Below are 71,942 nucleotides of genomic sequence, written 5' to 3'. Positions count from 1 at the left end.
AAGTAAAATGGATGCTGACACCCGCCAGTAAAGGAACCAGAGAAACCTCTGATCCTATCGACCCATCAGCAACTCACAAGTTGAAGACAATCACTGAAAACTTAGGTTGGAAAATACATTACCAGTTGAATGAAAGTGAAGTCGCTCAGTCATGTCTGACTCTGCAACCCCAGGGACTGTAGCCTACCAGGCTCCTCTGTCCATGGGATTTTCCAGGCAAGAGTACTGGAGTGGGTTGCCATTTCCTTCTCCAGGGGATCTTCCCAACCCAGGGATCGAAGCTGGGTCTCCGTCACTGCAGGCAGACACTTTACTGTCTGAGCCACCAGGGAAGCCCTACGTGGCCATTAAGATTCTTAACCAGATAGAAGGCAGGAAAAGCACAATACCAAAGTGCTACTTGGAGCAGCGTGGCCTTACAGCCAGTTGAAACATACACTGCACCAACAGTCTGTGCCAGAGACCTCAGGTACCTGTGGTCAGCAGCAGAGGAGAGTTGGTCTGGATTTATAGATTTTCTAGCATGAGATCATTACTCTATATACATATCCAATTCTGCAGGAAGACTTTCCTTATAATCCCCTGACAACTTTCTACAAGTTTGTGCAAAGTGGGAGGCAAGGAGCTTATAGGTATAAAACTTGGACTCTAGTAGGAGATGCCCATGGGTCCCAAGAAAGTTCTAAAACTTGAGGCGCTCTGGCGATAAATCTGGTTCCTGTAATGTGAAATGCCCTCGCATTGTAATTTTGTGCCTCAGTGTTCCTATCTGTAAATTGGAGAGAAGATCACTAGTGCATCCCAGAGGACTACCGAAATGGTAAGAATTTAAAAGGTTAAATGCATACTGCAGGTATAAATTACACATGCAGTATATAAGGTTCCTTTATTCTGAGACATCAAAAAGATATATCACTTTGCTAATATTTACTGAGCATATGCTGTGAGTGGCCAGGAGGTGATGGGATGGACCAGCCTCACACACAAAACCTCCGGGGACAGGCTATGAGATTGCGTGCCTGAGAGGACATTTGGGCTTGGCTTTTCCTCCTCATCTCCTGAACACTGCCTCAGATAGTCAGTGAGTTCATGCTCTGCTTCATCTTTTTTGTTGTTTTAAATTTATCATTTAATTTGGCTGCCCTGGGTCTTTGTGGCTGCGCACAGTCTTTCTCTGGTTGTGGCGAGTAGGGGCTACTCTTCATTTTGGTGTGGGGGCTTCTCATTGTGGTCTCCTCTCTTGTTGTGGAACATGGGCTCTAGGGCTTGTGGGCTCAATAGGGATCTTCTCAGACCAGGGGTCGAACCTGTGTCTGCTGTGTTACCAGGCAGATTCTTAACCACTGGACCACCGGGGGAGTCCTCTGCTTCATTTTTGCAGAAGGCTTTTCTCTGCCCAAGAGCTCAGCAAGTGAGGGCAGATCTCTTTGTCTCACTTATGAGGGACAGAAGTGATAAAAGAAGAGTTTCTGGAGCCCATAACCTCTCTCAGTTTGCAGTTATTCCTTCTCTTTGAGACCCTTCATCCTCACATCTCTTTACAGAGCCCGAAGTCATTTGGTAAGGTCAGGTCAGTTTGGGAAGGTCAAATGTCACATCCAATGGTATCATCAGCTGCTGGTGATGCCACAGCGGACAGAACAGCAAAGTCCCTGTCCTGCAGGAACTTACATTCTCGTCATGAGAGGCAGAAAGTATGTGATATATGGTATATTTGGGGTGTTGATAATAACAACTTAAAAATAAAGAAGGTGAGGGAGGCACTGGAGGGTAATGAAGTTGGGAGAATATTGCTATTGCAGATGGGTGGCCAGATACAGTCTGCCAACAATTTGGAATTTAAGCAGAGAGCTGAACACAGTGAGGAAGTGAACCATATGAATATTGGAGGAATAAGCATTCTAAGCAGAGGGAACAGCAAAAGGCAAAGTCTCACCACTCCTTAGTAACACATTCAGAAAAGGGACAAAGATTGGCCTCCTCAAGTGGAGACTAAGAGCTGAGGTCCAGAGAGAGGCAGGGACCCCGTGCAGTCACTGAAGGGCCAGGGTCTGGAGAAGAGCAATGCAGTGACCTGGAGGTCTGGCTGTGGTCCCTGGTCCCTGCCACTCGAGCAGGTAGCTGACAACCTCAGAGCTGAGCTGTAGTAGCCTCTGTGGTTTTCTGAGACTCGTATTTCTCAGACTATGTAGGTCTTCTATGTTTTTCTGTAAAACAGAGTTGAATCGTGTGTGCTTCTGAAAATGGCAGTGGGAAACTTGGTTAGTGGACCCTCTCGTCCACCTCTAGTCTGCCCATGAGTAGGCACCAAGCAAAGCACAACCAGGGCCCCACACTTCCTACTCAAAGTGTCCATTACCCTCTCACTAAATATTATTATTTTTTGCAAAAGCTTTAGCTAAATTACAAGCCACTTTATAGTCTGAATATACCCCACTGTAGCATGTATATTACACTGAACTATAAAATGTTTTGAGGTTTCTTGGGATGGGAATAGGTGTAAAATTACAGTCCATTATTATTATATATTTCTTTTCATTACTCTTTGTTGTATTTCTTAGGTCTAAGCAAAATAATTCTTACTCTGCTGACTGTTTACAACCTTCAGATATGAGTAGATGGTCCCTGAGTTTCCCCAGATCATCATTTACAAAGTTCCACCATTCAGCTCTTTTAATCGTCCTCCATAAATCCAGTTTCCCTCCTCCATTACTCTTGTATCTTTCCTCCCAACACTCAACCCCATTTGTTGGTACCCGGCTGGTAATTAGATGCTCAGAGCCAAGCACAGCCTTCCAGGTGGAGTCTCAGCAGGGTCGTCTGTTACTCCAAGCATTGCTTTGCAAATCCATTTCTTTTTTTTTTCCCTGGGTCCCACATTTCACTCCAGATAGGATAAGCCAAAGAGAGCACAAAGGAGAAAAGCACAGATATCACCCTGACACATAGAATGGGTCCAGGGAGGGAGAATGGGCTTCACTCAGAGCCCAGAAACTGTCACAGGAAGATGGTGTAAGGAGAGCAGGGATCCATTTTCTCCTCCATCCTCAGCAGCTGAGACATTTTGTCGTTAATGTTATGAAACTCTGCATGGAGCTGAGCTGTCTGGGGTTTCTCTCCCTCCAGAAGTCACCAGAAGCTGCCTCTACAGTGGGATGAGATGCAGGGGAGAAGGTCCCATCCACAGGCGTGCTGAGGGCACCAGCCAGCACCTTGTCTACACCCCTCGCCTCAGCACCTGCTCCTTCCTCTCCCAAGCCACCTCCAGGGCACTTTCCTAGTGACTTGCTCACCATGATCTAGGATCCCTTCATTTTTCCCACCAGCAGGTTTACGGAAGGAGAGGAAACCACATTAGTAGATGAGTTTATATTAGTGGATGAGTTTCTATGAATCAGCCACGCCTACATTAGTAGATGAGTTTATATTAGCGGATGAGTTTATATGAATATCCACACCTGGATATTTTGTTAGCTGTTTTTGCCTCATCTTGGGTGCTGACCCCAGTCCTGTATATGTAACGTTTATCACAGAGTAGTGATCTGACAGACACTGGGGAGATGACCCAGAAGAGTGTATCCAGATGTGTGTTTAAACCGGGCAGCTCTGGGCTTGTTACGTTATTTCTCCACCAGCCGTGTGATTCAGGGCAGGTGACTTCACCATCCAGGCCTAAGTCTCCTCATGGATAAGACAGAAACAAGCATCTCACTGGGGTTCTGTGAGTTGTGAGAGGGCATAAGTAAAACCCCTGATATATAATCAGCGTTCATACAACGTTTGTTTCTCTCCCCTAGAGGGAAACCCGATCATGGGGACTGGCTCTGGTAGACCTCACAATCTCTCATGCTTGTAAACTTTCTGTAATCATCTCTACTTAGGGAAAGTTAGTATTTGGAGAGGGAAAAAAATTCAAAGAATACAGTTAGTCTAATCCATTAGCAAGACAGCGCAGAAGTTCATAACCTAGCTTTGATCAGCAGTTTGGAGGAAGGAGTTTCCAAATACTTGAGGGATCGTTTCTCCCCCTTGATGTGATGTTGGAATTTAACTCCCATTAACCATTACAGGCTTAATGAGTCGCATCCTGGGGAAACATACCTTCTAGTGCTTAATGAACACAAAATAAAATATTTCCTTTTATCTTTGACATCTACCAGAGGCATTTCAATAACGATATTCATATTCATGACGCATAAGACCCTTCCATCAGCTCAGCATTGTCACCGAGGCTCCTACAGAATGCCAATAAGGACTCTGAGATCCTTTCGATGAGACTGTGATATGGAAGCTGCTCCTGCAGAGGAATCACAGGGTCCCAGGTCAACAGAAGGTAAGGAACATTTTACAGTGTCTTTCCACTCGAATCAATGGAATTTGGTGGCCTTGAAATGATAACCTTCAGATAGAGCACAAATTGCCTTTACTCCAGCAGGGATGCTCTACCACCTGGTAAGATAAGAACAAGGGAGTGGCAACAGCGAAGGTCATTATCCCCCAAGCATGAGGTTCTGCAGTTTGCCCAGCCGGGACTTGAAGGGGGCAGACTAGGGGGTTTAAAAAGGACTGGGAAAGGACCAAGACAAGTGAAGACACAGAGGTGGTACAGGAAGTGGGGGTAGATGCTTCTAGAAGAGTGCTGTCCAATAGAACTTTCTGTTCCCATCTGAGGTTCTGCCCATCGAATGTTCTCTAAATCTATCCAAAATGATAGCTGCAAGTCACACATTTCTATTAGTACTTGGGATGTGCCTGATGTGACTAAGAACTGACTTTTCCATTTTATTTACTTTTAAATTCTTTAAGTTTATGTAACCACATGGCGATAGTAGCTACCATGATGATCAGTGTGGTTCTAGAAGAAAAGGTTAGGGGAAGGTTCACAATAAGGAGGGTCACACATCCGATGCCATGCTTTGAACCTTATCCTGTGGGCGAGGGGACGCTCCTGAGAAGTGTTAGACTGGAAAAGACTAGTGGTCAGATTTTTGGAGCACTGTGCAGCATACCCAAAGCACAAAAACTTTTCTTTTAATAGTTAATTTTTAGTTGTAAGATAATTACAATATTGTGATGGTTTTTACCATACATCGACATGAATAGACCATAGATACACATATGTCCCCTCCCTCTTGCACCTCCCTCCTTCTTTCCTCCCCATCCCAGCCCTCTAGATTGTCACAGAGCAGAGCACCAGCTTTGGGTTTCCTGGGTCATACAGCAACCTCCCACTGGGTATCTGTTTTAGCAATGGTAATGTGTATGTTTCACCTTCCCCTACTGTGTCCAAAAGTCTGTTTTTATGTCTATGTCTCCCTTGCTGCCCTGCACACACGATCATCAGCACTATCCTTCTAGATTCTGTATATATGTGTTTATATACAATATTTATCTTTCTCTTTTTGACTTACTTCGCTCTGTATAATAGGCAGCACAGGACTTTTTAAGATGAAATCCCAACTCAGGATGAGGTCAAAGGACTACCTGAAAGAGGAGGTCGCACCTGAGCAGAACTGAAGAAATGAGCAGACATTTGCCAGGTGGCTCTAAAGGGAGGAATTTGGAAGTGGAAATAACAGACACAAAGCAGCAAGGCCAGACAAAGATGGTCAGTGCATGCTCAGGAGGTCCAGATACTTCTCAGGACCCAGGGCCCAGCACACGGGCTGGAGGGCAGCAGATGCAGCTGGGAAGATGGGCTGAGAAGGCCCTCATCATACAGCAAATTTGCACTGGGCATCTATTTTACGTATGGTGATGTGTATGTTTCACCTGCCAGGTGAGGCTGGTGGTAAAGAATCTGCCTGCTAAGGCAGGAGACAGACACAGGTTCGATCCCTGGGTCAGGAAGAGCTTCACTTCAGGAAGTGAATTCCTTCCTTTTCGAAAGGAAGTTTGAATTTTTTGGTTTTCTTTTTTTGTGCAGATACAGGATATCAATGAAGGGTTTTAAATAGAGAAGGGAATCTTAGGTAAGTAACCTTGGGCTAACGATCAACCTCTCTGAGCTCCCATTTCATTGTTTGGGGGTTGCAAAACTGCAGATAACGAGGTCCACTTCACCTCACAGATCTGTCTGTGTCAGGACAGTCCTGAGCAGAGGAAGTATTAGCCAACTCAGTCATGTTCTTCTCTTGGAGACCCCATGGGCTGTCCATGAACTTCTCCAGGTAAGAATCCTGGAGTGGGCTGCCAAAACGCTGGTTTTCTAGTCTCTTCCAGCTGCCTCATCAACACATGGCATCTCTGGCTGAGCTGCAGCCTCCTTTCTCAGTGGTCACCCCTGCCGGCCTGACGTGGAACAGACTAGAACTTCCTCTCTTCCAATCCACCCCTCTGCTCTGAACTACCCTCCTCTCTGTTGCATGAAATTGTGGGTGTTGGGGGGTTTAGGGAGGAAACCAGTGCTGACTATGTGTGTTAGTCACTCAGTCATATTTGACTCTTTTGGCAACCCCATGGATTGTAGCCTGCCAGGCTCCTCTGTCCGTGGGATTCTCCAGGCAAGAATACTGGAGTGGGTAGCCACTCCCTTCTTCAGGGGATCTTCCTGACCCAGGGATTGGACCCAGGTCTCCTACACTGGAGACAGATTCTTCCACCTGAGCCACCAGAAATACTCTATGTTGCTGCTGCTGCTGCTAAGTCACATCAGCTGTGTCCGACTCTGTGCGACCCCATAGACGGCAGCCCAGCAGGCTCCCCCGTCCCTGGGATTCTCCAGGCAAGAACACTGGAGTGGGTTGCCATTTCCTTCTCCAGTGCATGAAAGTGAAAAGCGAAAGTGAAGTCGCTCATAAGCATGACCAAAGGGGCATCTGTCTTGTTACAGGGTTTGTTCATAATGAAATGCTAAAACTTTTAACAGAAATTCAGACTACCATATTGTTGCCTCAAGGGAAACAGCAAACTCCAGGAGATACTGAAGGACAGGGAAGTCTGGTATGCTGCAGTCCATGGGACTGCAAAGAGCCGGGCTTGACTTAGCAACTGAACAACAACAAAACTTCTAACAGAAACTCAGACTACCATACTGGTGCCTCAGGGGAAACAGTTGATAGTAATTGAGTTGTCTTGATTTTGTATGAAAGAACCGCCTTCCCTCACCCTTCCCCTCAAGACCAAGCCAAAGCAGGTGGGGTAGGTTTGTGAAAGACAAAATCTTCCAGGTCCACATTCAGAGAATGATTATCCTCCAGCAGGAGTTCAGGGACTGTCACTCCACTTTCCCAGGGCATGATGCAACTTCCAGCAATCAGAGCAGCTCAAGGAAAGCAGGATGCAAAAACTACACTCGGGGTGGGGGTTGGGGGGGTGGTGGCAACCACCCTGTTGACACTTCATCAAAACTTTGGAAAATATTCTGCATAGAAACAAGCTTTCCATGTATTAAAGAGGTGGGCAGGAACACGAAATCTCTGCCTAGGAGGTCCTCTGATCACTCTTCATTACCGCTCACTCAAGGAGCTGTCTGTCCTTTATAAGCCATCTGTCACTGACTGGAATGAAAACCAGAGAATGGAAAGCATCCTGGAAGAAATCGGTCCTGGACAAGCAGGCTCCTCGTGTGTGACTCTGGTGGGGCTATGCTGTGGATGCTGAGGCTTGAGAAGCTCATCTTCCGGTTGTCCTCTCTGTCTGTGAGAACTTGTGGACATCAGTGCAACATGGAAGAGAAACTACTCTCTGCTGCAAGTTTTAGAGAGATTGACTGCATAGCTCTGCCAGAAAAATAAGCCCAGATTAAATGAATTCTCAGGATATGATGCATAAATGTTGTGGTTGTTATTTATTTGCTCAGTTTTGTCTGACTCTTTTGCAGTCTCATGGACTGTAGCTTGCCAGGCTCTTATGTCCATGGGATTTTCCAGGCAAGAATATTGGAGTAGGTTACCATTTCCTTTTCCAGACGATCTTCTCGACCTAGGGATAGAACCCACCTCTCCTGCTTGGCAGGCGGATTCTTTACCTTCGGAGCCACCTGGGAAGCCCGTGATGAATTATAGGAAAGAGCATTTTCACATCCCAGCTCGGCTACTAACTGCCCTGGAACAGGTTATACGACCTCTCTAGACTTTGGTTACCTTGTCTGTGCCTCTAAAATGAGAAGAAAATACAGTTCCCTCATAGCGATGTGGCAAAGTAATATATGAGATGCTGTAACATAAAACATCTGGCAAAATGCCTGGCACAGAACTGCTGTTCAATACTTGCCAATTATCTTAAAGAACAATTATCTTAATGATCTTAATTTGTTCATTTGACAGGTATATTGAGTTCTCCTATGTACAAGACACTGTTCTCATTGCTGGAGGTACACACAGAGTCCCTGGCTTCCTAGAGTCAAATCTCTAGTGGAAGACACAGAAAATTTTTTTTAAAAAAATCCTTAAAAAATAATGACCATCATGTTGCTGCTGCTGCTGCTGCTAAGTCGCTTCAGTCATGTCTGACTCTGTGCGACCCCAAAGACGGCAGCCTACCAGGCTCCCCCATCCCTGGGATTCTCCAGGCAAGAACACTGGAGTGGGTTGCCATTTCCTTCTCCAATGCATGAAAGTGAAAAGTGAAAGTGAAGTCGCTCAGTTGTGTCCGACTCTTAGCGACCCCATGGACTGCAGCCTCCCAGGCTCCTCCGTCCATGGGATTTTCCAGGCAAGAGTACTGGAGTGGGGTGCCATTGCCTTCTCTGGACCATCATGTTAGGTAATGGTAAAGAAACTAAAGTGGGGGTGGGCCAGATGGAATGTCAAGGGATGCTATTTTAGATATGGTGGTCAAAAATGATCTCTCTGAGGAAGTAACAATTAAGCACAAAATTGAAAGAAATGAGAAAGAAAGCCATGGATAAAGCTGGGGAAAGAGTGTTCCAGGCAGAATGAATAGCAAGTGCAAAGGCCCTGGAGCAGGAATGGGCTCAACATCCTGCAAAAAATATCCCAGCAAGGTGCCCAGAGCGGCTGAGGAGAAGTGGCCCAGAGAGGAGTGGAGGAGAAGCACCAGGGGCTGGGCTAGAGCTGGGGTGTCCTGAGACACCGTGGTGGTTTTGTGGGAGTTTATCTTGCTTCTCTGACAAAGCTGAAAACCTCGGGGGTCAGTGGAGCAGAGCAGTTACGACTCCAGACCCTAGTATCAGGCAGATCTGGGAGTTAGCCAAGGTCACAACTTTGCACCACTTTGGAAAGATCTCTTAATCTCACTAAGCTTCAATTTCCTCCTCTAGAAAATGGAGCTCGTAATAGTGCCCACGCCTATCTCATTGGATTTTATGAAGATTAGATGAGAGAAGTTGGGAAAGGTGCTGGACATTGAATAAGTGTCCATACGTTGTTGTTCAGTCATTAAGTCAGGTCTGACTCTGCGATCCCGTGGACTGCAGCACGCATGCCAAGCTCCTCTGTCCTCCGCTTTCTCCCAGAGTTTGCTGCAATTCATGTCTATCAGTGATGCCATCCAACCATCTTATCCTCTGTTGCCCCCTTCTCCTCCTCCCCTCAGTCTTTCCCAGCATCAGTGTCTTTAGCTATTACCATTGAGGACAGCAGACCCATGCTCTGCACTTTTATCCATCAGCAGATCCATATGATGCTCTTACCACGGACATGCCTTGTGAAGTATAATCCCATACTTCCTAGCATTGCGTTGACCACATAACCCAATGCCTAATGAACTTTTGTAGATTTACAAAAGAGCAATACCTTTCTAACCCAGCAATCAGTTTACTGACAACTCTATTTGGAACCCAAGAACCAGAAGGAAAACAAAATATGTCTTTAAATTCCCCAAACACCTACCAGAAAGATTGCAAGCTAAAGCTCCTCCTTCCAACTCTCTGTAACCTAAGAAACCAACTGATGGAGCAAGTGATTGGGTTTGAAAACATTAGGAATAGAGAGCTCCTCGGCCTAACGTTTCAAACCCAATCACGTGCTCCATCTGGTTTCTTAGGTTACAGAGAGTTGGAAGGGACAGTGGCCAAAGGCCAACACACTTAAGGTAGCTTAATGTATAGATAGCAACGGTGCAAAAGAACATCAAATGAAAACCATAGAAAGCAAGGAGGAGAATTCAAAACAGGAAAACAGGAATCTACTCACTCACCCCTTTATTCCTGTATTCATTAATTCAGTTACTCAACATATATTTATGGATGACTATTGTTCAGTTCTGTTCAGTTCAGTCGCTCAGTCGTGTCCGACTCTTTGCGACCCCATGAATCCCAGCACGCCAGGCCTCCCTGTCCATCACCATCTCCCGGAGTTCACTCAGACTCACGTCCATTGAGTCCGTGATGCCATCCAGCCATCTCATCCTCGGTCGTATTGTTAGCTAGGTACTATTGTTTAGAGCTGAGTACACAAAAGTGGCAAGACCCTCATCCTTGCCCTGGCAGAGCTTACGGTGTGGTGGGGGACGACAAGCAAGGAAACAGTTTCAATACAGCGTTGTTATGGGCCAGAGTGAGCACAGAACACTAGAGGGCGCTAGAGGAGCGTCGATCAGCCTTCATCGGGCAGCTTTCGTTTCCTGAGAAAATTGGAGGCCATTTAGCATCAGGGCACTCAGAGGCCGTGGTCCATCCAGTGACTCAGTAAGAATCACCACACTGCAGTAATGGATGCTCAAAAACACAGTGTTCAGTGCACAAGATAAGGATCATCAATGTTCCCTGTATTTTATTTCATAAAGCAGGGAATAACATGAAGATTTCCATTAAAAATTATTTCAGTACAATTTTCAGTTCTTAAATTGATGCATTATCTGAAAATTTTTGCTTCATTGCAATCTTGCCCTTGTGGCACTGACATTTATTTCCTAGTGATACAAGATCTATGAGGGATTAATGTTAGGGCATAGTTTTTCAGATAATGTATGAGGCTTACTATATAATATTTTGTCTTGTATATAAATATTAGATAAAGTGCCTCCTTTAAAAAAAAACTGGTTATGGGGAAAGGTTTAAAAAGAAATATCCTTTGCTATGGGAGTCCTGTGAAAGTTTGGCTTTTTTTTTTCTATTTTCTTTATTGTGGTAAAAAGACAAATAATATTTTAATGCAGTATTTTAAAACATCAAAATCAGTGCAGAAAAAGCCACAATGAATGAAATAACAGTTTTCAATACAGTAAGGTGGGTGAGGTGACTATGCAAATTGAGGGTTGGATCCTGCTTTATTTATTTTTAATTTTCTGGCTGCCCTGGGGCTTCATTGCTGTGCACAGGCTTTCTCTAGTTGCGGAGGGTTGGGGGCAGCTCTCTAGTTGAGAGTGGGGGCTTCTCTCGTTGTAGAGCACAGGCTCTAAGTGCATGGGTTTCAGCAGCTGTGGCATGTAGGCCCTCGATCGCACAGGCTTCAGTAGCTGTGGTACGTGAGCTTAGCTGCTCCAAGGCATGTGGACTCTTCCTGGGCTAGAGATGAACCCACGCCCCCTGCATTGGCAGACAGATTCTTATCCATTGTACCACCAGGGAAGTCTCTATTTTGTTTTTATTGATGTGTTGCTTCTGCTGCTGCTGCTAAGTCGCTTCAGTCGTCTCTGACTCTGTGTGACCCCATAGACGGCAGCCCACCAGGCTCCCCCATCCCTGGGATTCTCCAGGCAAGAACACCGGAGTGGGTTGCCATTTCCTTCTCCAATGCATGAAAGTGAAAAGTCAAAGTGAAGTTGCTCAGTCGTGTCCGACTCTTAGCGACCCCATGGACTGCAGCCTACCAGGCTCCTCCATCCATGGGATTTTCCAGGCAAGAGTACTGAAGTGGGGTTATTGATGTACAATTGACATACAATATTATATTAATTTCAGGTGTACAACATATTGATTCATTTGTATATAATGATCACCACAATAAGTCTAGTTGCCATATGTCATCATACAAAGTTAGTACAATATTGTTGACTATATCCCCCATGCTGTATTGTACATCCCTATGACATTTATTTTATAACTAGAAGCTTGTACTTTCTGATTCCCCTTCACCCTTTTAGCATGCCCTTCCCACATTTCCCTCCCCTCTAGAAACCACCAATCTGTTCTGTGTACCTATGAGTCTGGGTCTGGTTTTGTTTTGTATGTTTGTTCGCTTTATTTTTTTTAGATTCCACATATAAGTGAAATTGTATTTGTCTTTCTCTGTATGACTTGTTTCACTTAGCATGATACCCTCAAGGTCTATCTCTGTTGTTTGAAAATGGCAAGATCTCATTCTTTTCTATGGTTGAGTAGTGTTCCATTGTGTATGTATAAATGGCAACCCACTCCAGTACTCTTGCCTTGAAAATCCCATGGATGGAGGAGCCTGGTAGGCTACAAGTCCATGGGGTCACAAGGAGTCGGACACGACTGAGCGACTTCACTTTCACTTTCACGTGGATATGTGACCATGTGCATGCGTGCTAAAGTCCCTTCAGTCGTGTCTGACTCTTTGCGAACCCATGGACTGTATCCCGCCAGGCTCCTCTGTCCATGGGGTTCTCCAGGCAAGAACACTGGAGTGGGCTGCCATGCCCCTCCTCCAGGGGGTCTTCCCGACCCAAGGGCTGAATCCACGTCGCCCATGGCTCCCATTGCAGGTGGATTCTTTACTGCTGAGCTACTGGGAAAGCACGTACACATGGTGTGCATGTGATACACATGTGCACCATATATGCACATCTCCTTTCATCCACTGATGGGCATTTAGGTTGCTCTGTATCTTGACTACTGTAAATAATGCTGCATTGAGAAAGCTTGGCACTATCAACGCTGCCAATCTAGAACGTGAATCTAAAACCGGAGTCAGTCAGTTAACTGGGCTTATGTTTCATAGCTAAGTCATGACCACAACTGTCCACTGCTTCAGTTTACTAAAAAGTACATACCATTGGCAAGTCAATGCAGTGTTGATTGTTAGAGCAAAACACTGTAAACAACCTAAAGATCCAACAACAGGGAACAAAATGTTAAAATGGAACATTCTTCAAGATGTATTGTTAAAGAAAAAATTGAGTGAAAAAACTATATATTTTATGGTAAGTGGAAGGATGCCCAAAACATTAGTGACAATGCTAGCCTCAAAGTAAGGGTGCTGGGTGGCTGAGGTTCAGGAAAGGGAAGGAAATTATTTTACGCTGGTATCCTTTGTACCTTTTGAATTTTGTACCATGCGCACGTGTTACAAATTCAAAAGTCTACAAAAAAAACTTTTAATGAGGAAAAAGTAAGAAATGTCATCAATTGAAAAGGCAATTGAGATAGTGGAGCAGATTGACCAGGTGCCAAATGAGGGCTGAACAAGGACCCCCTCCTCCTGGTTCTGTTGCTCAGAGCATGATCCAGGGTCAGAAGCCACCAGCCTGCAGAAAGAACCTGGCTCAAAAGCTTTAAAAATGTGGATTAGATGGACTCCAACGCAGATATGCAAATGACTGGTGAACACATGAAAAGATGCTCAATGTCAGTAATCATTAAACCACCATTAGATACAACCTCACACCCATTAGGATGGCTACTATTAAAAAGAAAACAAACAGAAAATAAGTGTCGGTAAAGAGACACAAAAAAGGGAATCTTTGTGCATTGTTTAGAAACAGAAAATGATGTGATTGCTGTAGAAAACAGCATGATTGTTTCTCAAAAAATTAAAGATAGAACTACCGTCAGATCCAGCACTTCTGAGTATATTCCCAGAAAAATTGAAAGCAGGGTCTTAATGGGATGTTTGTACATACATGTTCATGACAGCATTACTGACAACAGCCAAAAGATGCAACTCAAGTGTCCATCACGGAATGAATGGGTAAACAAACTGTGGTGTGAACAGACAGTAGAACATTATTCACCCTTAAAATGGAAAGAAATTCTGACACCTGTGACAACATGGTTGAACCTCGAGGACATTATGCTAAGTGAAATAAGCCACTCAGGTCATCTCAGAAGGCAGATCTTCAGAAAACTAAGATCGTGGCATCCAGTCCCATCACTTCACGCAAATAGATGGGGAAACAATGGAAACATTGAAAGACTGAAAAAGATGTTCTTTTCATCATAGGGGACTGGAATGCGAAAGTAGGAAGTCAAGAGATACCAGGAGTAACAGGCAAACTTGGCCTTGAAGTACAAAATGAAACAGGGCAAAAGCTAATGAAGTTTTGCCAAGAGAACGCACTGGTCATAGCAAACACCCTCTTCCAACAACACAAGAGAAGACTCTACACATGGACATCACCAGATGGTCAACACCGAAATCAGACTGATTATATTCTTTGCAGCCAAAGGTGGAGAAGCTCTATACAGTCAGCAAAAACAAGACTAGGAGCTGACTGTGGCTCAGATCATGAACTCCTTATTGCCAATTTCAGACTTAAATTGAAGAAAGTAGGGAAAACCACTACACCATTCAGTTCAGTTCAGTTCAGTTCAGTCACTCAGTCGTGTCTGACTCTTTGCAACCCCATGAACCACAGCACGCCAGGCCTCCCTGTCCATCACCAACTCCCAGAGTCCACCCAAAACCCTGTCCATTGAGTCGGTGATGCCATCCAGCCATCTCATCTTCTGTTGTCCCCTTCTCCTCCTGCCCTCAATCTTTCCCAGCATCAGAGTCTTTTCAAATGAGTCAGCTCTTCACATCAGGTGGCCAAAGTATTGGAGTTTCAGCTTCAAAATCAGTCCTTCCAAAGAACACCCAGGACTGATCTCCTTTAGGATGGACTGGTTAGATCTCCTTGCAGTCCAAGGGACTCTCAAGAGTCTTCTCCAACACCATAGTTCAAAAACATCAGTTCTTATGTGCTCAGCTTTCTTCACAGTCCAACTCTCACATCCATACGTGACCACTGGAAAAACCATAGCCTTGACTAGACGGACCTTTGTCGGCAAAGTAATGTCTCTGCTTTTTAATATGCTGTCTAGGTTGGTCATAACTTTTCTTCCAAGGAGTAAGCGTCTTTTAATTTCATGGCTGCAATCACCATCTGCAGTGATTTTGGAGCCCAGAAAAATAAAGTCAGCCACTGTTTCCCCATCTATTTGCCATGAAGTGATGGGACAGGTTCAGGTATGACCTAAATCAAATCCCTTACGATCAAATCCCTTACTGTATAAGTGGAAGTGACAAATAGATTCAAGGGATTAGATCTGATAGAGTGCCTGAAGAACTATGGACAGAGGTTTGTGACATTGTACAGGAGGCAGTGATCAAGACCATCCCCAAGAAAAAGAAATGCAAAAAGGCAAAATGGTTGTCTGAGGCAGCCTTACAAATAGCTGAGAAAAGAAGAGAAGCTAAAGGCAAAGGAGAAAAGGAAAGATATACCCATTTGAATGCAGAGTTCCAAAGAAAAGCAAGGAGAGATAAAGCCTTCCTTAGTGATCAGTGCAAAAAAGTGGAGGAAAATAATAGAATGGGAAAGACTAGAGGTCTCTTCAGGAATATTAGAGATATCAAGGGTACATTTCATGCAAAGATGGGCTCAATAAAGGACAGAAATGGTATGGACCTAACAGAAGCAGAAGATATTAAGAAGAGGTGGCAAGAATACACAGAAGAACTGTACAAAAAAGATCTTCATGACCCAGATAACCACAATGGTGTGATCACTCACCTAGAGCCAGACATCCTGGAATGTGAAGTCAAGTGGGCCTTAGGAAGCATCTCCAAGAACAAAGCTAGTGGAGGTGATGGAATTCCAGTTTAGCTATTTCAAATACTAAAAGATGATGCTGTGAAAGTGCTGCACTCAATATGCCAGCAAATTTGGAAAACTCAGCAGTGGCCACAGGATTAGAAAAGGTCAGTTTTGATTCCAATTCCAAAGAAAGGCAATGCCAAAGAATGCTCAAACTACTGCACTATTGCATTCATCTCACATGCTAGTAAAGTAATGCTCAAAATTCTCCAAGCCAGGCTTCAACAGTATGTGAACCATGAAACTTCCAGATGTTCAAGCTGGTTTTAGAAAAGGCAGAGGAATGAGAGATCAAATTGCCAACATCCACTGGATCATTGAAAAAGCAAGAGAGTTCCATAAAAACATCTGCTTCTGCTTTATTGATTACGCCAAAGCCTTTGACTGTGTAGATCACAATAAAATGTGGAAAATTCTTAGAGACGGGAATACCAGACCACCTGACCTGCCTCCTGAGAAATCTGTATGTAGGTCAAGAAGCAACATCTAGAACAAGACATGGAACAACAGACTGGTTACAATTTGGGAAAGGAGTGCAGTCAAGGCTGTGTATTGTCACCCTGCTTATTTAACTTATATGCAGAGTACATCATGCGCAATGCCGGGCTGGATGAAGCACAAGCTGGAATCCAGATTGCCGGGAGAAATATCAATAACCTCAGATACGCAGATGACACCACCCTTATGGCAGAAAGTGAAGAGGAACTAAAGAGCCTCTTGATGAAAGTGAAAGAGGAGTGGAAAAAATTGGCTTAAAACTCAACATTCAGCAAACTAAGATCATGGCATCTGGTCCCATCATCTCATGTAAATAGTTGGGGAAACAATGGAAACATTGACAGACTGTATTTTCTTGGGCTCCAAAATCACTGCAGATGATGACTGCAGCCATGAAATTAAAAGACACTTGCTCCTTGGAAGAAAAGCTATGACCAACCTAGACAGCATATTAAAAAGCAGAGACATTACTTTGCTGACATAGTCCGTCTAGTCAAAGCTATGGTTTTTCCAGTAGTCATGTATGGATGTGAGAGTTGGACTATAAAGAAAGCTAAGTGCTAAAGAATTGTTGCTTCTGAACTGTGCTGTTGAAGAAGACTCTTAACAGTCCCTTGGACTGCAAGGAGATCCAACCAGTCCATCCTAAAGGAGATCAGTCCTGAGCGTTCTTTGGAAGGACTGATGCTGAAGCTGAACTCCATCTGATACTTTGGCCACCTGATGTGAAGAACTGACTCATTTGAAAAGACCCTGATGCTGGGTAAGATTGAAGGCAGGAGGAGAAGGGGACAACAGAGGATGAGATGGTTGGATGGCATCACCAACTCAATGGACATGAGTTCGAGCAAGCTCTGAGAGTTGGTGATGGACAGGGAAGCCTGGCATGCTGCAGTCCATGGGGTCGCAAAGATTCAGACACAACTGAGCCACTGAACTGAACTTTCCTGGTAGTGAGATTTACCATCTCAATTCAATAACATAATTTAACAAACATCAGTTCAGTAATAATGAAGAGGATTACTGAGAGGCACACAGATCAAAGAAACATAGTTTCTGACATCAGGAGCTCGCTCATAGCCCCTAGCATGCAGGACTGTTTCTTCAGGTGTTTGGCCTGATTTGTAGTTTCTACTATAGCTAGTACCATTTTCAACCCTTCACGTGTCTTGTATCTAAGAGTTCTGTAAATAGGAGCTGGTTTTTCTAAAGGTCCTTCGTTACTTCCTCCCTCCCTCTCTCCCCTCACTCTGTCCCTCCATTCCTTCCTTCCTTTCTACCTCCATCCATACTCTTTGAGCATCTGCTATGAGCCAAACGCCATTGAGATATGGAAGGTACCATGATTAATAAGACAAAATCCTTAACCTCATGCCACTAACACTCTGATTGAGAAAGTTTCCTTCCTCGCCAAAACTCTGTAGTACTCTGAAAAATGTCATCTGTCTTTAAATAATGTCCTTGAAGAAGCTAGATGACATCAGTGTATCAGCACACTGGGCACTGCTTGACTCTGACCTATGAAACAAGTAACAAAAATATTTGACTTTATAAATAATACTGTACGTATATTTATAGTGTGCCTTTCCCATGCACAGCTCCAAGTGTCTCAGGATTTATGTAGCGGAGGAGAAAATCATCCTCATGTGAAAGATATGAAAACAGGTTTTAAAAAAAAAACTCAAGTGACAGATCTCTGTAGGATTGTCAACTTGAGGACACTTGTCGAGGAATATCCCACAGGAGTCATCTTACTTAATTTTTTGTCAACAAGTTGGTTAAGTGGTTTTAATAAATGATTCAAAATATGTCTGAGTGGCTGGAGCTAGAAGCACAAATGGCTTTTAAGACAACCTTGACAGCCTTTTCCTGCTGACACCCCAGGGGCAAAGATGATGAACATTCCCAAAACAATAGGTCCTCCTTGTAAGGGAAGTGGTTGGCATGAAGGTTTGAACACATTGAGCCCAGCTGCTGTCTAAGATATTGCTATTCATTCAAAGATGCTAGAATTTGGAAAGGAACGTAGAAAGGAGCCTGGGAGATGAAGCCTTGTCTGCACTTTATAACTTTGGTTTTATGAAACCATTAAAATACTGAAGTTGACATGACACTTAACAAAGTCCCAGGGTGTCCCAGGTGTTGACTTAGAGCCTCCCGGCTCCAAAGACTCCTCTCATGGTTCCTCTTGTGATTCTGGAGGTGGATCCTCTGGCTGTTTATCCTCTGCCAAGTGGCACACTGTGGACCTCAGTCATAATGGTGCTGTAGGAGCACCGCAGGAGGAAGGGCCTTGTCTTCCTGAATCTGGGGCTTTTTCCTCTCTCCTTGTTCCTACAGCACATGGGACATCCCGTGGCAGTGAATTCAGTGGTTCCATTCCAGGTGGTCACCAGAAAGTTCTCCAGAGCCCCAGCCAGTTTCCTGGAAAGTACACCCCCACAGCAACTTGCCATGACTTGGCCAGTGTCCCAGCCAAACCCTATAGGGTGGTTCATAGCTAGTTTCATCAGGACCTTACAGAACTTCTCTGCTAGCCAGAGGGCTGTATAGCCATGCCCTCTGCAGGAAATTCTGAGTCTCGGTTTGCAGGAGAGAAGGCCTTCTCTTCTAAATTTGTTCCTTCCTTGGGGGGTCTGCTCCTGTCCTAGGTCATAATTGTTCTTCTTATAATCTTGGGAGTTTCTTAACCCCTTAAGGTAACGAATCCTCTGTTACTAGTTAATACTTTTGTATATGAAACTTTTCCTGTTCATTACAGTATGATTTCTGTTTCTTGACTAAAGACCTTGATTAATTCACTGATACCCAACAGAAATGTGCGTTTATGTTCACCAAAAGTTATGTACAAGAAATTTCATAGTTGCACTTTTCACAGTGGCCAAAATGTCCATCACCAAGAAACTGTAGTACATTAATACAAGGGAATGCTATCCAGCAATGAGAGTAAATGAACCCCAAGTATATGCAATGACACAGATGAACTGACAAACAATGTTAAGTGAAAGAAGCAGAAACAAAAGAAAATATTCTGTACGATTCCATTTATGTCAAGTCTAAAACCAGGCAAAACTAATCCCTGGTGCTAGAAAGTAAGAAATGTGGTTATTCCTGGAGGGGACTAATGATTCAAAGGAGGCACAGGGATCTTTGGGGGTGCTGGTAATGTTGTTTCCTGGCCAGGGTATTGGTTATATATCATTGTTTATGCAAATTCATTGAGCAGTGCATTTTTGACGTTTGTATTTTAGAAATGTTTCAAGCTGAAATGTATTATGTAGTTATTGAAATTATGAAGTGTGACTTATTTGACTCAAATAATGATAGCTCAGTCGGTAAAGAATCTGCCTGCAATGCAGAAGACCCCAGTTTGATCCCTGGGTCGGGAAGATCTGCTGGAGAAGGGATAGGCTACCAACTCCAGTATTCTTGGGCTTCTCTTGTGACTCAGCTGATAAAGAATCCACCTGCAACGTGGGAGACCTGGGTTTGATCCCTGGGTTGGGAAGATCCCCTGGAGAAAGGAAAGGCTACCCACGCCAGTATTCTGGCCTGGAGAATTCCATGGACTGTATAGTCCATGGGTCACAAAGAGTCAGACGTGACTGAGTGACTTCCACTTTCACTTCCCAATGAAGTCAAACTCATTCATTCAACAAAAAGTATATGTACATATTAGATACCAATCACTGTCTATAATGCTAAGGATCTAGAGATGAATTAGTTATTGTAGTTCCTGTTCATAAAGGGGCATAGTATAAAGGAGGAGGCTGACATGAACATGTAAACTACAGTGCAACATGATTCATGGGTTGGTTCAGGTGTGTATGGGGTGCTAGAGATATAGAGGAGAAGCTGTGAATGGTGCACTGAAAAACTACACACAGAAAGGTGATGTTTCAGCAGGGAACTGACCCCCATGCACAGTGTAGAAGTATCTACTCACTCCTCTGTCCTCCATTGCCATAAAGGGATGAGCGGGAGCTGGCCAAAGTGAAAAGGGTGTTCTGAGCAGGCCAAACAGCATGTGGAGATGTGAATTTTGAGTCTCCATAAACTCAGAGAACAGAGTGTTTAATGTGGCAGGAATCCAGGTAGTACTGGAAAGAATGGCAGGAGAGGAAATTCCAAATGTAAACTGAGGCTTTGGCAGGAGAGGAAATTCCAAATGTAAGCTGAGGTTGATGATGCCTTCTACAGAGTGTGAATTTCACACAAGGAGCCAAGAAACAATGTATAATTAGTCTTCAAAGATGCCTCTCTACTCACATAGCTGATGCTTTCACTAGTCCCTTCTCAGAATGAATCTGAGACTCATTCTTGGCCAGTGGAACCAATAGAATTTGGTGCAAGTGATATCTGAGACCACTTCGGCTTCTGACTTGATTTCTTGGAATGCTTGTTCTAGGGGGAGCTAGTTGTCTTGTGGGAAGTCTGGCTATTCTGAGCTCACCTTATTGTGAGGAAGCACAACCTAAGAGAGGCCATGAGGAGAAACCCTTCACCAGCCAAGACTTTGGATGACAACAGCTGCAGCTGACATCTGGCCACAGCTACATCCAAAACCCCAGTGGAGAACAGACTAGCCACGTGTCAGATGTTGTCAACATACAGAACTGTGAATGAGAGAAAATCTTTTCGTTCTGTGCTATCTTTTCTAAATATTTATTTATTTTGGCTGCACTGGGTCTTCATTGCTTTGCATACAGGCTTTCTATACTTATGGCGAGTGGGGGTTACTCTCTACTTCTGGCGTGTGGGCTTATTGTGGCTTCTCGCCTTCTCATGTTGTGGAGCATGGGCTCTAGGCTGCTCAGGCTTCAGTAGTTGGGTTGCACAGACTTAGTTGCTCCATGGCATCTTCCCAGACCAGGGATCGAACCCGTGTCTCCTGTATTGGCAGGCGGATTCTTAACCACTGGACCACCAGGGAAGCCCTATACTATGTTTTCAATGGCCATATTTTGGGGTGGTTTGTTACCCAGTAGTAGCCATTGGAAGACTTGTTGGAATAGCACTGTGACATAAAGAGTCTATTTTGGGAGCAATGTGGAGACAGCATGGAGGATGGGCTGAAGCTACCAAGAACGTGTTAGGAGGGGAAGTGGGCATGGATGTAAACTGAAAGGAGAGGCTGGAATCTAGAGATACTTGTCAGGTAGAAGTGTTGTGAAAAGAAGACTGTGAATATCTTTCAGGTTTTTGCCCAAAGAGAACAGGTGGTGGATAACGTCCTTAATAGAAATAAGGGCCCTATTTGAGAGGGTAGATAATGAACTGTGTATATGTTGATGTTGAGGAGGTTACAAGGATTCATTGGTGAAAATGTCTGATAAGCAACTGGAAAATTTAAGGCACACAGCCGATTGGGGCTGCACGTGTACATTCATGTACCATCTCAGTTACAAACAGTGATGGTTGAAGTTATGAAGGCGAGGTCATCAATAGAAAGTATACACAGCAACAGGAGGGGGGGACAGATAGTGGAGGTTTGTTGGGAGAATTCAGTGGACAGAGCAGGAAAAAGCCAAATAAAAACTGAAAAAAGATTAAGTCAGAGAAGTAGAAAATTCATGTCATATAAGCAGAAGGACAAGAGAATGTCAAGAGCATTGAGCTCTCGTTATCAAAAGTCATTCCAAGATTGAGTAAGGTGTGCTTGTGGTATTTGGTTTTGACAATTAAGCGGTCACTAGGTTTCTTAAATAAGACTGCCTTCAATAGGCTGGCTTCAGTCAGAGTAAAATGAAGAAATCATGAATATAGATTACTCTTTAAAGATATTCGGTGTTAAAGTGAAGGAGAAAGACATGGTAGCTTATTTGAGCATGACTGTAGGCCATGGGGGAAAAAGGAGCCTGGCTGGCTGCCTGAAAGTGAAAGTCACCCAGTCATGTCTGACTCTTTGCAACACATGGCCTATACAGTCCATGGAATTCTCCAGGCCAGAATACTGGAGTGGGTAGCCTTTCCCTTCTCCAGGAGATCTTCCCAACCCAGGGATGGAACCAGGTCTCCTGCATTGCAGGTGGATTCTTTACCAGCTGAGCCACAAGGGGCACTAAATCCTTGAGTCAATGGAAGGGGTGGGATAAAAAGGTCTTCAGTGTCAACTATTTAATAGGCATCTAGGGGGAAAATCCCATAGACACAGGAGCCTTGCAGGCTACAGTCTGTGGGGTTGCAAAGAGTTGGACACAACTGAACAATAGCACACACACTTCAAAGTGTGGTAAATGGATCTGTAGCATCACCAGCACCTGAGAACTTGCTGGAAATGCAGAACCTCAGGATCTGCACTTTCACAAGATCCCCAGATGATCATAGCTTTTAATCCTCACAACCACCAGGTAAGATGGGCATTGCTGTGTTCTGTGCTTAGTTGCTTCTGCTGCTGCTGCTAAGTCACTTCAGTCGTGTCTGACTCTGTGCGACCCTATGGACAGCAGCCTACCAGGCTCCTCTGTCCACAGGATTCTCTAGGCAAGAATACTGGAGTGGGTTGCCATTTCCTTCTCCAGTACTGGGATGTGGGATACCTAAAACAGAAGGGCAACACATGTGGGGAACCAGAGTTGTAGAGTAGAGTGCAGCCTGGTCAGCGTACAAGGGGGGATTGCTTGGACTCAGTTTTTTATGGTCTGTAAAACTGAGGGAGTTGAGTGATAGCCCCTTCCAATGCTGATATAATGTACTGTTGTGTTGCTCAGTCATGTCCGATTCCTTGCAATCCATGGACTGCAGCCCACCAGGCTCCTCTGTCCATGGAATTCTCCAGGAAAATACTGGTTGCTTCAATTGTGTCCAATTCTTGGTGACCCCCTGGACAGTAGCCCCTAGGCTCCTTTATCCATGGGGATTCTCCAGGCAAGAATACTGGAGTGGTTTGTCATGCCTTCTTCCAGGGGATCTTCCCAATCCAGGGACTGAACCTAGGTCTCCCGAATTGATGGCGGATTCTTTATCATCTAAGTCACCAGGAAAGCAAGATGGGCATTACTGTTCCTATCTTTACCTATAATAAGAAACAGGTTGCCTTCAGTTCAGTTCAGTTCAGTTCAGTCGCTCAGTCGTGTCCGACTCTGTGACCCCATGAATCACAGCACGCCAGGCCTCCCTGTCCATCACCAACTTCCGGAGTTCACTCAGACTCACGTCCATTGAGTCGGTGATGCCATCCAGCCATCTCATCCTCTGTCGTCCCCTTCTCCTCCTGCCCCCAATCCCTCCCAGCATCAGACTCTTTTCCAATGAGTCAACTCTTCGCATGAGGTGGCCAAAGTACTGGAGTTTCAGCTTTAGCATCATTCCTTCCGAAGAAATCCCAGGGCTGATCTCCTTCAGAATGGACTGGTTGGATCTCCTTGCAGGTCAGGTTGCCTTAGCCGAGCTGATTAGTGGCTAAGCCAAGACTGAGCACTAGAACTTCCTGAGTCCAAGTTCAGTTCAGTCGCTCAGTCGTGTCCGACTCTTCGCGACCCCATGGACCGCAGCACGCCAGGCCTGCCTTCCATCACCAGCTCCCTGAGTCCTAAGTTCTTCTCAAAAGGTAGAGAAGCAAGTTCAGAAAATTTGCACTTTCTCCCAATTCAGGAGAATTGTCAGATCCTAGAACACTTCTAATTATCAGTCAATAATAGGTGTGTTGTTCTAGTGCCCTCAGCTATGAGTTTGTCCTGAAAATGATGGACGAATCCCTTTCGTAGCCTTTGGCTGTCTCACGGGAAACAACACTGACAGCGTTGGAACTTCACTTCCCAGCAAGCCTCGCGGCTCGCTACGGCGCGAGGCATGACGGGCACCTCACCTCTCTCTCTGACTGAGCTGCCCAGCAGAAGCGGAATACGTCGCAGCCTGACGTACGGGCGCGCGGCATTCTGGGAAGTGTAGTCTAGAACGGATTCGGACGCCCCCTCGTATGAATGGGGCTCCGGTTGACGGCGAACTACAGCTCCTTGACCGGCAGCGTTGGTGGCAGCCGCTGAGAAAAGGGAGACCGTCACGCACCCGGGAGAGCGGCGCTCCAGGACGGTGGTGATGTTCAGTGCCGCGGCGAGGCGGTAGCCGGGCTTCCAGGGGTAGTGGTCTAGTTGGGCGCTTCCTCTGCGCTCTCGCTCCCCTTCCCCTGTCTTGGCAATGCGCCCGGCCTTCGCGGTGGGCCTGGTTTTCGCAGGCTGCTGCAGTAATGTGATCTTCCTAGAACTCCTGGCCCGGTGAGTGACCCCCGTCGGTCGCACAAAAGAAGCGGGAGGAGGGGAGACCCCGAACGCCGCAGCTCGGCTTCCCCCCGCCCCGTCTTGTTGCCGTTCCTTTCTCACCCCGAGGCGCCCGCGGGCCGGGATGGAACCGCCTCCGCCCGGGTCTGCTCTGGACTATGCCCCGTCAGCTCTCCTGCCCAACAGTTTCTCAGCATCCCTCGAAGGGAACCCTCTGGGTGTTTGCTGTCGTCACCTGCCCGTTTCATACCCTGGATTGAAGCCTGTAGAGTTTCCCACCCCGCAAGGTCGAAGGGAACTCGTGGCAGAAGCCAAGATTCCCCCCAGCTCTTCTTGATCCTGCTAATGCCTCTTGTATGACTTGAGCAAAGCTTGGACTTAAAAAGCAGTCTGACTTGGTTTACACTGCAAAGAAAGTTTCAGTTGTATTAAAGTAGGCTGCAAAACATTTGTTTTATTGGCCCTGGAGATGGTTATGATACTTCGCCCAGCATATCTCTTGGGGATGTAGTAGAACGAACTCTTAGGCAGAAAGTTGTCTAATTGACCGGAGATAGACTTTCCAGCTTTTATATACTATTGAATAAATTAGGAAGCTTGCAATTTGAGGCGTAAAACTTTATAAATTAAGAATGGTTATGACACTTTCCCAAAGGACACTAGGGTAGCTTTATTGAGATGGCACACAAACAGTATTAAGTAACAATGTGCAAAGGTCATTGAGCAGAAACAGTTACAGAAAAGGCGACAGGTGGACTGGAAAAGCTCAAGACTGAAAATCTCATGAGTTTCAGCCTTTGGCTCTGTCATTCCCCTGGCTGTGTGATGTTTTCAAGTTATTTAGCCTCCATGGGCTTCCTTTTTCCACCTATAAAATAATATCTGTGCTGTTTAACACCTTGTTTTAAAATCTGCACGATTATCTCCATTGCCCATCAGAACAATCTTATTTACAAGGTAGGTCAATAATTATATTCTCTATTTTATTGAAAGTGAAACACGTCCCAAGAAATTAGGTTCTCTTTTATCGCTTGTAAGTGGTGGAACCAGAACTGGAACTCAAGAATCTAAACTCCTAGTCCAGCATCTTTTTCAGCCTTCCTGTTATTTTTAAACTGGAGTAGCCCATAGTTTTGGTCACCCAGTTCCTTGTGTGGTGCCTATTAGACTTGTATTTTATTTTCATGACACTATTGATCGGTTAAGTTATTCTGAAGCAACCGGTTTACTTAAGGGAATTCTGTGGGGTTAATTTTTGCAATTACAGAGCTTGAAATTTTATTATGCAAAAAGTGTTGATAAAGAGCTGTCATTTGTCATTCTTGGGAGTAAATGGTGAGGGATATGAAAATAAAAGGAAAAGATGCATCCAGCTGTCAGCTGGTACACTTCAAAGGAAGGTCACTTTGGAAATTGGTTTAAAAATATAAAAATGTGATGAAATCAGGTCAGCCATGGAAATGAAGGTCAGAGAATAATAGTGTGTTTATGTTGAATATGCCATTAAATTAAATCTTGCCAAAGGCTGTATGACATCAGAATATGCTAGCAACTGAGAGCCTTTTTTTTTTTTTAACCAGTTGTGAGCCCTTAGCTAAATTACTTGGTCCTTCTGAGTCTGTCCTCTGAGCTGTGAAAGGGTGGTGATAGCTCTGCTAGCCTTACAGGATTTTGAAGAATTAAATGAAATTTACGTGCAAAGCCTGAAGCTCATATTCGGTTTGTTCCCCTTTTAACAACTTTTGTTTCAGTATTTGTATACTCATTTTATTGGGCTTCCCAGGTGGCTCAGTGGTAAAGTATCCGCTTGCAATGCAGAAGATCAGAGTTCAATCCCTTGGTCAGGAAGATGCCCTGGAGGAGGGCATGGCAACCTACTCCAGTATTCTTGCCTGGAGAATCCCATGGTCAGAGGAGCCTGGTGGGCTGCAGCCCATGGGGTTGAGAAGAGTTGGACATGACTTAGTGATAAACAACAACTCTGTTTTATTAACTGTTCCTGAAAAGTTGTGGGTAAATATAACTGTACAGAATGTTTTTCTGCATTATTCATCTGAATGTTTGCATACAGTGGTAAGGGGTACATTTGCTAATTTAATGAGTGGTACCCCAGACTGAATAGCAGTTTTTTCCTAATTTGCTTGGGCAACTCCAACTTAATCATGTTTCAGATTGAGAAAATAAGAACTGGTTGGACTAGATAGTCTTCATGGTTCTTTGTAGATTTGGCTTCCCAGAATTTGTAATTCTTATCTTGGGACATCATGCTGCTGCTAAGTCGCTTCAGTCGTGTCCGACTCTGTGTGACCCTATAGATGGCAGTCCACCAGGCTCCCCCATCCCTGGGATTCTCTAGGCAAGAACACTGGAGTGGGTGGCCATATCTGTCTCCAATGCAGGAAATTGAAAAGTGAAAGTGAAGTCACTCAGTTGTGTCGACTCTTTGTGACCGCATGGACTGCAGCCTACCAGGCTCCTCCGTCCATGGGATTTTCCAGGCAAGAGTACTGGAGTGGGCTGCCATTGCCTTCTCCGTAGTGGAATGCTAATAAAATTTTGTAGAGCAGGCACTGTGCTTCTTCTATGTTTTTCTTGGAATCATTAGGTATGGAACACCAAGTATGAATGGGAATACTAAAGCGACTTGTAAAGTGAGCATTTTTAACCGTTCTCTTCCAAACTGGAAAACAAATGTAGGTTTTTCTTTCTGATTTCATACCTATGATTGAGACCTATAATAAAATACAAAGCACCCATACAGTGTATGGGGCAAGCATAAAGTATTGAATGAGTGCCTTGATCTTCCTTCTGAGAGAGTTCACCTTCTACTTGGGAATCAAGATACACATCAGTTCCCTATCTAGGTGAAGTGTCTCAGGAAAACAATCTGAAACATTTTCTTTTCGACATTTTATTTTTTAATCAAGTGCCTAATGTTAAATAAGGACATTTTCTAAAAGTAAAACTTTGGATTCTTGCCAAAGAGAATTCAAACAGAAATGATTTGCAGTTAGTGATTATAATTCCTGAGGAATAAAGTTCAAGAAAACAAGTGATTTAGGGGAAAAAGATCTAAGTTTGTACTCTGATGTTTTCAAAAGAATTATTCAAGTTAAATTGTTCCATTGGTAGCTATACAGCACTGTGTTCTTAAAAAGTTCGGTAAATTGATTTCTTAAAAATTGAATTATGGGGGCACATTAGGGAGATATAAAAATCCTATGGAAATAGAGGCAAAATAGATTAGATTGTCAAGGGGAGGGGGAAATGGGGACTGATTCCTAATGGGTATGGGATTTCTTTTGGAATGTCCTAAAATTAAATAATGGAAATGACTGCACATTCTAAATATACTAAAAGTCACTGAATTAAAAAAAAAAAAGGGACCTCCTTGGCGGTGCAGTGGTTAAGACTCAGCACTTCCAGTGCCGGGGCACGAGTTAATCCCTGGTGGGGGAACTAAGATCCCACATGCCACGTGGCAAAAAAGAAAAAAAATAATAATAACAATAATAATAAATGGAATAATAATAAAATGCAAACACCATTTATTTGCCAGGTAGCCCTGAGAGACTTACCTAACTCAGGATCATATGGCCCTCGGTGTCTTTAGCAATGAAATGGGCATAATAATACCTACTATGGAGACAGGTATTGTTATAAAATAACACCCATGAAGCCATCATAATCAAGGTAATAAACATATCCATCACCTCCAAAATTTTCTTGTGTTCTATTTTATGATAAGAACACTGAACATAAGATGTACCCTCTTAACAAATTCTAAAGTGTACAATATGGAATTGTTAACCATAGGTACTACAATGCACAGCTATCTTTTGAACTTACTCGCTTTGTGTAACTGAAAACTTATACCCATTAAACAACAGGTCCCCATTTTCCCTTCCCCTTTGACCTTGGCAGTCTCCATTCTATTGTCTGCTTCTGTTAGTTTGATTTTAGATGCTTCATGTAAGAGGAGTCATGCAGTATTTCCCCTTTGTGACTGACTTCATTTAGCATGTCTGCCACATTGTTGCAAATGATATCATTTCCTTCTTTTTTTAAGGTTGAATAATATTGTATGTTTATACCACATTTTCTGTATCTATTCACCTGTCCACTGGAGAAGGACATGGCAACCCACTCCAGTGTTCTTGCCTGGAGAATCCCAGGGACGGGGGAGCCTGGTGGGCTGCCGTCTGTGGGGTCGCACAGAGTCAGACGCGACTGAAGCGACTTAGCAGCAGCAGCATTGAGCTGTCCATGGACATTTCAGTTTTCTGTATCATCACTAGGTATTGCAAATAGTGCTGCAGTGAATATGGGGGTACAGCTATGCTTTCAAGATCTTGATTTCAATCATTTATTTTTAACATTTTTAAAAAATTGAAATATAGTTGATTTCTAATGTGCCAATCTCTGCTATACAGCAAAGTGACTCAGTTATACACATACATACATTTTGTAGGTTAAGAATCTTAACCTACCTGCAATGCAGGAGACCCGGGTTTGATTCCTGGGTTGGAAAGATCCCCTGGAGAAGGAAAGGGCTACCCACTCCAGTATTCTTGCCTGGAGAATCCCGTGGACAGAGGAGCCTGGCGGGCTACAGTCCATGGGGTTGCAAGAGTCGGACACCACTTAGTGACTAAGCCACCAACCACCACCACATACATGCTTTTAAATATTCTTTTCCATTATGGTATATCCCAGGAGACTGGATATAGTTCTCTGTGCTATACAGTAGGACCTTGTTATTTATCCATTCTATGTATAATAGTTTGCATCTGCTAACCCCAAATTCCCCAGTCCATCCCTCTCCTCCCCTCCCCCTTAGCAATCACAAATCTGATCTCTACGTCTGTGATTCTATTTCTGTTTTATAGATGGGTTCATTTTTGCCATTTTTAGATTCCACGTATAAATGATGTCATATGGTCTTTCTCTTCCTGACTTCACTTAGCTTGATGTTCTCTAGCTGCGTCCATGTTGCTGCAAATGGCATTATTTTGTTTGTTTTTTTATGGCCGAATAATGTTCCATTGTATGTATGTACTACACCTTTATCCATTCATCTGTTGATGGACATTTAAGTTGTATCCGTGTCTTAGCAATTATGAATAGTGCTGCTTTGAACATTGGCGTATATGTATCTTTTTGAATTAGAGGTATCTCTGGATGTATGCACAGGAATGGGTTTGCTGGAACGTAAGATAAGTCTGTTTAGTTTTCTGAGGAACCTCCATACTGTTTTGCATAGTGGCTGTACCAACTTATATCCCCACAAACAGTATAGGAGAGTTCCCTTTTCTCCACACCCTTTTCAGCATTTGTTGTTTGTAGTCAGATGGGTCATTCTGACTGGTGTAAGGTGGTACCTCATTGTAGTTTTGATTTGCGTTTCTCTAATACAGTGATGTTGAATATCTTTTCATGGGCCATCTGTATGTCTTCTTTGGAGAACTGTCTATTAAGGTCTTCTGATTGGGTTGTTTTTTTTGTTGTTGGGTTGTATGAGCTGTTTGTATGTTTTGGAGATTAAGCCCTTGTGTGGCGCATCATTTGCAAATAATGCTCCGGCTTTCATTCTATAGATTTTTTTTTTTTTTAATGGTTTCCTTTGACTTCCCTGGTGGCTCAGACAGTAAAGCATCTGTCTACAATGCGGGAGACCCGGGTTCAAGCCCTGGGTTGGGAAGATCCCCTGGAGAAGGAAATGGCAATCCACTCTAGTACTATTGCCTGGAAAATCCCATGGACAGAGGAGCCTGGTAGGCTACAGTCTATGGGGTCGCAAAGAGTCAGACACGACTGAGTGACTTCACTTGCTCTGCCAAAGCTTGTAGGGTCAGATGCCTTGGGATATTGACCTAAGAAAACACTGGTATGATTTATGTCAGAAAATGTTTTGCCTATGTTCTCTTTTAAGAGTTTTATAGTATCATGTCTTATGTTTAAGACTTTAAGACATTTTGAGTTTATTTTTGTGCGTGGTATGAGGTTATGTTCTAACTTCATTGATTTATATGCAGCTGTTCAACATTCCCAGTACCACTTGCTGAAGAGACTGTCTTTTTCCCATTTTATATTATTGTCTCCCTTGTCAAAGATTAATTGACTGTAGGTGTGTGGGTTTATTTCTGGGATCTCTGTTCTGTTCCATTGATCTATACATATGTTTTTGTACCAATACCACACTGTTTTGATTACTCTGTGTGTGTGTTAGTCGCTCAGTTGTGTCTGACTCTTTGTGACCCCACGGACTGTAGCCCGCCAGGCTCCTCTGTCTGTGGAATTCTCTAGGCAAGAATACTGGAGTGGCTTGTCATGCCCTCCTGCAGGGTTTGATTACTGTAGATTTTTATTAACAGTATTGTCTGAAGTCTGGAAGAGTTATGTCTCCTGCCCCCCACCCCCACCCCCTTAGGATTGCTTTGGCAATTCTGGGTCTTTCATGGTTCCATATACATTTTGGGGTTATTTCTTCTAGTTCTGTGAAAAATATCATGGGTAGTTTTATAGGGTTCACATTAAATCTGTAGATTGCTTTGGATAGTATTGCCATTTTTTTGTGTTAGTCGCTCAGTTGTGCCCAACTCTTTGCGACCCCATGGACTGCAGTCCACCAAGTATTGCCATTTTAACAATATTAATTCTTCCAAATCAAGAGCATGGGATATTCTCCCATTTCTTTGAATCCTATTTGATTTCCCTTATTAGTGTTTTGTAGTTCTTGGCATTTAAGTCTTTTACCTCCTTGGTCAGGTTTATTTCTATTTTTTTGTTTTGTTTCCTAGTGTGATTTTTTTTAAGGGTTTTTTTTTTCCCCCCTACATTCTCTTTCTGTTATTTCATTGTTTGTATAAAGAAATGCAACTGATTTCTGAATGTTAATCTTGTATCCTGCACTTTGCTGAATTCATTTAATTAGATCTAGTAGCTTTTGTGTGGAGACCTTAGAGTTTTGTATATATAGTTTCATGTCATCTACATATAGTGACAATTTTATCTTTCCTTTTCATTTGGATACTTTTAATTTCTTGTCTGATTGCTGTGGCTAGTACTTCCAATACAGTGTTAAATAAAAGTGGTGAGAGTGGGCATCCTTGTCTTATTCCAGATTTTAGCAAGAAAGCTTTCTTGCTAAAAGTATTATATTGAGTGCTGCTGCTGCTAAGTCACATCAGTTGTGTCTGGCTTTGTGCGATACCAGAGATGGCAGCCCACCAGTCTCCTCTGTCCCTGGGATTCTCCAGACAAGAACACTGGAGTGGGTTGCCATTTCCTTCTCCAATGAATGAAAGTGAAAAGTGAAAGTGAAGTCGCTCCGACTCTTAACAATCCCATGGACTGCAGCCTATCAGGCTCCTCCGTCCATGGGATTTTCCAGGCCAGAGTACTGGAGTGTGTCGCCAGTGCCTTCTCTGTTTATATTGAGAATTAAAATGGCTATGTGTTTGTCATAAATGACTTCTGTTGTGTTGAGATATGTTCCCTGTATACCCACTTTGGCAAGAGTTTTTCTTTTTTTAATCACAAATGGATGTTGAGTTTTGTCAAATGCCTTTTCTGCATCTATTGAGATGATCATGTGGTTTTTTGCTTTTCTTCTGTTAATGTGTATTACATTGATTTTGCATATATTGAACCATCCTTGTGAATTTGGGGTGAATCCCACTTGGTCATGGTGTACGATCTTTTCTGTGTGTTGTTGGATTTGATTTGCTTATATTTTGTTGAGGGTTTTTGCATCTATATTCCTCAGAGATATTGGCCTGTAATTTTATTTTTTGGCCGTATCTTTGTCTGATTTTGACATCAGGGTGATGGTGGCTTTGTAAAATGTCTTTGGGAGTGTTCCCTCCTCTGCAAGAAGAATCAGTATAAGTTCTTCTTTGTGTGTTTGGTAGAATATGTCTGTGAAGCTGTCTGGTCCTGAAATTTTGTTTATAGGGTGTTTTGTTCGTTTTTGTATTTTTTTGTTACAGACTCTATTTCACTTCTAGTGACTGGTCTCTTCAAATTATTTCCTCTTGATTCAGTTTTGGTGGGCTGTATGTTTGTAGAAAGTTGTCTGTTTCTTCTGGGTTGTTAACTGTGTTGGCATGTAATTGTTTATAGTATTCTGTTAAGGTTTTTATGTATTTCTGTGTTAGCAGTTGAGATTTCTCCCTTTTCATTTCTTACTTGGTCTCTCCTCTCTTTTCTTCTTGGTGATCCTGGCCAGAGGTTTGTCAGTTTTGTTCACCCTTTCAAAGAACCAGCTCTTGGTTTTATTGATTTATTTTTTCTGCTGCCCTTTTAATTTCTATTTTATTTATTCCCTCACTAATCTTCAATGGTGGCTCAGATGGCAAAGACTTTGCCTGCAATGGGGAGACCTGGGTTCAGTGCCTGGGTTGGGAAGATCCCCTGAGGAAGGGAATGGCTTCTAATGCCAGTAGAATTTCTTGGAGAATTCCATAGACAGAGAAGCCTGGCAGGCTACTGTCCATGGGGTCTCAAAGAGTCAGACACAACTGAGCAACTTTCACACCCAATCTCTATTATTTCCTTCCTTCTTCTGACTTTAGATTTTGCTTGTTCTTCTTTTTCTAATTGTTTTAGGTGGTAGGTTATTATTTCAGATTTTTCTAATATTTTGAGGAAGGCCTGTATCACTGTGAATGTCCCTCTAAGAACTGCTTTTACTACATCTTGTAGACTTTCATATGGTTGTATTTTCATTGTCATTTGTTTCAAGGTATTTTTTAATTTTCTTTTTGATTTCCTCATTGACCCATTGGTTTTTTGTATGTTGTTTAGTCCCCATATAATCTTTTTTTTTTTCCTCATTTCTTTTCCTGTATTTGATCTATAGTTTCATGCTGTTGTGGTCAGAGAAGATGCTTGAAGTAATTTTTTTTTTCTAACAAAATTCTTTATTTCACTAGAAAATAGCTTTATTGATGAAATCACCAGGAATTTTCAACACAAGATTTAATATCTTAATATCCACCAAGGCCTGGGCTCTGGGGTTTACTCTGCCTCTCCCAGTCCTTAAAGGAGTTTAGAGAGAGATGTCATTAGCAGCGATCAAGTAAGGTGGTTGGAGGTCCTCCTTTCCCAGGCATTGGACAAGCTGCTCAATTCTTGTCCAGAGTAGGAAAGAGCCAGTATTTCAGAGTAGTCTAATAAGAATTTGACATTGCATTTTAATCTCTCATAACAGTTTCAGTTTATCAACAGTATTGGTCCAAACTTATTTGCTTCTGATCTAAGTGTTTTTCATTTTGCAGTTTATTTTTGGTGTCTATGTAATTTTAATAAATGACCTCACTCCTTGTGAAAAAATCAATTAACCCTGTGCCAAGAAATATATCTCAAACCTGAATAATCTCATCTTGCCCTTGGAAAGAGGAAATGGGGTTTCCTGCTCTTTTTCTCCTCAAGAGATGAACAAATCTACCCCTTGGAAGTCTAGAATGTTACTTCTGGCCTTGGAATCTGCAGTTTTTGGTGAGCTAATTCGAATTACCTAGGAAGAGCAGCTGGAAGTACTAAGTGGGCAGCCTTCTTTGGAAATTTTTTCCTAAAACCAGCTGTAGAGAATGGTCCATGCTTGTGTACAAGTTCTGCTGTTCCATCTCACAAGCCAGGCTCAGAGGAGGCACTGGAGTTCTTAGGAGCAAGAGCAGTAGCAGTGGTCCCACAAGGCAGGTTTCCCTTTTCAACAATGCTGACAATCCGGGCTTGACGGCCCTCTCCATACTTCGAAGATTTGATTTCTGAACAAAAGTGAGCTGCCTGTTCTCTTGGCAGACAAATCAGTAGCCCTCCAGAAGTTTCTGCTGAGGTTCCTTGCAGGAAACCAGAGCACCTTGTGACCTGGCTGATGGCAGCCATCTTGGCAATGATGAGCAGATTACAAATAACAAAGGACACTTCATTTCTGTTCTTTTACAAGGTTCTGAGAGTGACCTAGAATGCCAAAGCCTGTGATATCTGTGGCTGCGTGGGCATTAAAACGTGGGCATTAGTCCAGCAGCAATTCTGTTGAGGGTAGCCATGTTAAACGTAGCTTCCTGATGGCCCAGCTCTACCTCTTCTCTGCAGAATGCCATCCTTATCTTATTCCATCCTTCAGGATTATCCAGCCATTGGTGGGCATTGACAGGCAACTTGGGTTCCTAAGGGTTTAGTTAACACAGGCACATCCCCAACAGCCCCACTGTCAGGCAAGACGAATTCATTTGGTTGAGATACCACAGTGGCAACCCCACCGATGATAATACCACCGTTTGCCCACTGGTCACTGCAGTCCCTCCTTCCTCGGCAGCATCCCAAAAGCCTTTGATCATGGGCGGTGTGATCCTTCCTCAGGCGTATGCTGAGGCATCTGGCTGACGCTGAGTAGCTTCAGCATGTTGTCACAGTCAGTAATGCGCACGGCATAGCGGTCACTCAGCACGTTGGTGCATGTGATGGGCCCCATCACTGTAGGGATCTTCCACCAAGGGGTAAAAGAGGTCAGTGGTCTGCACCAGGGACAGGCCCCCTGTGCCTCAGGGGTATGATGCCGGAGTCCATCCCAGTGCTGAGGATGGGGAAGGGCTGGCTGGGTCCTGCCCTCACTGGGCAGATCGGCCTCCCACCAGGCTCCGGCCCATAGCGGGTCGCACTTCTGGTTGCATCAGTCCCGCCCGGGGTTTGAGCAGCGTCTCCTGGGGGACCTTGAAGGCTCAGCCCTTCCTGCCGAAGCCAGTGAGCTGCCAGCTCCGGCTGCTACCCAACGCCTGGGGCTCGAAGGGCCGGTAGTTTGAGAAGCTCCGGCCTAGAGGCAAGCCCGCCGGGCCTGAGGAGCCTTCTTCCCCGCGGCCACCGCCACCAGAGCCTGTCGCCAGCACCTGTCACTGCAGCTTCTGCCACCATGCCTGCCTGGCAGGGAGAAAAAGAAGATGGAGGAGGAGAGGTCCCTTTTACTTTCCACTCCAGTTAGCAAGGCGTAACGGATATTACCGCAGTGTCTCCCTGGCACAACTTGCAGCAGCCCAACTGCCGCCACACCACACACTTCGGGGTCTCCTTCTATACTCTAAAATTTGCTGAGGTTAGTTTGTGCCCTAGCGTGTGGTCAATCCTAGAGAATGTTCCAGGTGCACTTGAAAAGAATGTGTTTTCTTTTTTGGGGAAGAAGGCGGTTATAATGTCCTGAAAAACGTCAGTTCTTTTGTATTTAGGATCTCTGTTACCTGATTGATTTTCTGTCTAGAAGATCTGTCCATTGATGTGAGTGAGAACTTAAAGTCTCCTACTACTGTATGCTCATCAGTTTCTCCTTTTATGGTGATGTTTGTTGTATGTATTTGAGTGCCCCTCCATTAGGTGCGTATATGTGGATGAGTGTAATTACTTTTCTTGTATTGATCCTTTCATCATTATATAGTGTTCCTCTTTATCTTTGTTTATAGCCTTTGCTTTAAGGTCTATTTTGTCTGATATGAGTATTGCAGCTCCTTTCTTGTCATTTCCATTTGTATGAAATACGTTTTTTCCATCCCCTCACTTTCCGTCTATGTGTGTCCTTTGCCCTAAGGTGGGTCTCATACTGCAGGCAGCATATTCTAGGCTCTTGTGTTTTAATCCAGTCTGCCACTTTGTTCTTTTGATTGGAGCATTCAGTTCACTGACATTTAAGGTAGTTATTGATACATGTGTATTTATTGTCATTTTAAACTTTGTTTTCCACTTGATTCTTCTGTTTCTTTTTGGGGTTTGATATATTTTATGCTTGTGTTCTCTTCTTTTTGGTTTTTGTGAATCTATGTTTTTGATTTGTGGTAGCCCACCTTTTTTTCCCTATTGTGTTAACCGCTTCTAAAACTTTAGATTACTTTAGACTATAGGCTCAAACATATTTTTTTTATCTGTATTTTTTTTACTGTCCTTCCCCACATTTTCTGATTTTGGTGTCTTTTTTTTACGTTTATATGTTTATCTTTCTCATTTATCTTGTTCCTTGTGTTGATCATCACTTTCACAAGTAGGTTTGTTCTTGTTTTTTTTTTTTAATCTGTGTACTGGCCAATTTAAATGAATTCCTTTCCAATTGTGATTTCCTCCTTCCTATATCTTCTTGCTTTTTTTCTATTTGGAGAAGCCCTTTCAATATTTCTTTTGGGATCGTTTTTAAAGTTGCTGTATTTGTTTAGTTTTTGCTTGTCTGAGAAATTCTTTATTTCTTCTAAATGATGATCTTGCTGGGTAATCTAAGCTCCAGATTTTTCCCTTTCAAGACTTTGAATATGTTTTGCTGTTCCCTTCTGACCTTCAGTGTTTCTGTGGAGAAATCAGCTCATAGCCTTATGGGGGGGAGGTCCCTTATAATTAACTCATTTTTAAAAGTACTTCTATTTATTTATTTTTGGCCTTGCTGGGTCTTTGTTGCTGTGCGGGCTCTCTCTAGTTGCAGCGAGCAGGGGCCTCTCTCTAGCGGCGGTGCACAGGCTTCTCATTGTGGTGTCTTCTCTTGTTGCAGAGCACAGGCCCTCAAATGCAGGCTTCAGTAGCTGCGACCCTCAGGCTCTAGAGCACAGACTCGGTAGTTGTGGTACGTGGGCTTAGTTGCTCTGCATCATGTGTGGGGTCTTCCTGGATCAGTTGTTTATCACTGAGCCGCCAGGGAAGCCCTGTCGTTGACTGTTTTTCTTTTCATTTAGAAATCTCTCTTTAGCTTTAGCCATTTTTATTAAAATATGCCTTGGTATAGGTCTCTTTGGGTTTATCTTGTTTGGAACTCTCTGTGCTTCCTGTGTCTAGATATCTGTTTCCTTCTTTAGGTTTGGAAAGTTTTCAGCCATAATTTCTCCAAATACATTTTCAATCCCCATTTCTCTTCTCCTTCTAGAATACCTATTATATGTAGATTGGCATGCTTTATATTATCTCGCAAGTCTTTTATATTGCTTTCATTCTCTTTTTTTTTTTCCCATTTGGCTTCTTGTCTGCTGTTTTGATTGGGTAATTTCCATTATTCTGTCTTTCAGGTCACTTATTCTTTCTTCTGCGTTATTCATTCTGCTGTCCATTCCCTTTAGCTCTACTTTTGTCTTGGCAAGTGAATTTTTAAATTTTTATTGCCTCTTTATGTTTCTAGTAATTTGCATTTCTGTCAATAGCCTTTGTTAATTTCTTCAGTATTTTCATTACCTCCTTTTTGAACTTGGTGTCTTTTAGGCTGAAGAGATCTATGTCATTGTTCCTTCAGGGGAATCTTCTTGGTCTTTTAATTGGGAATGTTTCCTCTGCTTCTTCATTTTGCTTATATCCCTCTCACTCTGTGAGTTTTGAAAAAACAACTATCTACTGTAGTCTTGGAGGGCTATTTATATGTGGGAGCATCCCCGCATAGCTTGTGTGAGTTTAATATTTTTTGGCATGAGGGCTGTTTTGGGTTTGGAATGGTGTCTCTTTCCTCGGGACTCCTAGAGTTCAAGTAGCCTGTGCCATGCCTCCTGAGAGTGTACTCAGAGAAAGAAGCTCCTATGGTGGGCCCACCACCTCCTCACAACCCCCCCCCCCCCCAACAATGGCCTTGCTTCTCTGGTGGGCCCAGGCATCTTCCCATACTCCCTTGCCTGTGGCACACCACATCCTAGGCAGCCTCCTCACGCTGTCTGCACGCAGCCAACCCCAGTCCTCTCCCCAGAGTCTGAGCTCTGAAACCCGAGCCTCAGTACCCAGCCCTCACCCACCCCAGTAGAGGAGCATCTCAGTCTGGGGAGAGCTGGGCAACACTGACCGTCTGTGTGGGTCTTTCTCTTCTTTGCCCTTCACAGATGGGTTGCTGTGCTCTCCTCCAGGACTCCAAAGCTCCGCCTCTGTCCTGGCTGATCTTCCTACTAGAGAGGGCCTTTCCCAGGGGCAGGAACCTTTCCTCCTTCACAGCCCCCTTTTAGGGGGTCAGGTTCCCATCTCGATTCCTTTCTCTTTTCTTTTTTTTGTCCCACCCAGTTACATGGAGATTTCCTTGCCCTTTTGAAAGTCTGAGGTCTTCTGCCAGTGTTCAGTAGGTGTTCCATGAGAATCGTTTCACACGTAGATGTATTTTTGATGTGTTTGTGGGAGAAAGTGAGCTCCACGTCCTACTCCTCTGCCATCTTGATCCAATCCGTTATGATGCCCTTTAAAACATCCTGTGGAGAATATACTTTTAAAGGGAATCTTTTTTTTTTTTTTGAAGTAGTTTCTTTTTAACTTTCATACAATCCTAATATTCTAGGTCATATTTACTTCAGTTGCTTGAGTGAAGGCCAGACTAAGTGCCCAGAGACTGGAGGCATGAAGATGAACAGGACACCCTTTAACCATCTAGGAAGAAGGATCAGGGCACTGGGTTCTTTCTCCCTCTTACTCCATCCATGCTTGGCAGGGATCATGTCTCATTCAGTTGGCAGCTCCCTCACAGCCAGCACTTAACTGCACATGCAGAATGTTCTCAATAATTATTCATTAGTTGAATTGGCCTAAGCCAATTGGCCTAAGCCATTGGTAAAGAGGAAATGGAAGGGAAAGCAAGAAGTATCATGAGCCCTCCTTGGACCAAGTCCTGTGATTGTTGATTTCTCATTGAATCCTCACTATGGCTTTAAAAATACAAAACTTCTATTTTACAGGTGAGAAGCCTTGGTCAATATAAATGTCTTTAAAAGAGCTACTGTACTTAGGTTGGAGGCGTCCTAGCGTTCTGCTCTTTGCCTTTTCCCTCTGTTAAGTGCGTTTCAGGGACTGGCTTATTTACTCAAGGAGATAGGCGCTAGTACTGTTCCCATTTTAAAGATAAGGAAACTAAACTTAGGGTAATTAACTTCCGCCGTCATCAGGTAAGTGGCAGAGCTGGGCCCTGCATGTCACTGTGTGCTTCTAAGCCGTAGGGTCACAAAGAGTCAGATATGACTGTAGCAACTTGGCATGCACAAGTTCTGTGGAGCACACGGACTCTCAGCCCCATGGCGGCCCTTAAGACTTGTGCATCTTATACACACACACACTCCTATGCCTCCCAGACCTACCCTAGTGGTTCTCAGCTCTGGGTGCACATTAGGATCTAGTGGGAAGTTTTCAAAAGTACAGATTCCAGGGCTTCCCCACAGGGGAAGGTGAGGCTTCTCAGGCTTACAGGTTTTTAAAGAGCAGCCTAGCCTGAGTCCCTTATGGCTCAGCTGGTAAAGAATCTGCCTGCAATGTAGGAGATCCCGGTTTGATTCTTGGGTCTAGAAGATCTACTGAAGAAGGGATAGGGGCTACCCACTCCAGTATTCTTGGGCTTCTTTTGCGGCTCAGCTGGTGAAGAATCTGCCTGCAATGCAGGAGACCTGGGTTAGGAAGATCCCCCCTGGAGAAAGGAAAGGTTACCCACTCCAGTATTGTGGCCTGGAGAATTCCATGGACTGTATAGTTCATGGGGTCGCAAAGAGTCGGACATGACTGAGCAACTTTCACTGGCATTTCAGCCGGAGATGAAGAGCACTGTGCTAAAGCTAAAGTTCCTCTCCTGTCACTTATATTTAGGCTCATAGTCTTGATTAGTTCCTTGAATGAGGGAAATGACTTACATGATTATGTATGAATTCCTGCAGTGTTTCGCCCTGTCCCTCAAACATAAGGAGTGCTAAAAGAGATCGTTGAATACAGAGCAGTAGTTTTCAAGGAAACCTTCATAAGCAGTAGAGCCTAGGAGGAGCAACAGTTCTGCTTCAGATGGAAAGCACAGCTCCATACAGGAATGGCTTATGCTTGGCATTGTTCATTTTTATTTAGTGAATTTAAGAATGAGATCCTTGGGATTGCTATTTTAATATTAATACCGCCAATAGGGGCTTCCCTGGTGGCTCAGCAGTAAAGAATCCACCTGCAATACAGTAGGTGCAGGAGATATGTGTTCTATCCCTGGGTCAGGAAGATCCCCTGGAGGAGGGCATGGCAACCCACTCCAGTATTCTTGCCTGGAGAATCCCATGGACAGAGGAGCCTGGCAGGCTACAGTCCATAGGGGGTCAGGGAGTAGGACACGATTGAGCAACTGAGCACACACACACACCACCAATAGAGAATGGAGTTGTTAATAAAGAACATTATTTTAATATATGATAATTGTTAAATCCCTCTAATCACTAGGCTTGAGTAAATGTCTTTGGTTAAGATGTGGATACAGAATTGGGAGGCTCTGTTTCGTAATATGGGAATAATGGTAACGTGAGGACTGTGGAGGGCTCAGGAAATCAAAGACAACTGCTCATTTTGTCCTTCCAGTGATGGGGCAGCACTACACGATGCTAAATGAAGCTGAAAACAAACCACACATACTAAGTACCTAACTTTCACAAAGTGCCTCAAGAGGGACGTCAGAGAATTTTACTACCTTGTAGATTTGTTCCTAAGCGTCACTGTGGAAGATTGCCCAACCCTTACATAGATGACTGAAGGGGTTCCGGTGAAGTCCAGGGATGTACGCTGAGTGCCTAGTACATTTGTGTTAAGGATGGTGGAGACTGGCAGACTGTAGCAGTGTTCCTTGGTCTTGTCTTCATCACTGCCCCTCCCCCAATGCCCACAAAAGACCCTTCCCCCTAGTCATCCCTCTGCAGATACACTATAAATGGACTTACATGCTGTATGTTTATCCTGTGCTTTATACTTAGAAAAAGAGTAAGATTCCGTGTCCCTCTCCCCACAACCAGTTGTGGCCGGCATCGGGTCCCTGTCTAAGGTAGTGTTCTTGTGGTCAACACTGGGCAGGAGTCTTTGATTGACAGCTGTCTTGGACATTCCTGGTCGGGAGGATATGTAAACATTACAGGTCAAAGTGAAAGTGGCTCAGTCATGTCACTTTGTGACCCCATGGACTATACAGTCCATGGAATTCTCCAGGCCAGAATGGGTAGCCTTTCCTTTCTCCAAGAGATCTTCCCAACCCAGGGATTGAACCCAGGTCTCCTGCATTACAGGTGGACTCTTTACCAGCTGAGCCACAAGGGAAGCTAAAACATTACAGAAGACCTGAGCATATTTCTGTCCCTGGACTTTGTGTCCAAGCTGACAAGGATCTGGACTAAAGCCCTCTTGGTTAAGTGAGGATCCCAATGGGAACCTATGACCAACTTCCTACGGTTCACTGGGAAAGTTGTATCATAGTTCTGGGAATGAGCATTACCAGAGTGGTTCTTCCCCCGTCCTGCTACACCCTCAAAGAGTGAAGGAAGAAAGCTGACGTTCTTTTCTGTGGGTCTGTTGCTGTGTGTGTGAGATCCTTGGGATATGAAAACTCAGATAAAGACGGACAGTAGGTAATAGAAAGCCATCTTCCCTGTTATTCTGAACTACCAGTAAAACAAGTGTTAATGCCCTTTAGCTCAGTTTTCTGTGCTTATTTTTTTTTCTTTCTTTTATCCACTCCACAGGAAACATCCAGGATGTGGGAACATTGTGACATTTGCACAGTTTCTATTTATCGCTGTGGAAGGCTTCCTCTTTGAGGCTGATTTGGGAAGGAAGCGTCCGGCTATCCCAATAAGGTATGGCACGTTGAAGTCTTCTTTTAGCCCCTTTATAAAACTTAGCAGCTGTTCTTCTCGTAACCATATAAAAGGAATGTGAGGCATCCTTTTATAAGATTTATATCAAAGATATCAGTAGAATAATTCATTTTCTGAATTTAATATGTGCAGGGAGCCTATTTTTAGAATACAGTTCCTGCCACAACACTTAAAATAACTCATTTGCGTGTGTGTGTCTGTGTATCTTCTGTGTCTGGCATATGGTCAGTTAAAGGCCTAGTGTGGTAACCAGTTTTTAAGTACTTAGGTGTGTTATCCTCATGATGGTAACCAAATATGGTAAGAGTGGTATTGTTGTTACTTTTTAAAAAACTAATGGCTTTTGGAGATAGAGGTGGTAGTTACATAACATTGTAATATATTGGGTTGGTTTTTCTGTAACCCAAACTTTTTGGTCAACATAATACTAAATACCACTGAATTGTTCACTGTAAAATGGTTGGATTTTCTGTTATGTGAATTTCACCGCAATCGAAACAAAATGAATGGCAAGCTAAGGTAAGATTCTTATTTCCAGACGTCCATCCATGAGTCTAAATTTGTGTAATTATACTCATGGGGCCAGATACAAACAGGGCAGATCTTATAATAAACACTGTATTGAAAAACAACGTTCTTACTCTGAGATACTTGAAATCAAAGTGTATTTATTATTATTTTTAATTTGATTTTTATTTTATATTGGGGTGGCGTTGATTAACAATGTATTTGTTTCAGGTGTACAGCAAAGTGATTTAGCCATGCATATGCATATATCTATTCTTTTTTAGATTCTTTTCCTGTATAGGCTATTACAGAATATTGAGTAGAGTTCCCTGTGCTATACATTAGGTCCTGTTGTTCAATTAAATTAAAAAGATACATGCACACAAAAACAAAGTGTAATCCATCCAGTTGTGAGTATTTAGTAGGATAAATACCCCCATCCCCCAGTGTCTTTAGTATCTGTATAAAACTTTCTCCTATAAAAGACCAGCATTTACATCAGAGTAGGTGCCCCAACCTTTCTTTTATTCCTCGGGTCCTTCTTCTCCTCCTCCCTCCACTATTTCTTTCTACTCTGGCAGCCAGTAGCATAGCTCAAGACCATTTTCACTCTCCCCATAACTTTTATACTAGTAGCCTAGCAGGCTGACCTCCTGCCCATCACCTGTTCATCCCTCCATGTCAGCTTCCTACCATTGTATCATAGCACCCACTCTCTCAAGCGCTCAGGGTTCACCACTGGACTCAGAGTGAAGCCCAAACTCCCTAACCTGCCTTTGGAGGCTCCCCCTGAACTTGCCCTAACAACCATGCTCCCACATGTGCAGTTTTTGCTGGCTATTTTATTTTCTATTGGTGAAGGCATAATCAAAATCTTGTTCATGTCATTCATCCCCACAAGCAACTTCTAGGCAGTGCAATATGTAGGCAGTGAGGTGGAATAGTTGGAATTAATTATCCTGAAAGAACTTGATGAACTCTATCTCCAAATGGCATCTTTTCAAGACAGGACAAGGAAAATTGGACAAAAAGCTTGTGAAATCACTAACAGTTTATTATCCAGAAGCTGTGAAATTGCTCTTAGCAGTAACTTTGCATGTGTGTATTACTGGGTTCTGCGTTCATTGTAAAGCTCTTCAAACTTCCCAGACTGGATTAATGTTGCCCTGGCATGGCTGCCTATGAGGGCAGAGAGCCCTCTACCTCACCAGGAACACAAAACTGGTTCTTGTTAGGGAAGGTAACTTGAGACTCAGTCTGCTACATTCTCCAGATGTGCAAAGGGGTAAAAGGATGGGATTCTGTGCTCAGAGACTTCTGACACTTCTGAAGAATATGGAACCACTTATTCACGTTTGCCTTGAATTCTTTAGCTCTGCTTTGGGTTGGTCGTAAAGTTCATTCAGGTTTTTCTGTAACATCTTGCAAAAAAAAAAAACCAAAACAAACTTTTTGGCCAACCCAACTTCAAATACAAACAAAGCTAGTGGAGGTGATGGAATTCCAGTTGAGCTGTTTCAAATCCTAAAAGATGATGTTGTGAAAGTGCTGCAGTCAGTATGCCAGCAAATTTGGAAAACTCAGCAGTGGCCACAGGACTGGAAAAGGTCAGTTGTCATTCCAATCCCAAAGAAAGGCAATGCCAAAGAATGCTCAGACAAACACACAATTGCACTCATCTCACATGCTAGCAAACTAATGCTCAAAATTCTCCAAGCAAGGTTTCAACAGTCCATGAACCAAGAACGTCTAGATGTTCAGGCTGGGTTTAGAAAAGGCAGAGGAACCAGAGATCAAATTGCCAACATTCACTGGATCACAGAAAAGGCAAGAGAGTTCCAGAAAAACATCTATTTCTGCCTTATTGATACGCCAAAGCCTTTGACTGTGTGGATTACAACAAACTGTGGAAAATTCTTAAAGAGATGGGAATACCAGACCACATTACCTGCCTCCTGAGAAATCTGTATGCAGGTCAAAAAGCAACAGTTAAAACCAGACGTGGAACAACAGACTGGTTCCAATTTGGGAAAGGAGTACGTGAAGACTGTATATTGTCACCCTGCTTATTAAACTTATATGCTGAGTACATCATGCAAAATGCCAGGGTGGATGAAACACAAGCTGGAATCAAGGTTGCTGGAAGAAATATCAATAACCTCAGATACGCAGATGACACCAACCTTATGGCAGAAAGCGAAAAAAACCTAAAGAGCCTCTTGATGAAAGTGAAAGAGGAGAGTGAAAAAGTTGGCTTAAAACCCAGCATTCAAAAAATTAGGATCATGGCATCCGGTCCCATCACTTCATTGCAAATAGATGGGGAAAGAGTGACAGACCTTATTTTCTTGGACTCCAAAATCACTGTGGATGGTGACTACAGCCATAAAATTAAAAGATGCTTGCTCCTTGGAAGAAAATCTATGACTAACCTAGACAGCATATTGAAAAGCAGAGACATTACTTTGCCAAGAAAGGTCCATCTAGTCAAAGCTGTGGTTTTTCCAGTGGTCATGTATGGATGTGAGAGTTGGACTATAAAGAAAACTGAGCCCTGAAGAACTGATGCTTTTGAATTTTGGTGTTGGAGAAGACTCTTGAGAGTCCCTCGGACTGCAAGGAGATCCAACCAGTCAATCCCAAAGGAAATGAGTCCTGAATATTCATTGGAAGGACTGATGCTGAAGCTGAAACTCCCAATACTTTTGCCACCTGATGTGAAGAGCTGATTCATTGGAAAAGATCCTGATGCTGGGAAAGATTGAAGGCAGGAGAAGGGGACGACAGAGGATGAGATGGTTGGATGGCATCACCAACTCGATGGACCTGAGTTTGAGCAATCTCTGGGAGTTGGTGATGGACAGGGAAGCCTGGTGTGCTGAAGTTCTTGGGGTTGCAAAGAGTCAGACACAACTGAGTGACCGAATTGATACTTCAAATACAATTTTTCTCATTTTGAATATATTAGGTTGAATCATATGAAATTGCTGATGTTTAGCATACCAAAAGAGAAAAGCATTTTAAATGGCTTAAGCTGATTTATATGAAAGTCATCTTAAATATTTTCTAGCTCAAAATGGGAGCATACAAATATAAAACTTTTTCATTTGTATTTATCCCTTTATCTAAGTGATTAGAGTTCCTAAATTTTTTAAAAGTTTTTATTATGCTGCTGCTGCTACGTCGCTTCAGTCATGTCCGACTCTGTGCGACCCCAGAGACGGCAGCCCACAGGCTCCCCTGTCCCTGGGATTCTCCAGGCAAGAACACTGGAGTGGGTTGCCATTTCCTTCTCCAATGCATGAGAGTGAAAAGTGAAAGTGAAGTCGCTCAGTCTTGTCCAGCTGTTCACGACCCCATGGACTGCAGCCTACCAGGCTCCCCCGTCCATGGGATTTCTCAGGCAAGAGTACTGGAGTGGGGTGCCATTGCCTTCTCCATTTATGGGAGAATATTAAAATAGTGTCACATTCTATAGTTCAAACTTTTTCTGTGTTAGTCTAGCTTTGTGGAGTATTTTCGTATATACTTGGTATTTGACTTCATGTGATAGTGTTACCATCTTTTAACATAGAGAAGATAAGCACAATACTTTTAAAATCAAAAATATGTATTTCCTAGTCGACTTGATTTTCTTGAAATTGTGGACCCTGTGTGATGATGAACTGCTGTCTCTGCCTCTCAGGTACTACGCCGTGATGGTGACCATGTTCTTCACTGTCAGCGTGGTGAACAACTATGCCCTGAATCTCAACATTGCCATGCCCCTGCACATGATATTTAGATCTGTAAGTCTGCAGACTCACAGGCATATGTTCCTCTGGAAAATGAAGTTAAGTGGGTCCATTAAATTCAAAGGTCCTATAGGAAGTAAAGTCTAGGGTGTAAGACTAGGTCTCATGGATGAATGAAAAGAAACTGAATTTCATCTGAGACAGAAAGCAAAGAGACAGAAATGTGAAGGTGGATGGTTTACTTTCATTTATCAGAGAGCTTATAGGCAGTTAATAAAAGAAAAGTTAAAATTTCCCCAGATAACAGATCTTGCCTTTAATTTTCTGGTTGGTTTTATATTCAGTCTTGCTATGAATGTTATTTAACTTTTTTCTCATCACTTTTTGTTTCTTCTGTAAAATTATATTTACTTCTAGTATGTGGTATGAAAGTGAAAGTGAAGTCGCTCAGTTGTGTCCGACTCTGCGACCCCATGGACTGTAGCCTACCAGGCCCCTCTGCCTGTGGGATTCTCCAGGCAAGAGTACTGGAGTGGGTTGCCATATCCTTCTCCAGGAGATCTTCCCAACCCAGGGATGGAACCCGGGTCTCCCACATTGCAGGCAGACACTTTACCATCTGAGCCTCCAGGGAAGACTCAGTATGTGGTATAGATTACTTCTTTTTTTCTGCTGTTTTTTGAAAGCAGAGACTTGAGATAATTAGCTAAAGGGAAATTCTTGAGGAAGGTAGGGTTTCTCCCGAAGCAGCAGAGGTTTTCGTCTTTGCCTCAGGCATGGTGGGAGAGCTTTGTTTAATCTGTGTATAAATAAGGACAGTGTTTCCTGAAGAACAGGAGAGAAACTCAAAGGGGAATGTAGTTAGGCTTGTAGAGGAATGCAAAATGGGTGAAAATTGGAATAATAACTTTTTTGTGTGGCCTGAGATTTTTGTGAGATGAAATGTGAGATTCCCTAAAGGAACTTTCCAGAGCTGATTATAATAACTAAGATGACCTTCAGAGCATTGCACACAGAGTAGACTTTCAGTAAACACTTGCTGGCTGACTGATGCCTTTTGAGAGGATAGAGAGCTCCCTGCACAACTTCATTCAGTCGAACAGCAGCTCAGGAGAAGCTTATTAAAGGCTCCTGTGAATTATATGGGTGTCCCAGGTGGCTCAGTAGGAAAGAATCCTCCTGTCAAGCAGGAGGCCTGGGTTCAGTCCCTGGGTGGGGAAGATACCCTGCAGGAGAATGGCAACCCACTCCAATATTCTTGCCTGGAGAATTCCATGCACAGAGGAGTCTGATGTGTTACAGTCCATGGGGTTGCAAAAGAGTCGGACATGACTAAACAACAAACAACAATTATACCATCTGCCCAAAATAAGTCTGGAATATTCCTGCTAGCCCTAGCTTCACCTGTGACCATATTGGGAACTGATCATTTTTATTCTTAATTTCATCTCTAAAAGGTGTTGTTATTTTCTATGATAGATTTTTATAGTTTGTCCTTTTTGCTGTCCTAAGAAAAAGTGATTCTCGCTAGTTATTGATCCTAACCTCCGTCTTTGTAGTTGTTTCTCCCCCTTGTCTTTTTCATGGTTGTCTTGAATCACATCATTTTCTTTCCCTCATGCACTAAAACTGTTGTCTCTCTTTACAGGGTTCTCTAATTGCCAACATGATTCTGGGAATTATCATTTTGAAAAAAAGGTAAGCAGTGCTCTTTTATTTTGTGTATAGGAAGGCTCACCCTCGCCGCAGTTTTGCTTGGATTCCTTTTCTCATAGTGCTGATAAGTTTGCTCTTGGCCATCCGCCTTGGTTCTTGGTTCTGTCTGTGACAGTGAGGCCCATTCCTGAGGCAGTGGATCAGGGAAGAGGCTCCACCTGTGTCTTTGGAGCAGCATTTTCTCTGTGTAGAATTAATAGACTCCTGTCATTAAATCTTTAGTACCATACTAACGTGTGAAGCCAGGCTTCCCTGGTGGCTCAGTGGTAAAGAAATCTGTCTGCCAATGCAAGAGCCCTAGGTTCAATTCCTTGGTTGAGAAGATCCCCTGGAGAAGAGAAGGGCAGCTCACTCCAGGCTTCTTGTCTGGGACAGAGGAGCCTGGTAAGCTATAGTCCACAGAGGGTCAGACACAACTTCGCAACTAAATAACAACAGTAACTTATGAAGCAATTGATCTAGAACTTTACTGTCCCGCATGGTCATCACTGGCTACATGTGACTATATACTAAGACATATATGTGGAGTTTAGAAAGATGGTAACGATGACCCTGTATGCGAGACAGCAAAAGAGGCACAGATGTACAGAACAGACTTTTGGACTCTGAGGGAGAGGGTGGGATGATTTGGGAGAATGGCATTGAAACATGTATACTATCATGTAAGAAACGAATCGCCAGTCTAGGTTCGATGCAGGATACAGGATGCTTGGGGCTGGTGCACTGGGATGACCCAGAGAGATGGTATGGGGAGGGAGGTGGGAGGGGGGTTCAGGATTGGGAACTCATGTACACCCGTGGCGGATTCATGTTGATGTATGGCAAAACCAATACAATATTGTAAAGTAAAATAAAGTAAAATAAATACAAATTTTTTTAAGTAAATAAAATTAAATATATAGTTTCTCCATCTCTCTAGTCACATTTTAAATGTTCAGTAGCCATGTGTGACTAGTAGTAACCATATTGGAGAGCCCAGGTGTGGAACATTTCCAGATTTACCAAAGTTCTGTGGGACACGGCTCTCCTAGGAAGCATACAGCATAGTGAACTAAGGAATAATCATACCCATTACAAAGAAGATTCCTAACAAAGGCCCAAGTGGCCAAGAAGAGGCAAGGAAAAGTTTTAGGACTGGTGTTTGTGGCTATCACGAGCAGCTCACTCTGGGTACAGTTGGGAAGTATCAGAAGTACATGAGGGACTTTCCTGAAGATCCAGTGGTTAAGACTTCACCTTCTAATTCAGGCAGTGCGGGTTCCATCCCTGGTTGAGCTAAGATCCCACATGACCCCAAAGCATAAAACAGAAGCACTATTGTAACAAATGCAATAAACACTTTAAAATGGTCTCCATCAAAAAACAATCTTTAAAAAAAAAAGTAGCAGTACCTGGGATGCTGTTTCCAGGGATTTTTGTCTCACCTTCGTTCAGAGCCTAACCCCTCACACCCAAGGAGGAGGGGCAAGGGGCAGAGACAGCACATACAGGCCGGAACGTTTCTTAGGGAAAGTTCAGCCTCACTGTTAGGACCAAAAATGTGAGTTGGTGCCAGCTTTTCAATGTAGTCCATACCCAATCCCAGTACTGGAACTCTGTACCAGCTTGGAAAGTAGCTGTCAGCTCAGCATGGGAACCTAGGGTTTTTTAAGTAAAAAGGACTGGGTCATAAAAAGGATAATTGTCCTATCCTGCTGGCTCCTGGTGATGAGCTCTTTATCTCCCGAGGCTCATATATTCCCCAGATGAGAACACCCTTGTAGTTGATTGCTTTTCTAGGCTCTTCTGTTCAAGCATACAGAGATAATGCTCAGGCTCATTACCTTTGAAGTGACCCCTGTGCTTCTTGGTAGTGTAAAATTCACATTGGGACAGACCTGTGGTCTTTATAACCTTTGATTTTGGTGCATAGCAGGGATATAGAAGAATTTACTATAAAAGGAATGCATTAATATTCTGACATACCCCAAATGTCAGGGGCCTTTATCAAACATCTAATTTTTCCTTAAGAACCTGTTCTGAGTCTGTCATCTCTCTCTCTTTTTGACTCGGTCTAGTAGGTCTTACCCAGAGAGCAGAAACTTCTCTAAGCTAACTATCTATATAATGGATTAGTCATTTAGCATCTCCTTTTGCTTATCTTGAGTAGTACCCCTTCAAGTTTATATGTGTTCCCCACTATAGACCAAACCTCTATTCACCTTAACTGTGTTCTTCATGATTGTTCAGACCTCTGTCTCTGATCATTGCAGACTGAAGAGCTCCCGTCTGTTTATACATCTGCTGCAGCAGTGCCTGTCTCCTCACCCACCCCTCTTCTCTAGAGGGGTGCTTTTGGCTCCTTGCCCCACCCCTTGGCCGGTTCTTAGTCACCCCTTGGCCTTTTTCTGACACGCTGTGACCAGAACTATACAAAATATTTCAGTAGAAAATTTCAGATTTTCTGAAGGTTTTAACACCTTTTTATTGTCGCCGGAAGCGTTTTGCTTCACCAAGAGCCTGAAAGGGATGTTAATTGATACTATTATAGTTATTGTGAAATGCCACCGTTATTCCTGCTAACAGTCCTATTGGTTTAGTATTACTCGCTTTATCCAACTATGCCCACATTTAAAAACAATATTTAAGTCATTCAGAGACATTAAGACAGCACCCTCCCCTGAAAAGGGACAGTTGAATTCTTTTCTGAAGGTGGAATCCTGCTGCTTGTCCTGGTAGTCCATCTGTCCTGTTCTTCCCCTGCAGGCTGTGTCTCTTCACACTATGTTTGGGCCCCAGAAACCAGGAAAAGCAACAGGAATTCCGTATTAAGATCTGTCAGACTTTCATTTAGACACAAGAGCAGAATGGACTGTCGTGCCTGATCTGTCTTTTTTTGTTTTCTGATGAAACAGTCTGATGAAACAGTTTTCTGATGTACTAAGTCTTGGACACCGCCAGAAAGGGTGTGGTCTAGAAACGAGTCAGTATCCTGATTCTTTCACGCACAGACTTAGGTGGACTCTGCTGAGAAGTGATCCCCTTGATCATGTCTTGGTGATCTGTACGTTCGTGAACCACACTTTACTGTCAGCATCATGTGGAAATTCATATCTGTGCTCTTTTTATTATTTTTGCAGATACAGTATCTTCAAATATACCTCCATTGCCCTGGTGTCTGTGGGGATATTTGTTTGCACTTTCATGTCGGCGAAGCAGGTGGTAAGAGTCTGTTCACAAATGATTTCTATTCACTCCTCACCAGGGATGCCCAGGTACTTATTAATGATACAATAAATGTAAGTACTCATGTAATACAAGGATCTACATCTTTGAAAGAGAATTATGGAGGGAAATGGGTGACATAAATATTTTCCTTGTATCAAGGCCCCTTGCATGTAGTTCTGGTCTCTGTACCTCATATGTTTTTTTATTTCCTAGACTTCCCAGTCCAGCTCAGCTGAGAATGATGGATTCCAGGCATTTGCATGGTGGTTGCTAGGCAAGTACAGTAATTACAGTAAAGCTAATTGCCTCTGCAGTTCTGTTTTCAGAGTTTTCTCCTAAGGGATATGTTTCTTGGCAAGAAGCTTCAACTGAACAGATTATGCCATGGAAGAGAGAGGCACCTTTAACTATATATCTCTGAACCTTAGGGTTGAAGAAACTAAAAAGAAAATGTCTCTGTTCAGGGTAGCATGTTCTACAACATGGATGTTTTTCCTGGTTGCCACTAGTGTAGAAAGAAGAGTCTGTGTCTAGTTGCCCGTCACACTCTCTGGGAACAGTGGGAGTGTCACCCATTTCTTTATGATCTGTCTGCTGAGCAGAAGCTTCTACAAAAGGAGGGCACATTACAACAGTTGACTCTTTAAATTTCCATAGGACCCATTTCTAAATCTTAGATTTCTTTTCTTCATAAGCTCTTCCACGGGGCAATGTTCCCAAACCTGACTGGTCATCAGAATCTCCTGGGTAATTTTTAAAAATACAGATATCTCTTTGTTTAATTAATTAAACAACTCCTGTAGAGCTTTGCCCTTGCTGTATCCTATAAGGAAGGGAGAGTCAGTGACAGCGATAAGAGATGGAGCCTGACCAAACGGAAGAAAAGTAGCAGTGAAAGAACTGGATTCTCCTTGCTTCTTGACTTTGCAGCTTTATCCCTTTAGGTTGCTATTCTTGACACAGGAAGATCCTTATGAGCTATTAGGAAGATACTTTCTCTAATAAGAATGAAAGACGTTAACACACAATTCATGGGCACAGAATTAATATTCAATAAACTTATGTTCAGCCTCATTGGTTTACTAAACAAAGAAATGCAAACTGAAACCAAAATACAGCACCTTTTTGTTTTGGTCTATTATATTGGCTAGATATTGATTATTCACATTGCTGCTGAGGGTGCAGCAAGGCAGCCATATTCATATAAATTGTTTATGGTAAATTGACACAGACTCTCTGGGCAAAAAATTAAGTACTGAGCTTTTTAAATGTCTACAACTTTTGTGTTAGTAATCCCCCTATAAGAGTTTTCCCTAAGGGAATAATCAACATTTTGTTTAAAGATTTATGTACTAGGATGTATGTTGATTTTAATGATGAAATAATTAGAAGTAATCTAAGCATTCTCCTCTTGTAAGACATTTAAGTATGGTACAGTCCACATGATAGAATAGTATGCCATTTTTAAATCATACTTTTGAAGACATTTTTAATGGAATGACTTGAAAGAAAATCCAGGGAAAAGATCATGAAGAAAAAGATATGAAATTACATACTCATCATGATCCCATCTCAGCATAAAGTATCTATTGGGTTGGCCAAAAATCTTTGAGCATTCTGTAAGATCTTAGAAAATCCCGAATGAACTTTTCGTCAACCCAATATCTACGTAACATATACAGGGAAAGATAGCAAACTATTTAGGATTGGATGGTAATATGGTGGTTGATTTTTATTTCTTTTTAAATTTCGTACATGTTCCATGTTTAGTGTAGAACTGAATAAATGTTTTTGTTTTTTTTAAGAAAAGAATAAATGTTTTTTGAGAAGTTAGCCAGTATGGGCGTTTTATAATTCCATGTTTGCTTTTCAGGCATTGGGGCACTGACTTTCGCTCTTCTGATGTCTGCAAGGATGGGTATTTTCCAAGAGACTCTGTACAAACAATTCGGGAAACACTCCAAGGAGGCTTTGTTTTATAATGTAAGCAATTTCTTGAACCCGGGGAAAAGGAAATTACTGAGTTGTTTTTATAGTATATTAGTTCAAGTATGATATGCCATCTTTCTGATATAGTTGAAGGATCAATTTATTATCCAGTAAACTGCTTTGGGGCCCACCGACTTTGGCACTTTTAATAGCCTGCTGTAGCTCTCTACAAGAAATGATTGTTATTAGTCAGTGTGAACAGAATATGTCTGCCAACCAAGAACAACCATTCCCTTCTAGGAACCCAATGTTCCTAAAGATGAAATCAAGTTAAAACCGATATGGAAACCTGGAAAGGGAACAGAAGTTCCAAAAGCCCTATGCCAAGGAAAAGATGTGCAGGCGGGAGTTGGGGAGAACTGGGGGGATTTGAGGAGCAGGCCGCTCAGACAGTCTCTGTTCCTTTGAGAGAGAGCTTAATTAGCTAATTATATGCCCATTTGCCTTTTGTTTGAAATTGCTGATCTAGAGCCACCTTTTCTAGCTTTCTTCTTTCTCCCCACTCGTTTGTGTTGAGATAACGCCCAGCTCCTCAAGGTCTCAGGGACAGCGTTGCCTCCAGGTTCAGTAACCTCAAGGAATCCTTCCCTGTGAACCTTTTGAACTGAAGTTGCAAACAAGCAATTTGAGATATTTAATTGTAGCTACAGTATGTGGCTGGGAGTTTAAAAAATAAAGGAGCATTCTGTTTGGTTCCCATGTTTCTTTTAGCACAGTACCTGGCATATAGTTAACTGCTTGGTAAATGTTTACTGTGATTCCTTAGTAAATGTTTACTGTGGTGGGGGTAGGTGGGTGGGTGTCAGGCACCTTAATGTTTGCTTACCTATTATTTCCGCTTCCTCTTCAGTCTCTCTCTCTCTGTCTTCATTTCTTTTCCCCTGACTTCATATTGTCCTCTAGTCTCTCTCCCATTAGTTTCATGAACTCCCTAAAATCTGTCTTCACATTCCGCATAATTTTTAAATCTGTTATATTGTTTAACCATTCTCAAAAACAGTAAGATGTAGGCAGATCCTTTGGGCAGAATGACTGTGTTTCAATTTCCCATTCCCTTTTGTTGAGGAAAGGACGCTAGCTCTATTGTTTTGTAATGACCATCAGCTTCTATGGGGCAAGACTGTAATTCCCGGGTTGATATCATACCATACAATGTCAGGACTTCCTAAAAGTATCCAGTGCTTTAAAAGGCACTGCGTATGTGCCCAGTCACTTAAGTTGTGTCCGACTCTTTGTGACCCTATGGACTGTAGCCTACCAGGCTCCTCAGTCCATGGATTCTCCAGGCAAGAATACTGGAGTAGGTTGCCATTCTCTTCTCCAATGGATCTTCCCAACCTAGGGATTGAACCCATGTTTCTTACATCTCCTGCATTGACAGGCAGGTTCTTAACCATTGGTGCCACCTAGGAGACTATTAAAAGCATTGGATACTTTTAACAAGTCTGACTTGTTTTTCTTGATATTGCTTGTTGCTGCTGCTGCTGCTGCTAAGTCGCTTCAGTCGTGTCTGACTCTGTGCGACCCCATAGATGGCAGCCCACTAGGCTCCCCCGTCCCTGGGATTCTCCAGGCAAAAACACTGGAGTGGGTTGCCATTTCCTTCTCCAATGCATGAAAGTGAAAAGTGAAAATGAAGTCGCTCAGTTGTGTCCGACTCTTCGTGACCCCATGGACTACAGCCTACCAGGCTACTCCGCCCATGAGATTTTCCAGGCAAGAGTACTGGAGTGGAGTGCCATTGCCTTCTGCGTGATATTGCTTTTTACACAACTTGTAAAACTTTCACTCATTGTAAAAGATACTCTATATTATACTTCTGTAATGTTTTTGTATTTAAATTTACATGAAATGTTTCTTCCCCTAGCACGCCCTTCCACTTCCTGGTTTCATCTTCTTGGCTTCTGACATTTATGACCATGCAGTTCTGTTCAATAATTCTGGTGAGTTTGGGGTTATCCAGTAGAATTACCTGACGGTTTCAGAGGCAACGTCTCAGTTTTACTCATGACTTCACCTCTGCAGTTTTTGTCATATCCAGATCACCCATCCCCATGCCACCTTCCTGAAATATAGTGCCATTAATCAGTGGTTGCAGAAACAAAAGCTTTTGCAGGCACTTCTCAATTATTTGCCAATGAAGTAAGATAGTGTCTTCAAATTTTCTGTTTTGCTTTGGAATTTGTGTGCTGTTTGCATTTGAATAGGGAATGTATGCTGATCTGAGAATGCAAACAAATCGTAATAGTACTGCAGTGACTGGAGCCGTGAGAAGTTGGACAGCAGTCCAGCTGCTTTACCCCTGTTCCTCCTTCTCTGCTAGGAAAGGCACATCTGCTCACAGATACAGACCGAGCTGCCTCCAAGCAAGGAGGAACAGAAATGACAACAGGGTAGATAGGCCACAAGAATAAGCAAAATTAGTTCAGGTATCTACAGTGTGACCTGGCTATTACTTTTTACAGTGGCTGTTTAGTACATTAACTAATAATTGCTAGTTAACTTAAAAGAAATGACCAATGTTAGGTTGGCCCCAAAATTCCTTCGGGTTTTCCCATAAGATGTAATGAAAAATTTGAACAAACTTTTTGGTCACCCCAATATAATCTGATTATCTACTAAAAGACAGAGCATGTTGTACAGACAAATGAATACACAGGGAACAAATATTTTTAAAATTAAGACTTTATGTTGCTCAGACCTATAAAATGGGAAGTGTGTTTTGTAGAATGACAGTAGGGGCTCAGTAAACATTTGTTTGCTATCTGGTCACAAGTTGTGAACTTTGACTGTTCTCTTGAGTCTGCAAAGTTGTATTTCCCATTTAACTGCAAAAAAGTGTGTGATGACGGCATGTAAGAGTTTTTAAGGCTCTGAATTATTCAGTTGGTTCTGACTTTTAAAAAAAATTGAGATATAATTGAAATATAGATGATTTTTGACATAGGGTTTTCTAAGGTCTCCTAAGAGGCTCCATATAGCAAAGGGCTATTGAAATAAATACATGATCAAGTTCCTTGAGATTGATATTTAGTTACTTGAATGCTCCTTCTAGAAGTCACAGAGATAGGTATTTTTATAAAAAAAAATCTGTTAAGGTCTGCCTTCAACTTCTTTAAAACTGTTCCTAAGTATACATTTTTTCGTCTCAGATGAACTTGTTATATGCAAGGAAACTGAACATCCGTCTAAATACTGTACGTCATATGGATTGTCTTTCCCCAGCAAGCTGATACAGTGAATCTCTCAAGTTATTATACAGTAATAACATTTGTTGACTTTCTTTTCATTTCAGTACTTGCTAAGTATTTCAAAGACAATAGAACACTAAATTATTGGGATTTCCCACTAGTCCAGATGTAGAATTTCAGAAATTATTTATATGTATATATTTTTATTTTTTGCAAAAGAAAATTATTGTTCATTTAATAACCATATTTCAGCATCACTTTATTAGACTTTACTCAGTTATGTTGTATAATTCAAATGAAAGTTTTAGTGATTCAGTCATGTCTGACTCTTTGTGACCCCATGGACAGGCTCCTCTGTCCATGCAATTCTCCAGGCAAGAGTACTGGAGTGGGTAGCCTTTCCTTTCTCCAGAGGATCTTTCCTGACCCAGGGATTGAATCTGAGTCTCCCACATTGCAGGTAGATTCTTTACTGTCTGAGCCACCAGGGAAGCCCATATTATTCAAGCCTCCCAAACAGTTTAGCAATATAAAAAGACTCATCCTTCAAGGATTACTATGTCCTTATTCTCTTTGATCTTGAATATTTTATTTCCTCCCACATATTTACCGTGCAAGCCTCATTATATAAAACTAAACATAAGGAAGTATTTTAAGGAAGGAAAGTTACAGTTCTATTGTCCTACACATGAGCTAATTTAGTTTTACCAGTTTCCGTCCTGACAGTATTTACATATATTCTCACACAGTCATAATCCTTGTGTAAATATAATTTTATACTTTCTTTTTCACTTTCGTTCTGCGTTTTTTATGTGACTATATATAATCTTTGTGATTTTTTCTTTTAATCAAGTGTATAATGTCACCTCTAGTTAAAGTACCTTTGCTTACATAGTCCTTGTTCTTATCACTGGGCGTTGTGACTCATTTAGTTTTTCCTTTATTATAAACACCACCACAGTGTATGTTGAACTTGTTTCTTCTTTTGAGTTAACTAGGACTAATTCCTGAGAATAAGAATCAATGCCTTTCTGACCACTTAATAGCCATTGTGAAACTGATTTTGAAAACACCAATTTATACTGCCACTGCTGAATGGCTGCTAGTTCTGCCACCACCTTGCCAGATCAGGATATTATTATAAGTGTTTAATTGCTAAGTTAATAGATAAAGAATGGTATAGCCTTGTAATAATTTAGAATTCTTTGATTATTGGTAGGATTGAACATATTTCCAAATGGCATTTATTTAAGGCTTGTCTCTCAAGACAAGTATTTTAAGTATACTTAAGACCGTATCATTTTGAACTTCTCTGTGTTGCACAATCTTTCTCTGTAAAGTGGGGTCCTAGTCTGGTGAAAGGTAAAAAGTTTAAAGTTAAAATATAAATTTTTTTAAGAAACCAGTGTAATGACTCTTGAGGACAATGTAGCCTGGCATCAAGGCAAGTAAATTACGTGACCCAATTCTATTTGCAAGAGAAATAACGTTGCTATCTCTACTATGTTCATCTGTGTTACTGTGTTCAAAGGGATGAAAACATAAGCTGTCCACAGTGATACGACTGTCTCTCAATCTCTGCAGAACTGTATCGGGTTCCAGTCGTTGGTGTGACAGTGCCCGTCATGTGGTTCTACCTCCTCATGAATGTCATCACTCAGTATCCTTTGCACTCCTCTGCCATGTGGTCGTTGCTGTGCTACTTTGCCACAGAAATGTTTTTTCTTCTAACGGTGCAGTGACATGAATTTCGCTTTTGCTCTGATCTATTCTGCAGTAAGTAGGAGACAGGCCCATCCAGTGAACTCATTTTGCAGGGAGAGAAAGGCAAAGAGATGCTGGCGGTGTGGAGGGTCAGTAACCACCAGGAAGGAAAACCTCTGGGTGGAGGGATAGAAGTCAGTGGGTAACTAAGAATTAGTATGTGACAGAAATCCTCTATAATTTCTATATGGAGTTTTCCAGTATCCAGGATATTTCACAAGCTGCCACAAAATTCTGCAAGAAATTTCAAATTAAATAAAGCCTAATTTTTTAAATGGCTCTTTTGAACCACCTTGAAAGTTGCTCAGTCATGTCTGACTCTTTGTGACCCCATGGACTATACAGTCCATGGAATTCTCCAGGCCAGAATACTGGAGTAGGTAACCTTTCCCTTCTCCAGGGGATCTTCCCAACCCAGGGATCAAACCCAGGTCTCCCACATTGCAGGTGGATTCGTTACCAGTTGAGCCACAGTGAAAACCCTTGAAACACCTTATGCCCATTAGAAAAACCCTTGAGCCTTTGAAACAATGGAACGGATTGTAGTTGACCTCATTCCTCTGAAGTCACCTCATATGCTTGCCCTACAGAGTTACTTTTTGGAGATGTGATCAGCTTTACTGACAGTGTTACCTTCTGTCATTACTTGGGAGGTGACCTTCACTGTAAACTATGGGAAGAATCAAAAAAAAAATCCGAAATAGCTATCATAGGAAGTTTTCAGGCAGCTTCAAGTTAGGATCCACAAATAGTGTGGCAGGACAGGAATTCTGCAGGGTGTTCTATCAAGGAGCCGCCTCAGGGCAGCCGTGGCCGACGCCCTGTTTTCTGGTTCCTGGAGTAGGAAGCCATAAACCTTGCCAGAAGGTTCTCCCGCTAATCTCTGGGTTGTTTACAGAAAACTGCCTTAACCCCGCCCCTCCAGGTATGTGTGCATCCGGGGCGTCTTCATTCTCACCACAGAATGCGCCTCCCTCACCGTCACCCTTGTCGTGACGCTGCGCAAGTTCGTCAGCCTCATCTTTTCCATCTTGTACTTCCAGAACCCTTTCACCCTGTGGCACTGGCTGGGCACCTTGTTTGTCTTCATTGGGACCCTCATGTACACAGAGGTGTGGAACACCCTGGGGGCCACCAAGGGCCAGCCTCAGAAGGAGGAGAAGAAGAACTGAGGCCCAGCTGCAGTAGAGAGACCCGAGGCTGATGGGCTGGGGCCTGGCTGCTATTTCACCTTGGTTAATGCTGAATTACCCGCCCGGTACCAGGGAATCCTCAGAGGGAGGGGCTTCTCAGATTTCTCATGGCTCTGCAGACCCACATTTGTGGACCCTGAGTAGAAGCCCCTCTACCCTGAAGTAGAACAGAGAACGGTTCTCCACTATCGGGTAGCCCTGTTCATTTGTTATTTCTGTTTTGTTTACCAAAATATTCAGCACTGTACTGGCTTACTGAATTCTGAGTCCCCAGAGCTACTAGTTTTATATCCATGGTCTCAGACAAGATTCTCCCTGTTCTGATGATTCTCTTCTGTAACAGCCATCCTCCTCCTGGGGCCTTGACCCCTTGCTCCATCACCCTGCCACCCACAGCTCCACTTTTCCCTCTGACGCTCCAGACACCCTCACCAGGAAGAGAACTGAGGCTCCGGTGGTAGTGGGGCTGGGCTTTCTCCCAAGAGTTGGGAAAGAAGCAGGTGTCCCTGTGTGCCCTGGTGACACTGGGGCAAGACTGGTGGGAATCCTTTCCCACATTTTTCCTTTTTTTCCTCCCTCTATGCAACAGTTATGTGCTTTCATACCTTTTGCTTTCTACTGCAGCAATTCTTTATGGCACAGTGCTAAAGAAGAGTTGTATATGAATTGGGAAAGAGAGACTTTTACTCTCTGTCTTCTCTCAGTTGTCTGAGTCATTTAACCTCAGGGTTAGATAGTGATGCCAGGAGGACACAGGAGAAACTGGCCAAGAGGGCACTTGGAGAGCCTCGGGCTCTCCCGCCTCTACACCCAGCCAGGCATTCAGGGCGGGTTCCACGTGGGAGAGAGGTTAAGTCTTTGAAATGCTGCTTAATCAGAGAGGTTCATCTCTGCCTGGCAACTCTTTTCAGAGTTATGACCAGTCAGGCTAATGGGTAAACCAATATATTCAGTACGCGTGGGTGTGGTGTATCAGGTCAAACTACATCTGAAATAGAAGGGTTTTCTTTTTTTAAACAAGGCACCTTAATGTTCTTGCTGGGTTTGGGGGTGAGCGTGTTTTTTTATATGTAGAAACCTGCCCCCCCCCCACCCCGTGCCTTTGCTAATCATTTCAAATGTCTGGTTTTCCTCCCATGGGATAATTTTGAGAAAGAACAACAGCGTTAGGGTGGCGTGTGTAGGGGTGTGTATGCTCTTGTGTGGTTTGTGATCACTGGTGAGAGGAGAACCTGAAAGTCAGTGTTTTATTTCCTCATCCCTCAACAGCTCTGACCTACATCGCCTCACCAGGTATGTGCTTTGAGGGTCCATCAGATTTACCAGCCTCTCTTTTCGCACATAGAGGCCTCTCCTTCTGTGCTGGGCACAGATTGTGTTCTTAAGTCGAGAAGTGGCTCTCCAAGTCTCCTGGGCTCACCCAAGGTATGATGTGTTTATTCCACTTTCAGGAGCTGTTCTCTGATGGGCCTGAGATGAGTGTCCTAGAAACCCTGGGTCACTTTAGGGGAAGTCAGTTAAGCTGCCTCGGGTTTTTTGTTACATACGGTATGGATACTGTTTCTCCATCTAAGTCCCAGGGTTTTCAGATCGATTTGTTGTTCTGGACATTGACAGCTGTGCTGTGCCAGTGAGAGTCTGTACTAAAAGATGCTGAATTAAGTGTGAATTTGTTCATGTACTCAAAAGGTATTTAATTTCTTTGAACTGTGTAGAGTTTCTCAGACTGGTGGTGCTATAAATACCATGTGTTAAATAGCCTCTTAAGAACAAAAGCTACTTTTCTTACTGTATAATAAAAGAACCTGTCCCCAGGGGCTGTTTGATTGCTGCATGTCTGGAGTCTTGACAGGATAACTATAGAGCTTTACATGAAATAGTATCACTTTTTTTATTTTTTTAATGTGGATGGGAAATATTACAATTTTTAGTAACTGAAACAGTGTTGATGTACACAGACAGCATTTAACTGGGTTCCTGAGGTTTTAGGTTCTGCTTATGGAGCGTGTGTTTCTCTCAGGCTGAACACTTCTGCTGGTCTTATTCATAGGAGGATGGGCATGGATAGCTTAGGGCATTCGTACAATGAAATGAGTCCATGTAAGAACACAGTGCCCTGGGAATTGGTTTTTGTTTCCAGTAGTTGTATATAAGGAAATACATCGAACAGATCCTAGTTAATACTTTTTAAAAGCAGTTCATTCCCCACCTTGGTTAACTGTTTTTTCAGTCCTGGTTGAACTTGATTTCAATCCCTGTTAAAAGAGCAAATAAACCATTTTATAGAGGATCCAGCTCATCTGTAGCTGGAGAAGAAACGTCTGTTAAATGCCTCTCCTCTTTCTCTGGATCAAGGCCATGTAATTTTGTGCCCCAGAGAGGGTATGGTTTGTTTACAAAAGAGATTGATGTTTCAGGCATCCAAAACTCTACCCTTAGAGCAAAGATCAAATAGCAAATGACTAGCTAGAAAACACAAGATTTGTGTGTGTAAATGTACCTGTGAACTCACTTCATAGCTTGACCAGGGTCATAAATGAGGCAAAAGGAGAAAGTTGGTGATATTTGAGTTATTCCATTTAATGTCTGCATATCCTTTACCACGGTTTCATTGTTGTATTATCAATGCTTTTTCATTTTTTATCAGGAATTTGTTTTTGGTCTTTTATATTCTTTTTCATCCAGCTGAAACCATTAATCCATTTAATAAGTTTCTGTCAAGTTCTGAAGTATTTGGACACAGTCTAGATAGTCTTTTCCTTCTTTCTGCACAGTTACCCACAGTGAATACAGTACCTGAAATTTGGTCATTGCGTCCAGTGAAGAAAAACACAGAAGTTGAGTTGATCTCTGCCAACCTCACCAAACCCCTTCCATTCTTCTGGGAAGATTACCTGGTGTTTTGTAAGGATTATAATAGCTTGTGTCATTCCCTGAGCACCTTTCCTCCCTTCGGCATATTTTTTTTTTCACATCCTAACCCCTACCTCCGATTTCTTCAGCAGCCTCTGGTTACTCGTGTAGTTTTCTACTGAGCGACACCTATAATGTTGTATTTATTTATGCCTCTATTCTTTGGGGCCTCTAGGTGTCTTTTGTGGATTTTTATAGGATATACATATCTGTGTAGCATGTATTTTGTTATACGTTGTTTTAAGCACTGATACTAGGGGTGTGTATGTATACAGATGCAAATATCGGGCAGAGCGAATGTATGTGTAGATGAGTAAGAACAAGAAGGGTTAATGTACAAATGTTTATATATTGTTACAGCTCAAAGTGGGGTGGAGAATCCTATCAATCCTACCACATTCTTTCTGTATTTGGGAAGCAGTAGTTTTCGTCTTTTGCTCTTTTTACCCTACCTCTAGCTGACTTCACTCGCAGTGCCAAATGTCTGTGGTGAGGGGAGGTGGGCCGCATTAGGTCAGGAGTAATTGTAAACCAATGAATTAGTTCTGGGCTGGGGGACACGCTTATTGGTGGGCTAGCACATAAGCCAATATAGCAAAGACCTGAGCATCTCCACAAATGCACGGTGAAATGCACCCTAACATGGAGATAGGAAATCAAGATCCTACATTTGCTGTAGTTTGTTTCTCTTTGACTAGAACTATGAGCATTTTGGTCTCAATAGCTTTATCCTGAAAAATGTGCATGGAAGTTACCTATGAGAGTTCAGTCTTAGGGTGAAAGAACTGTCAATATAGATAAAATCCATTTTTATTACAGATGTGTGACCTTTGGAAATGAGTATAAACAGTAAAGTTACTAATAAGCATTAACATACATGTGTGTACCAGGCTGGGCTGGGAGACAACTATAGTTGTGTGTGCTCTCTAGTGCCTTCCTTATAGTGGGCACTGCAGAGGAGGGAGGGACCAGGATCTGACTTGCATCCCATGAATAAATAAATCCTTGCCAAGATCTCTTACTCCCTCAAGTTTCTGAGAAAGCTTCTAATGGTTCTTGATACCCGTTCCCACCCTTCATCAGTAGGTCAGCAAGAAAGCAAATAAGACAACATTCCTGAGATTCTAAGCCAGAGAAGGAAGGGAGGATGCACACCAGTTGTGCAGATGCCGCTTTCTGCTCTCCAGTGGCCAGTGGGAGGAGGGCAGAGCATTACATATTTAGCACCTTGCATCGTTTGATGCTCAGTGCAAGCAGAGGCCCTCAGGGTACCGTTAAAGATGCTTAAAAGTTTTTGGAATAGGCTGCTTGGGGTGTCCCTTATATCTCCAAAGCTGGTATAGTGGGTTTGCATTGGCTGATGCCTTAAGCTCATTGTCTTTTTGTCTCCTCAGAATCACACGGAGATTTACCTACTTAAATCACTCAGCGTTCTACCAAACGCCCTCAATTTCAATCAAGTAAGGCAAGCTGCAAGGGTACCAGAGATAGGTGGGTTGTGGGGAGGAAAGCTGGGTCTCCATTTATAAGACTCATACTTTTTAAAGTAAACGTTGTAATGATTCTTTGGCACACTGATTTATTTATAGCTTTTGGGATGTAAAGAAGACTCCCGTGAACCAGGAGAAGCAGTAATTATTCCCCAACGTGATAAAAATGTTCCTAGTGTGTCACTTGCAATCACAAGTCATTTCTGTGCTAGTTGCTTTCATTCCAGAGAATGGCGTCATCCTCCCCAAAAAGAGGATGATTTTTACAGCAGGATTTTGTAACAGATTATGTGGCATGGGGCTGGGGCAGGATGATGGGGATTTGATTTCTCCAGCCTCTGAGCTCTTCATTCATATTGTGATTTAAGAACAAAGATGGCGGTGGGAGGGGGCCGGTGGCTAGACAGTAGTGGAGTATGTAGAACAGCTCAGACATTAGTGAGTATTCAGATTTTGAGCTGTGTAAATATCAAATGTCAGCTTCCAGCCTTCTGAGTTATTTGAGCAGAGAGTTACAGAGAAAAGGGAGATTTTGTGAATAAAATGTTTTTGCCAAACAAATTGAATGAGTCTTTTTACCATGTTTTCTTATAAAGAGCAAATTTCTGCCTTCTGAAACAACTCATCAGACACCTGGTTTTTAATCTTGAATTGTACAATCATTGTTTCCTAATAAAAGTGATACATATCTTGCAGGTGTTTCCAATCACCATTACCTTTCAAGCGCTTGGGTGCCGTTTCAAAAGCTCTGCAGTTTTTGCCTTATGCAGTGGTGAGACATTTTACCACAATCGTAAGCAACCTATCTTCTGCTGCCTGGCAGCTGGGTCAATCACAAACCACTTCCCCGGCTACAGGTCAGTTTCTACTTCAGAAATTTAAAGAGGATTGGCTTACTTTGGGAGGTTTTAGAGGTTCGTGGCAGTAAGTTCTGTAGCAAATCTCTCAAAACCTCTTTGCCTTAATAGGAACACATTGATTTTTGTCACGTTGCAATGGCCAGCTCTTTTCCCCTTCCATCTGTTGCTTTTAAATGAATCTTAATGTGGAAGCAGCTTTCATAGCAGTTTACTATACTCTGTCTTTTTTTTCTTTTTTATTGCAGTATAGTTGATTTACAGTAATACTAGTTTCAGGTGTACAACCTGGTGACTCAGGTTTTATAGATTATACTCCATTTATAGTTATTATAAAATACTGGCTGTATTCCCTGTGCTGTAAACAATATCCTTGTAGCTTATTTATTTTATACTTAGAACTCTCTCTCTTCATCCCCTACCTCTATCACGTCCCTCCTTGCTTCCCTCTCCCCACTGGAAACCACTAGTTCTCTGTATCTGTGAGTCTGTGACTTTTTCGCTATATTCACTCGCTTTATTTTCTAGATAATATATAAAAATAATAACATACGGTATTTGTCTTTCTCTGACTTTAAATTTCACTAAGCAAATTTAACCCTCCAAGTCCATCCATGTTGTTGCAAAGAGCAAAATTTCTTTGGCTGACTACTGTTCTCTTATATTTATACATATCTTTATCTGTTCACCAGTTGATGGACATTTAGGTTGCTTCAAAGTCTTGGCTCTTGTAAATAATGCTGCTGTGACCGTTGAGGTACATGTATATTAATGTTTTCATTTTCTTTAGATACATATACCCAGGAGTGAAATTACTGAATCATATGGTAGTTCTGTCAATATCTTTAGATTTTTGAGGAAAGAACCTCTATACTGTTTTCCACAGTGGCTGCAACAATTTACATTGTATGAACTTTGGTAGTTCTTTTTTTAGTGTTATGTTTGAATTCCTCTGTTTGTTTGTGCATGTACTACAGATTTTTGGTTTGTGGTCACCACAAGGTATCTGAATCTATATATGTGTATGTGTACACACACATATAAGTATACACACATACATATGATTAAATTGCTAACTCCTTAAACATTTTAATAACACTGCATTTTACTCTCCTTCCCTCATAGTTAGTTTTTTACATTATATATCTGTTTTGTGTATCCCTTAATTCCTTATTATGGATATATTTTACTGCTTTTCTCTTTTAACCTTCCCACTAGCTTTGTATATGGTTGACTTTCTATCTCTACTGTTTTGTTTTTTTTTTGCCTTTACCAATGAGCTTTTCCCTTTTATGTTGCCTTTGCTTAGAGAAGTCCCTTCAACATGTCTATTAAACAGCTGATTTGGTGGTGCTGGACTCCTAGTTTTTGCTTATCTGTAAAACTTTTGACCTTTCCATCAAATCTGAATGAGAGCTTTGTCAGTTAGAGTATTCTTGGTTGTAGGTTATTCCCTTTCATCACTTTAGGTATATCATATCACTCCTTTCTGGCCTACAGAGTTTTTGCTGAAAAGTCAGCCTTATGGGAATTCACTTGTAGGTAACCTGTTGCTTTTCCCTTACCACTCTTTAATATTCTCTTTAATTTTTGCCATTTTACTTATAATGTGTCTGCTGTGGTCCTCTTGGAGTTGATCCGGTTTGCAACTCTCCATGCTCCTTGGACCTGGATATCTGTTTTTTAGGTTAGGAATATTTTTAGCTATTATTGCTTCGAATATGTTCTCTGCCTATTCTCTCCTCTCCTTCTGAGATCTCTATAATGCAAATATTAGTATGCTTGATGTTTTCCCAGAGGTCTCTTAAACAGTCATTTCTTTTTATTTTTGCTGTTCACCTCATTATTTCCACTGTTCTGTCTTGCCGCTCACTGATTGATTCCTCTGTATCATATAGTCCTCTGTTTATTCCTTCTGAATTCCTAGTGTATTTTTCACTTCACTTATTCTTCATCTAGTTTGTTCTGTATATTTTCTAACTCTGTTAACAACTCAAAACTTTTCACTCTTTATTCACAAGATCTTTATCTTTGACTCTTAAACTCTTTCTCAGGTGCGTTGCTTACCTCTAATTCACTTCTTCTGGGTTTTTTCTATCTTATTGCTTTATTTGGAACATGTTCTGTCACCTCATTCTGCCGACTTGCCATTTTTATTTTACTGTATGTGGCAGGCTGGTTATGTTTCCCGACCTTGGAGAAGTGGCCTTTCGTAGGAGACTTCTTATGAGTCTGAGCAGCACACTGCTCTTCGGTCACCAGAGCTTTATGCTCTAGTGATGCCCCATCTGACGGGTGTATGGATGCTTCTCTTATAGTGAGCCGACTACTGTGAGAAGTCTGGTAGGCATGGCCTGATCCCACTCTGGTTTCCAGGCCCTTCCTCATGTGGAGGCTTCTGGCCACTGGCTGGCAGGGCCAGGTCATGATGCACCTGCCTGTGAAACTGCTGAGAAAGTGAAAGTCACTCAGTTGTGTCTGACTCGTTGTGACCCCATGGACTATGCAGGCCATGGAATTCTCCAGGCCAGAATACTGGAGTGGGTAGCCTTTCCGTTCTCCAGAAGATCTTCCCAACCCAGGGACTGAACTGGGGTCTCCCACGTTGTGGAAAGATTCTTTACCAGCTGAACCACAAGGGAAACCCAAGAATACTGGAGTGGGTAGTCTATCCCTTCTCCAGCAGATCTTCACGACCCAGGAATCAAAGCAGGGTCTCCTGCATTGCAGTGGATTCTTTACCAACTGAGCTATCAGGGAAGCCCTGAAACCGCTGAGAGCCCCAGGGCTAATGCTGGTTTTCTGGTGAGTGGATTTGGGTTCCAGGAGGAGATCTTAGGACTGGTGCCCACCCACTGGTGTGAAGTCATATCCTGGCTAGTTCCAGGCCACTGATGAATAAAGCTAGGTCCTGAAGTCTGGCTACAGGGTTTTGAGTGTCCTAGAGCTTGTGTTCAGAGCAGGCAATGGCATCCCACTCCAGTACTCTTGCCTGGAAAATCCCATGGACTGAAAAGCCTGGTAGGCTATAGTTCATGGGATCGCGAAGAGTTGGACACGACTGAGCGACCTCACATTCACTTTTCACTTTCATGCATTGGAGAAGGAAATGGCAACCCACTCCAGTGTTCTTGCCTGGAGAATCCCAGGGATGGTGGAGCCTGGTGGGCTGTCGTCTATGGGGTTGCACAGAGTTGGACACGACTGAAGCGACTTAGCAGCAGCAGCAGCAGCAGCAGCAGCAGCAGCAGAGCTTGTGTTGGCCTGCTGGTAGTTGGGGCCATGGCCTAGCAGGTCTGAGAGCTTTTGCCCTCTGTTAGTAGATGAGGCTGGTCCTGACAGTAGAGGAGGTTTGCTAGTGGGTGAGGCCAGGACCAGAGCTCAGGCAGTTCTGAATCTAGCACCTGAGCCCTGTGTGTGGCAGTGGGCCCTGGGCCCTCTAGTGGGCAGGGCTGTGTCCCTGCCCAGGTAGTTGCTTGGCCTAAAGTATCCCAGATCTGGTGCCTACAGGTTGGTAGGTGGCAGTGAGGTTAGATCCTGAGGCTCATAAGCTAGAGGGAGGATTCCAAAATGGTGGCTGCCAGCGCCAGTGTCCAGTTGGTAAAAAGAACTCACCAAAATGGCTGCTGCCAGTCTCTGTCCCCAGGATGAGCTCCAGTTGCCTCCTGCTTCTCTAAGAGACTTCCAAGATCAGCAGCTATGTCTGCCCCTTTCAAATTACTGCTGCTGCTCTGGGTCAGTTCAGTTCAGTTGCCCAGTCATGTCCGACTCTTTGCGACCTCATGGACTGCAGCACGCCAAGCCTCCCTGTCCATCACCAGCTCCCGGAGTTTACTCACACTCATGTGCATTGACTTGGTGATGCCATCCAACCATCTCATCCTCTGTCATCCCCTTCTCCCGCCTTCAGTCTTTAGCATCAGGGTCTTTTCAATGAGTCAGCTTTTCGCATCAGGTGGCCAAAGTATTGGAGTTTCAGCTTCAGCATCAGTCCCTCCAATGAACACTCAGGACTGATCTTTAGGATGGACTGGTTGGATCTCCTTGCTGTCCAAGGGACTCAAGAGTCTTCTCCAACATCACAGTTCAAAAGCATCAGTTCTTTGGCACTCAGCTTTCTTTATAGTCCAACTCTCACATCCATATGTGACAACTGGAAAAACCATAGCTTTGACTAGACAGACCTTTAATATGCTGCCTAGGTTGGTCATAACTTTCCTTCCAAGGAGTAAGCGTCTTTTAATTTCGTGGCTGCAGTCACCATCTGCAGTGATTTTGGAGCCCCAACAAATAAAGTCAGCCACTGTTTCCCCATTTACTTGCCATGAAGTGATGGGACTGGATGCCATGATCTTAGTTTCCTGAATGTTGAGCTTTAAGCTTTCACTCTCCTCTTTCACTTTCATCAAGAGGCTCTTTAGTTCTTTGCTTTCTGCCTTAAGGGTGGTGTTATCTGCATATCTGAAGTTACTGATATTTCTCCCAGCAATCCTGATTCTAGCTTGTGCTTCATCCAGCCCAGTGTTTCTCATGATGTACTCTGCATAGAAGTTAAATAAACAGGGTAACAGTATACAGCCTTGACGTACTCCTTTTGCTATTTGGAACCAGTCTGTTCCATGCCCAGTTCTAACTGTTGCTTCCTGACCTGCATATAGGTTTCTCAAGAGGCAGGTCAGGTGGTCTGGGATTCCCATCTCTTTCAGAATTTTCCACAATTTGTGGTGATCCACACAGTCAAAGGCTTTGGCATAGTCAATAAGGCAGAAATAGATGTTTTTCTGGAACTCTCTTGCTTTTTCCATGATCCAGCGGATGTTGGCAATTTGATCTCTGGTTCCTCTGCCCATCTGGAAGTTCACGGTTCACGTACTGCTGAAGCCTGGCTTGGAGAATTTTGAGCATTACTTTACTAGCATGTGAGATAAGTGCAATTGTGCAGCAGTTTGAGTATTCTTTGGCATTACCTTTCTTTGGGATTGAAATGAAAACTGACCTTTTCCAGTCCTGTGGCCACTGCCGAGTTTTCCAAATTTGCTGGCATATTGAGTGCAGCACTTTCACAGCATCATCTTTTAGGATTTGAAATAGCTCCACTGGAATTCCATCACCTCCACTAGCTTTGTTTGTGATGCGCTTTTCACTTCGCGTTCCAGGATGTCTGGCTCTAGGTGAGTGATCACACCATCATGATTATCTGGGTCATGAAGATCTTTTTTGTATAGATTTTCTGTGTATTCCTGCCACCTCTTCTTAATATCTTCTGCTTCTGTTAGGTCCATACCATTTCTGTCCTTTATTGAGCCCATCTTTGCCTGACATGTTCCCTTCGTATCTCTAATTTAAGATCTCTAGTCTTTCTCATTCTATTGTTTTTCTCTATTTCTTTGCACTGATCACTAAGGAAAGTTTTCTATCTCTCCTTGCTATTCTTTGGAACTCTGCATTCAGATGGGTTTATCTTTCCTTTTCTCCTTTGCCTTTCACTTCTCTTCTTTTCACAGCTATTTGTAAGGCCTCCTCAGACAGCCATTTTGCTTTTTTGTATTTCCTTTTCTTGGGGATGGTCTTGATTCCTGTCTCCTGTAACAATGTCACAAACCTCCAGCCATAGTTCATCAGGCACTCTATCAGATCTAGTCCCTTAAATCTATTTCTCACTTCCACTGTACTATCGTAAGGGATTTGATTTAGGTCATACCGGAATGGTCTAGTGGTTTTCCCTACTTTATTCAATTTAAGTCTGAAGTTGGCAATAAGGAGTTCATGATCTGAGCCACAGTCAGCTCTCGGTCTTGTTTTTGCTGACTGTATAGAGCTTCTTCATCTTTGGCCGCAAAGAATATAATCAATTTGATTCAGTGTTGGTCATCTGGTGATGTCCATGTGTAGAGTCTTCTCTTGTGTTGTTGGAAGAGGGTGTTTGCTATTACCAGGATGTTCTCTTGGCAAAACTTTGTTGGCCTTTGCCCTGCTTCATTTTGTACTCTAAGGCCAAATTTGCCTATTACTCCAAGTGTTTCTTGACCTCCTACTTTTGCATTCCAGTCCCCTATAATGAAAAGGACATCTTTTTTGGGTGTTAGTTCTAAAAGGTTTTGTAGTTCTTCATAGACCCGTTCAACTTCAGCTTCCTCAGCATTACTGCATGGGGCATAGACTTGGATTTCCATGATATTGAATGGTTTGCCTTGGAAACGAACAGAGATCATTCTGTCGTTTTTGAGATTGTATCTAGGTACTGCATTTTGGACTCTTTTGTTGACTATGATGGCTACTCCATTTCTTCGAAGGGATTCTTGCCCACAGTAGTAGATATAATGGTCATCTGAGTTAAATTCACCCATTCCAGTCCATCTTAGTTCGCTGATTCCTAAAATGTCCATGTTCACTCTCACCATTTCCTGTTTGACCATTTCCAATTTGCCTTGATTCACGGATGTTTAACATTCCAGGTTCCTATGCAATATTGTTCTTTACCGCATTGGACCTTGCTTCTTCAGCAGTCACATCCACAACTGGGTATTGTTTTTGCTTTGGCTCCGTCTCTTCATTCTTTTTGGAGTTATTTCTCCACCCATCTCCAGTAGCATATTGGGCACCTACTGACCTAGGAAGTTCATCTTCAGTGTCCTATCTTTTTGACTTTTCATACTGTTCACGGGGTTCTCGAGGCAAGAATACTGAAGTGGTTTGTCATTCCCTTCTCCCGTGGACCACGTGTTGTCAGAACTCTCCAGCAAGACCCGTCTCTCATGGGTGGCCCTACACAGCATGGCTTAGTTTCATTGAGTTAGACAAGGCTGTGGTCCATGTGATTAGATTGGTTAATTTTCTGTGATTGTAGTTTCAGTCTGTCTGCCCTCTGATGCCCTCTCTCAGCACCTGCCTTAGCCTGTGGGATTTTGTGTGTGCCCTTTAAAAGTGAAGTCTCTATTTCCCACAAGCCATTGGGTCTCCTGAAAGTAAGCCCCACTGGCCTTCAGAGTTAAATGTTCTGGGGTCTCATCTTCCCAGGGCAGGAGCCCTATGTGGGAATTACATCCCTTGCTCCTTGGGGAGAAGCTTTGCAATTCTAATTATTCTCCCATTTGTGGATTCCTTACGCAGGTGTGGGTCTTGACTTCACTATAACTCCACTCCTACACATCTCAGTGTTACTCCTTCCTTGTCTCTTTAATTGTAGATCTGTTTTGGTAGGTTCCAGTCTTTAACACTGATAGTTGTTCTATAAATTGTTTGTTTTTAGTGCACCCATAAGAGGAGGTGAGCTCAGGGTCTTTCTGTTCTGCCATGTTGAGCCTTTTCCCTAGTCTATCTTTAATTATGTTATTCAGTGGCCCTTAGGTACAGAACACTAAAGGAAAAAGAAAAAACAGATTAACACGAACTATAGCATAATTAAAGTTTCTTTCTATAAGA

The 71,942-nt window shown here is 42.9% G+C and overlaps 1 protein-coding gene and 1 pseudogene across 1 annotated transcript; one reads left to right on the top strand and one right to left on the bottom strand.

Annotated features, from left to right (window-relative positions):
- Positions 1 to 23,988: 23,988 nt before the first annotated feature.
- Positions 23,989 to 64,224, top strand: SLC35B4 (solute carrier family 35 member B4). The gene is made up of 10 exons (XM_069586986.1): positions 23,989 to 24,380; positions 41,825 to 41,938; positions 46,152 to 46,254; positions 47,849 to 47,898; positions 51,036 to 51,117; positions 51,337 to 51,397; positions 52,997 to 53,106; positions 54,980 to 55,055; positions 57,888 to 57,963; positions 58,993 to 64,224. Exons 1-10 carry the CDS (start codon positions 24,304 to 24,306, stop codon positions 59,237 to 59,239), a joined length of 996 nt encoding a protein of 331 aa, XP_069443087.1. The 5' UTR covers positions 23,989 to 24,303; the 3' UTR covers positions 59,240 to 64,224.
- LOC138439051 (selenide, water dikinase 2-like) lies at positions 34,014 to 41,117 on the bottom strand (annotated as a pseudogene).
- Positions 64,225 to 71,942: the final 7,718 nt, after the last annotated feature.

This window comes from Ovis canadensis, chromosome 4 (assembly GCF_042477335.2).
Source record: "Ovis canadensis isolate MfBH-ARS-UI-01 breed Bighorn chromosome 4, ARS-UI_OviCan_v2, whole genome shotgun sequence".
NCBI lineage: Eukaryota > Metazoa > Chordata > Mammalia > Artiodactyla > Bovidae > Ovis > Ovis canadensis.
This window is presented reverse-complemented; position numbering and strand designations above follow the sequence as displayed.

Bases quoted from the DNA above. Each gene is read 5' to 3' on its own strand.
- SLC35B4 (XM_069586986.1), top strand. From the start codon at position 24,304: ATGCGCCCGGCCTTCGCGGTGGGCCTGGTTTTCGCAGGCTGCTGCAGT. The intron at 24,381-41,824 runs GTGAGTGACCCC...TCCACTCCACAG, and splicing joins TTCCTAGAACTCCTGGCCCG to GAAACATCCAGGATGTGGGA. The intron at 51,398-52,996 runs GCAAGTACAGTA...TTTGCTTTTCAG, and splicing joins ATTTGCATGGTGGTTGCTAG to GCATTGGGGCACTGACTTTC.